General features: G+C 41.3%; 3 protein-coding genes across 3 annotated transcripts in view; 1 reads left to right on the top strand and 2 right to left on the bottom strand.

Annotated features, from left to right (window-relative positions):
• LOC106094486 (signal recognition particle subunit SRP68) overlaps positions 1-1,183 on the bottom strand; it is a 2,163-nt gene extending 980 nt beyond the window's left edge. The window contains exons 1-3 of the mRNA XM_013261713.2: positions 1,003-1,183; positions 535-884; positions 1-473 (exon numbers count right to left, since the gene is read on the bottom strand). The exon at positions 1-473 is cut by the window's left edge and continues 980 nt beyond it. Of these exons, the coding sequence (XP_013117167.1) occupies positions 1-473; positions 535-884; positions 1,003-1,102 (923 nt within the window). The 5' untranslated portion in view covers positions 1,103-1,183. The remainder of the gene's footprint in view (positions 474-534; positions 885-1,002) is intronic.
• Positions 1,184-11,706: 10,523 nt separating this feature from the next.
• LOC106094487 (protein Pixie) lies at positions 11,707-33,823 on the top strand. The gene is made up of 7 exons (XM_013261714.2): positions 11,707-11,811; positions 12,060-12,275; positions 12,348-12,958; positions 13,023-13,218; positions 32,674-33,194; positions 33,261-33,495; positions 33,552-33,823. Exons 2-7 carry the CDS (start codon positions 12,063-12,065, stop codon positions 33,606-33,608), a joined length of 1,833 nt encoding a protein of 610 aa, XP_013117168.1. The 5' UTR covers positions 11,707-11,811; positions 12,060-12,062; the 3' UTR covers positions 33,609-33,823.
• On the bottom strand, positions 17,763-27,430 carry LOC131998526 (uncharacterized). The gene is made up of 2 exons (XM_059370863.1): positions 27,223-27,430; positions 17,763-19,111 (listed from the first exon to the last, which is right to left on the bottom strand). Exon 2 carries the CDS (start codon positions 19,108-19,110, stop codon positions 18,247-18,249), a length of 864 nt encoding a protein of 287 aa, XP_059226846.1. The 5' UTR covers position 19,111; positions 27,223-27,430; the 3' UTR covers positions 17,763-18,246.
• Positions 33,824-52,309: the final 18,486 nt, after the last annotated feature.

The following is a 52,309-nucleotide window of genomic DNA, read 5'->3' on the forward strand; positions in this document are numbered from 1 at the left end:
ATCTTGCCAACAATCTTTGAAGTCTTTTCAAGGCTTTTGTCTAATTCCTGTGCGCTGAGCAAAAATAATCGCACTTTTTCGGGGCGCACAGTAACCTTTCTGCCACGCCAGTCAATTGTCTGTAAACCTTCGCTACTTTCCGTTTTAGTCTGGTTTACCAAATCGTCCAAGTTTTCAAGTAATCCTTGAGCTCTAAATTCAAGTAAATCGTCCATATTAGCGCCAGCTGCACGGCCTCCACTGATATTGTAAGCGCAATAACGCAAATTTGGGGTAAACTCATTTACTTTTGCTCTATACAGTTCCTGCTCATCGTCGGGTAAAGCTTTGGCTAAGTTCTCATAGACTACCTGAGCACGTTTTAATTGTTCGCCAGCTGTCTTCCATAGCTGCAGTTCAAAATGGAGAGTTCCGTGCATCCAGGCCACATATGCCTCACATTCCAGTTTAGTTCGTGCGTCAAATGCATCTGACTACATACGACAAATATAAATACATTGAAATATATTCAACCATGTATGTATGTTCACTTACATTACACAATTCCTGTAACTGCAATGCATAGATACAAGCTTTTCTCAACTTGTTAATAAGGTGGAAGCGTTTTCGTGGTTCCGTATTGGACTCCTGTTTTAACTGCATAGCATAAGACCACGAGCGCTCTGCGCTTATAAGTGGAATATGTATAAAACGTTCATCAGCTCGTTTTCCAGTTACTTGTGCCAAAGTAACATCGCGTCGTTTGAAGTGCCTCTTATCTCCCTGGGGAAATGCCAATGCTTTGCGCAAACGACGTATACGCCTGGTGCAATATCCACGGTAACGTTGATAATCACCATGACGCAAGCCGTGCTGTTGCTGTGCTTCCTTAATCATGTGCAAAACTGAAAATATTAATCTAGCTAAGGAAAATGTCTTCATCTATTATTGAAGTGAAAGTTTAAATTGATTTATAGGTTATATGCCCACAATCCTTTGGGCCATTTTTTGTGAAAAGGATACTCTCTACAGTAAACACCTTTGTTGCCTCAGTTTGAGGCAGTACAATTTGTTCTTCGTCTGTTTTTTCAACATTTTCACTGGAAATTTTTTCCTCGCCCATAGTTGTCTTAAATTAATTTCTTAATTGTTGGCAATGAAAGATTGAAAAATTTGAAGAAATGATAACAAGATCCGATGTGGCGATTACATTACTAAAATCGGAAATATACAATCGATTGAATCCGATAAAAAAAAACATTTTGGCATAATTGGTCTGTTCGCGTACTTTTCCCGTAAAAATTTGCAGGAGAGTAAGGTTTGATATTCTATTCCGCTTCCGGAATAGTCGCGGAAATCTTTAATTTTCATTCCAAAAGACGTTTTTTATCTGCACTTATGATTTTATTTTTTTTTTTCGCAAGTAAATAAAATAATAAGAAGATAAAACGAACCATTGAAACCAATAAAACAAAACTGATGCAATTTTCCTCACTATAAACAGAGTACAACTTTGTCATCTATTTTCCTACAGAGTTTCGGGGTGGAAAAAAATATTATTTGTGGATTCATAAATAAGAAAAATGATCAGGATTCACTGAATAAGGTTAAGCCAAGCGATCAGCCGATATACTTTTTTTTAAATATTTGACAGTACTTGGCATTGAGGATGTCAACTTGTTCTCTTTTTACATTCATTCCTTGTTTACGTTTTCTCCTATATGATGACATTTTCAATCGTCAGATTTGACATCCTTAATGATGTTTATGGGGCCTATCCACTTTATGTTTTTACATGTGACCTAACCTTCTATTAGTGAATCCTGAAAAATGAAGGGGGGGGGGTGTTTTTTACACTGGAGAGAAAAAAAAATCATTTTGCTGTGTCAATCGACCATTTTTTCTAACACTGACAAATTTTGACGTTTATCAAAACTCAATAGTAAACAAGATGTGCTCGCCATATAATAATACACAGGATTCACTGAATAAGGTTAAGCCAAGCGATCAGCCGATATACTTTTTTTTAATATTTGGCAGTACTTGGCATTGAGGATGTCAACTTGTTCTCTTTTTACATTCATTCTTTGTTTACGTTTTCTCCTATATGATGACATTTTCAATCGTCAGATTTGACATCCTTAATGATGTTTATGGGGCCTATCCACTTTGTGTTTTGCATGTGACCTAACCTTCTATTCAGGATTCACTAATAGAAGGTTAGGTCACATGCAAAACACAAAGTGGATAGGCCCCATAAACATCATTAAGGATGTCAAATCTGACGATTGAAAATGTCATCATATAGGAGAAAACGTAAACAAAGAATGAATGTAAAAAGAGAACAAGTTGACATCCTCAATGCCAAGTACTGCCAAATATTAAAAAAAAGTATATCGGCTGATCGCTTGGCTTAACCTTATTCAGTGAATCCTGCCTTCTATTAGTGAATCCTGAATAATACAGGAAAAAGCCAGAAAGTAATAATTATTTGCTTAATGAATATTTTTCAAAAGTATTTTCTGTTACTGCCAGCAGTTATATTTCAAATACAAACGTTACAATATGAAAATATTTTAGGTCTTGCTTTGGAAAAAAAGAAAAAAGGCGAGTAAGGCAAGTAATGTTATTTTAAATACATCTGTATGAATTATTTCCCAATTTTATGAAGTTTTGTACAAGGATCCTTCCAAGACAAATTAACCCAGGTACCGTATAGCAAACAGTTGAGTACAATTTTTTCTCGCGGAGAACACTATCTGTCAACGAGATTTCATAACGTTCGGTTGTGTGCGTGCTTTATAGTTAAGAAAAAAAAGTACACACAAGCAAAGAAAAATGGCGCCACCTAGTAACGTACTCAAAATCAAGAGTTGCACTAACCACTGATTTTGGCAGATAGTGCAAATGATTTTTTGTTGTTGGCCAACTGCTCCTACCTGTTAAATTTGTCTTGGAACATTCTTCTCGAAATGACGTTGATCGAAGGGGTATAATAACGGAATTTATGGTAAAGGAATCTTTGAGGAGCTTCAAACCATTTCAGTCAGCCGGACCTGATGGAATATTTCCGGCGTTACTACAGAAAGAGGCAGACTATCTAGCGCCTCACCTGGCCAAAATTTTCACAGCGTGCATAGGACTTGCATATACTCCGAAAGCCTGGCAGGAGGCAAGGGTGGTGTTTATACCCAAGCCCTGTAAGGCAAGTTATGCGACAACAAAGGCTTACAGACCTATTAGCCTTACGTCTTTTCTACCCAAAACCATGGAACGTATTGTAGACACCATGATAATGAGTAGAACACCAGCGAACTGCTCAAATACAAACAGCATGCCCATGTCAAGGGAAAGTTGGTAGAGACTGCCCGTCACGATGTTGAGCATAAAATAGAAGAATCCTTCGATACCCAAACGTACACACTGGAGGTATGCATTGACATCGAGGGGGCTTTTAACAATGTGCGGAGCGACACACTGATCCAATCGTTAGATCAGTACCGGGTAGACCCGGTCCTTAGAGACTGCGTAAACCATATGCTAAGGAACAGGTGGATAAATTGTGTGTCGCAATGCATAAATATAAGGGAGAAAGTGGCACAAGGCACGCCACAGGGGGGCATTTTATCGCCACTCCTATGGCTGACCACCATAAATGACCTATTACGGATGCTGACTGAGGAGGGATTTGAACCCGTGTTCTACGCAGACGATGTTATAATTCTTCTAATGGGTAAGAATTCGAAAGAACTATGCAGAGGGCCGAAAGGATCTTGCCCAGAGAAGACTGAAATATGCCTATTCACGAGGAAGACGAAGGTAGGCCATTTTAACGCACCACGTTTTCTCAATACGACGATTTCGATATCTGACAAGGTCAAATACTCAGGTGTGATTTTGGACAGGAAACTGAATTGGAAGTGTCACATTCAGGAGCGTACTGAGAAGGTTCACAGATTTTGGGCACTTAGTAGACGGGCCGTAGGCTCGAAATGGAACCTGAATCTGAGTCCACTATCTCTACAGGAGCATGATTATATCAATACTTACTTACGCCTCAATAGTGCAATATAAGAACCATACAACAGGTTCAGAGAACATGTTGTCTTGGTATAGGCAGAGCGATGAGGCCAACGCACACTAGGGCACTGGAGACTATTCTAGATATCCGACCCATTGACATAAAGATTAAATGTGAGGCAGCCACTGCGGCTATGAGACTTAAGGCGATGGAAGAATGGATTGAGGATGGGATCAGCTCATACCATCACGGTATAATCGAGGCGACGATAGGAAACCTGGAAGGAAGGGAGGAGGTTCCCGATCGGATACCTGAGATGAACCTTGGAGTCGAGTGCGAGGCACTGCTGCCATTGACAGTCTTAGATTAACGGAACCCTAGTATTGCCATCTGGATGATCATGTTACACGGAAGGATCAAAGCTAGGGGACAGAGTGGGCCTGGGGTCTGAGATCTGCCTGACCATAATACGGTCCTGCAGGCGGAGATCCGGGCGATCACGGAAAGCGTGAGGTGGTGTCGTACTAACGCGAGGATGTTGAATATGAACATATTTACCGACAGTAAAATTGCCATAAGAGCAATAACAACCAGGACGGTAAGGTCACGAACAGTGTTGCAGTGTAAGAAGGAGATTAACGCCTTCTCTGAGGATGGCACAACCATCGTTTGGGTGCCGGGCCATAACGGAGTAAGGGGAAATGAAAGGGCAGACGATTTGGCGGTGAAGGCCAGAGGACTGCCATCAATAAACTTGGTTAATCCCAAGCCTTCTGGGTCGTCGCAGTCCGAGTTAAGGGAAAGGGGGACGAAAGCGCATAGGACGGCGAAAATCCTACGGGGAGATCCAGATCGTGAAAAGACAAGGCCATTACTGAAAAGAAGTAAGAAGGAGGTCAGTATAGCTTTTGGTATCATAACGGGATACATAGGACTACGAGTTCACTTATGTAAAATTGGTGCGGCAAGTGATAACATGTGTAGCGCATGCGGGGAAGATGATGAGACGTTGAAGCATTTCCTTTGTCATTGCCCGGCTTTCGCGTATCACAATATCAGACATGAACCAACATAGGGGAGTGGTATTGAAAAGAATTAAGAATTAATTTTGTAAGTAGCACGGAGTTCCTTCACTTAACTTAACATTTCCTTTTTAGAGGTTACTTTATAGTTTTTAGAGCGCAAAACAAGCCGATTACTGGTTTAGGTGTATGTCCATATTGGCATGGGGCGGATTAATATCTGCACCCTCTTTTTAACTTAACCTAACCTATGCCGCACTCAAGTTGATTACCAAAACGCAATTGAATTTACAATTACTGACATGGGACTTTGCTCAATGAAACGTCGAAATTTGCTGTGCCCTCAAAAATCTTACTAGCCCCTGGGCTACTCAAAAATTATTCACCACACATAACGTTATATTTTTGTATTCCTACAACTTTGCTACCATTAGACACCCAGCCAAACAACCAAAACTCGTTGAAAAATAGTGCACTTCGCGAGAAAAAATTGTACTTAGCTCTTGTTTTATAAGACACGAAATAAAAAATGATAAAAATTGGTTTGGTTAAATTAACAAAACAATGTCTTTGCTCACGTACTTGAAGAGTGGCATACAAAACTCAAAAAATAAATGTTTTGAGTTAATGACTGAAAAACCTTACAATTTTGAAACCTTAAAATGCGTCCTCTGCAAAATCAATTTTTTGAGTTATGTCACTCTTCTTATTTAAGTTTCCAAATGAATATAATAGTTTTGTTGCGTTCAAGTCCAACTTTCGCAGATTGATCACTTGTCGGTGATATGAAAGAAGACTTCCGACCAATCAACATTGTTATCCTGGTGCTGGGGCGTAGCAGTGCCCTTTACTTCTGTCACTTGGTATTCTCTCAGAGCGATGCTTTTTTCAACCATTTGTCGCAAGTAGTTTTTTGATTTCTCCATTACAATAAAACCCATTTTCCTGGCCCGTGGCAGTAGAGCAGCAACTACAGCGGACTCCTATGCACAAATTATTTAAATACAATATAATAATTAATTAATGAAACATATATTTTTATTTGACAGTTACCAATGCTGCCAGGTGTATTTTTACGAAAAACCCCATTTTAATCACCAAAATCGGTAAAGTTCCAATACAGTATCTCTGTTTCAATAAGTAAAAAAGGGGTTTCCGAAATTTTTCCACTTAAAAGAACGTAGTACCACTCTTTATGGTTGGTACTATTTTCGTTTTTCATCGTTAAAAACTCTTTCGAAACCCCTTTTCGCGATTACTTTTTGAAACATTACGATAGAAACAACGATAAAGGCGGTGTGTCGATTGATAGCAAAGTGTAGTTTTGTAAAAATATGACGTTTAGTGTGGTGCATAATTTTTGAGTAGCCCAGGGACTAGTAAGATTTTTGACAGAAGCAATGCAAATTTTGACGTTTTTAAGAAGAGTTCCATGTTGGTAGTTGCGAATAAATACGCAGGTCTATTGAAAGAAATTGCAAATTTTGCCGATGAACATTTCACTAAGGAACAGGGGCAAACTTCTCACATATCAATGAGTGCAGTCCGATTCAAGTTTAAGCTCAATGATAAGGGGCCTCCTTTTTATAGCAGAATCAGAACGGCGTGCCGCAGTGCGACATCTCTTTGTAGAGAAGTTTTACATGACATAGTACCTGACAAATGTTGCCAGCATTAGGAGAGGAAAACCACCGCTGAATATTTTTTCTGATGGGCTCGCCAGGATTTAAACCCAGGCGTTCAGTGTCATAGACGGACATGCTAACCTCTGCGCTACGGTAGCCTTGAAATAAATTGGCAAAATAACATTTTTTTTATTTAAGACATTTGTGAAAAATTTGTTTGACGGCGTCAGCAATCGTTCGGCTTTTACATGCTAATAAAATCTTGGTACAATTAATCCAAAGAGACTTATTTGTGAATAATGCCCGAGTATTTATTTGTTCTTATTGCAAGTTTACTAAACAATTGTTTTTAAGCTAGTTATGGGTAATTTTCAATAAATTTTGATTATTTAAAATTGTTTGGTTTATTTTTGCTCAGACAGAAATGTCAAAAATTTGTATAGTGAGAAAGTTACCGTTTGGCACAGCAAAATGTAATTTTTTCTCACCAGTTTAAAAACCCCTCTACGTCATTTTTAAATCTCACCATAGGAGATTGCTACCGATTTTTATTAAAATTTTACCATAAGTAATGAGGGAATGTCTTACTGAATGAAATCAGCAAGTTGTTTTGCTTTAAAATTTATTATCTAAAAAAAGTAATCGGCAAAAAATATCGCGAACGGAATGCTGTCAAACTCCATATAAAAAAACCTTGGCTAAAAATAGGCGGAAAAGTAGTACTCTCAAGATAAATTAATAATTTACAGGTGGTGGCAGTTGCCCAACAACAAAATATTGGGTGCACTAGCTGTCAAAATCAGTGACTAGTTCTACTTCGATCTTGTTACTAGTTCGCGCCATTTTTCGTTGTGTGTATGGTTCTTAATTATAATACACACACACACAACCAAAATTCGTTGACAGATAGTGCACTTCGCGAGAATATATTGTATTTAACTGTTAACGGTTAGGCCATCAGACTCACTTAGACGTTTTCGTCCATTGTGATACCACAGGAACAAAAGAAAAAGATGTCTTCTAGTTCCTACTGTTGAACCATCCAGATCGCTTTAAAAAGCCCAATAACTTGCGAATGTTCACATTCGCTAAATCAGACAGGTTCTCTAAAATGGAAATCCTTATGACTGCTAGTACGGGACACACACAAAGAAGGTGTTCTATAGTCTCTTCTTCTTCGATGTCCTCACAGCTTCTGCAAAATCGATGCTGGCAACCTTCAGTCTGTTAGCATGTTTTCCGATAAGACAGTGACCTGTCACGACGGACACAAGACCACGCCAATGACAGGAAAGCAGGAGACCGCTTCAAGTCAGATTAGGCTACATAGTTTTGCAATACTCACAGTCCCCTCGTTTTGAACATCTATGATTCGTTGTTCTTCGGACCTGGTCCTGTAAACTTAGCTTAAATGTCGCTAGAGGCATACCCACACATTCCAGTATACCTGGAATGTGTAGGGTAGTTCCTAGTCTCCCTAGCTCGTCTGCTTTATAATTCTCTGGGATATCTCTGTAGCCCGGCACCCAGAACAGGTGAATTTGAACTGTTCAGCCATCTCGTTGAGAGATCTGCGACAGTCGAGGGCGGTTTTTGTGTTCAGAAATACGATCTCCAGATATTTAATGGCTGTCTGAGAAAATATTTATGCTAATTGTCGTAATGGCATTATATCGTATCCATTCCACCACTTCCATAATTGCAAGGATCTCCGCTTGATACACACTGCAGTTGTCGGGTAACCTTTTCGATATTACCACTTCTTGATCTTTAAAGTACACCCCAAAGCTCACCTGGTGGTTTAGTTTGGAACCATCCGCATAGCATTATAGGTCTGACAGCTGTATTTATACCCAATGCAATGGCTCTCTTGCAGGTGTATAGGGCAAGAGTTGCTTTTCTTGCCCTTTCCAAAAGTCCAATTTCCTGTCCAGCAAAACACCCAGGTATTTTGCGCTTTCTGTAAATGGAACAGAGGAGACAGGTTCCACTGTAGGCAACTTGTATCTCCTGCTGAAAAGAACTACTTCTGTCTTACACGACGGATTTATACCCAGACCACTTTCGGTAGCCCACTTTGCTGTTGGACGTAGAAATTCCTGAAGTATATCTTTTAGAGTGCTGGGAAACTTTCCCCCGTAATCAGCATACGCGACCACGTTTACGCCCTTTTCCTCCAAAGACAATAATATATTGTTAATGGCTATATTCCAAAGTAGAGGAGACAGTACACCTCCTTGAGGTGTTCCTCTGCTGACCCATCTTTTTAGATCCACAGATTCCAAGCCCGTCGTAATGCATCTTTTAGTAAGTAAGTTATTAATAAATTTTCTAGGTAGGTAGAATTGATGCCTACAAACTCCAACTCCTTCATTATTGACGTCGGTTTTACATTATTAAAAGTACCTTCAATATCAGGAAATGCTACCATTGTATATTTCTTAATAGCGAGAGAACCCTCTGTGTAGCAGACCAGGTCGTGAAGGGCTGTTTCTGTGGATTTGCCTTTACTATATACATATATGCTGCTGCCGCGACAGGCGATCTCCAGGGATCTTTGCCCTAAGATATGTTTCTATCAACTTTTCAAGAGTCTTCAGCATAAAGAATGACAGAATAATAGGACGAAAATCTTTCGCCTTCGTTTGGTAGGGTTTTCCTGCTTTCGGAATGAAAATGACCTTTGTGTCCCTCCATACCAGCTTGTAATTCAACCGGTGGTACATCATCAGGGCCTGGCGACTTAAAGGAGTCGAAACTTCTTATTGCCAAAAGGATTAACGGCTCAGGCACAATTTCCCTAATAGCCTCCACGTTGTCCGTTGGAGAATTTCCAGGGAAATGTGTATCAACGAGTAATTCTAGTGTTTCCTCACTAGACATTGTCCATACATTCTTTGACTTTTGAATAGACCCCACCGTAATAGGTCTCGAAGACAGAATCTTCATTAGCCTAGAGGTCTCAGATGTATCCTCCACGGAGCAACAGAATTCTACCCAGGATTTGTTTTGAGCCTTTCTCAGCTCGTCTTTATATTTTCTTAGCTTAGCCCTATAGATGTCCCAATCGTGTGGTGCTCTTGTGGCTTTTGCTCTGTTGAAGATTTTTCTTTAGTCCTTCCTTAGACCAACCAGCTCTGGGGTCCACCATGGCAGTCGCTGTTTGCCCCTTGGCTTGGCACTAGGACATGCTGACACAAGCGAGTCATTCAGGGTCTTCGTGATCCGCTTGACCACTATGTCTATATCATCCGTAGTTTCCACTTCCTTTTCTGGTGTAGAAGGGATAGAATTTGTGCCGAAATTTATCCCAATCCGTCTTTCTCCTCTTTAGCCAAGGGATCACTTTCTCCAAGGCTGAAACTAATATAACGATGATCAGAGAAGCTGTGGTCATCCAACACTTCCCAGTCGCATATTCCTCCTGGTTATAAAGTTTGGTTTATACCCTTTATTACAAATCGCCAGATTGCAACTTATAATATATTCAATAAGCAGCTCACCCCTTTCCTTGACATCCGAACTTCCCCATATCGTGATGTGCATTAGCAACACTTCCTACTATGAGGCTTTTCTTCCCCACAGAAGGGGCTTCAACCAGCGACTTAAGGTTTGAAGGCGGCATCTCTGAATCGTGTGCCATATATAGGGAAGCCAGTCAGTAATGAGACTTGTTAGCTAAATAAAACGCGATTACTTTTTCCTTTTTTTATGTATTTCTTTTTAATATTTTGTCAAACATTCTACAAATTGTTTTCTTCTTCTTCTTTTCAACCAAAATTTGCTTGAACGGTGGCATGCACATGAGATGGTAGCAGCTGATTTAAAGTGCGGCATTCTCCATCCTAGCCTAGCCACGGTGTAGAAAATGCAGCATTTTTTCACTTTCAGTGGGCAACACCATTACAAACGAACATTTACCCGGTGGTGGGGTTACACTTTTTTGGAGAATCGAACACAAAATTTCGATCTCAGTGCAACATGTCGAAAAAATGCTGCACTTTTTTTCACAATCGAAATCATCATAAGTTACATACCATGCGCCTCTTGCTGCATACGGATTTCTAAGAATCTGCTTATTTATGTCAATTTTAATGCAAATTGTCAATAATGTTGTTTAAAATGATTTAATAAAACAATTTCTCGATAAAATAGGCTGGAAAATAATTTTTGAATTGTAAACTTATGCAAATCATATGCTTTGCGCCTTGAAACGCGTTTAAAGTTGAGAGTTGATTAACATATTCCGTCAGATGCGTGCGTGCATGTGTTGTGTAACTCACATAATAAAAACCAACCTATTTTAATTTTTTTGACATGCACGCATTAGTGCTGCACGATGTTTGTAATTCCAGCTAAAACTTGAGATGCACCTTTTGCGAAATTTTCGGTTGCAGCCACGGCGCAACAGTTAAAGATGGTCTCATTTTGTATACGTGTGCGTACATGAGCAGAGAATATGGGAGAAAGAAGATAACAACAAAGAGAATGCAAACAAAAATCTTACATCGTAATATCGTCAAACCTGGCATGCTGTTAACAGCTGTTCGCATGAGACCACCTTGTTAAATCCACCTTGGGTTGCAGCCATGATATAATTACCAGGTAGTGTACCGTAAACAGCTGAGTACAATTTTTTTCTCGCGAAGTACACTATCTGTCAACGAGTTTTGGTTGTGTGTGTGTGTATTATAGTTTTTGCTTGCAAATACCTTAATTGCAACGAAATTTTGATTCGTAATTGCAAGAAAAAATTCTTCAATGCCTATTATGTCACCCTGTTAAGCAAAGAAAATTTCAGTTGTGCTGCGTCCTTGCAAGCTAGAATTGCGATAGCGGTATCGGTTACGAAAATTTCGTTTAGGATATGTCAATGCATTTCTTATGGTAACGAAAATTTCGCCAGAGGTGCATGCTCAGCTTACCTGTAAATGAATTTATTTTGCTTACCTCTTAAGTGTACACTGACTTCTTCTGTTTTGTTTTCTTCGTTCGTAAATAAACCCATGGTTGCTATATGAGTGGATTATTGGTGTTACCTTTCATTGCAAGTGTGGCTGCCTGCATTGCAATGTAGTATATTTGACGTTTTCTTTCTGATTATTCGAGGCCACGCAGCTAGGCGTTCGGAGCCTAATTCTCCTTATTTTTAATAAATTTAAAGGTATTTTACAAAACAAAATATATCCTATATAATTTCAGGTGCCTGTTAAAATGGCCTTGGTGACCAATCAACTTTAAAATTGAATTTTTTTACTTGGATAATATGTTGCAAAAGTTGAGGTTATACACTAAGTTTATGCGATTAAAATGTCTAAAGCATCTCCACCTATGTATTTGCTTTGTTGTCAAATAGGGTGCGGGCAGTTTCTAACACATCAATAAAAAATGTAAATTTTTTTCTGATTTTAGATCATGGCGAATCGAAAAGACCACGAGGAGACGGACAAGCAAACGCGTATTGCAATTGTTAGTGATGACAAGTGCAAACCTAAGCGTTGTCGCCAGGAATGCAAGAAAACGTGTCCCGTCGTGCGGATGGGAAAACTTTGTATTGAAGTAGCTCCCACTTCTAAGATTGCTTTACTTTCGGAAGAATTATGCATAGGTTGCGGTATTTGCGTCACGGTGAGGATGACTTCCGTTAGTTTTTGTTAATATTTTAATGTGTATCACTTTTTTTATTGTATCCGATAAAAGAAATGTCCCTTCAAAGCAATTACGATCATTAATGTTCCAAGCAACTTGGAGAAACATACGACCCATCGCTATGGTAAGAACTCTTTTAAGTTGCATCGCTTGCCCATACCTCGACCTGGTGAGGTACTTGGTCTTGTTGGCCAAAATGGAATTGGAAAGTCTACTGCTCTGAAAATTTTAGCCGGAAAGCAAAAGCCCAATTTAGGTCGCTACATGGATCCTCCAGATTGGACCGAAATTTTGGCGTATTTTCGTGGATCTGAACTGCAAAATTATTTCACTAAGATTCTAGAAGATAATATAAAGGCACTTGTGAAGCCACAGTACGTCGACCAGATACCCAAAGCCGTAAGAGGCTCTGTGTGTGAATTGCTTAATAAAAAAGATGATCGGAAAAACCAGGAAGAAATTTGCAAAATGCTGGATCTGTTGCACATACGGGAACGAAACATTGCCGATTTGTCTGGCGGAGAGCTGCAACGATTTGCCATTGCAATGGTCTGCATTCAAGATGCTGACATTTTCATGTTTGACGAACCCTCTTCCTACTTAGATGTAAAGCAACGTCTAAATGCGGCTTTGACGATACGATATTTATTAGATCCTAGCAAGTAAGCGAACATTTTCTGTTGTCGTTATAAATATTAGAAATCAAGATTATTTTTTATCTTTTAGGTTTATAATCGTTGTTGAGCATGACTTATCTGTTTTGGACTATTTGTCCGATTTTATTTGCTGTCTTTATGGTCTTCCTGGCTGCTATGGCGTCGTAACTATGCCTTTCTCAGTCCGAGAAGGTATAAATATATTCCTGGACGGGTTTGTCCCAACCGAGAATATGCGTTTCCGTACAGAATCCCTAACATTCAAGGTAGGTTTATGTATAACTGAATTTTCTTTACTTTACCTTAATTGGCTATGCCAACATTTGTCTCATTAGCCGAACTATGAATAGCTTTTCAAGAGCCTCGATCTTCTGCGCTCTTACTCTTCTTGCTGACACCAAGTTTCGAGCTGTCTCTTACCTTTTGATCTTTCCATCGGGCTTTTAGCCGTTCCGGTTTGCTTGTACCATCGTGGTCGCTTTCAAAAGACTTCTTCATTGGAGCTTCTTCATTCATTCTGAAAACATGACCTAGCCAACGCAACCCACGTACTTTGATACGTTTAACTATGTAAACGTCGTCATGTAGCCCATACAGTTCGTAGTTCATACGACGCCGATACTCTCCATCAATGCAAACTAGTCCATAAATTTTACGAAGAATCTCTCTCAAACATTCCAAGCACTGCCTCGTCTGCTTTCACAAGTACCCATTTCTTGGAACCATATAACAACACGAGAAGTATCAGTATCTTGTATAGTGTGATTAACGTCTGTCGAGAGATGGCCTTGTTTTTTAACTGCTTACTCAATCCAAAGTAGCCTCTGTTTGCCAGTATTATTTTTCGCTTTATTTCCAAACTGGTGTTATTCGTTTCGGTCACGGCGGTCCCAAGGTAGATAAAGTTGCTGACTATCTCAAAGTTGTGGTTCCCAACTTTCTCCATTTTCACTAGCTCGGTTGAACATCCATTTTGTATCATAATTTTTGAATTTTTCGGAGTTTTTCAACAAGTGTCATTCTGCAGAGCCTTATTAATTTTGCAGGGATACTAAACTCGGACATAGCTGGTAGGGCCCAATTATTTCGTTGACTATAGTCTAATCTACAGTATAATCTTTCACAAAGAACGCTCCATAGTATCTTGAATGCAATAGGGAGAAAACTTATTCCTCTATAGTTGGCGCATACCATTTTTTCCCCTTCCTTGTGTATGGGACTTAGTATGCCGAGTTTCCAATAATCGGGTATGTGTTCTTGTAGCCAGATCGTGCAGACGAACTGATGCATACGCCTTATCAGCGTATCACCTCCGCTCTTAAACAGTTCAACCAAAAGCCTTCGGTTTAATGGTTAATTTTTTGGTAAAATTTCCGGACATCTGACTCCTATACATTTCAAATCGCTCACATTCACGTCTTTCCATTTACTTCTTCTTTCTGCGGAATAGACGTTTCTCTCATTTTCTCCCGATACCTCTCTATCATCTACTGATTGCAGGGTTGCTCTGTATGCCACATTCTTGGCTTCAGTAGCATCTCGACACTCGTGGTCCTATCATGGGTTTCTTGTGGCAGGCTTCCGGTATCCAAGTACGAATTTCGCGTCGTTTTCCATTGAGTGGGCAATGGATTGCCATTGCGCCGTCATATCATCGTGACAAGGAGTGCTTCCATTACTCGCCTTGTAATATCGACCATCATAGGAACTCAGAATTTGTGCAAGAGCAGTAGCCGACCGACCGCTTACTGAGACTCTCCGCTCGATCCCGCTTATGATCCGTGAATGCCGTTCCAGCTATACCGTATGGAGCATTCCACTATCCGCAACCTGTGGACGCAGCTAAGCTTCTCATGACAGCAACGAACACCAGATCGGACGAACACAGATCGGACCTCAATGTTTCTGCCTGTTTGGTGCTCCCAGCGAGAGTTGTGCACGTGAGTCGTGAGTAGTCGTGTCACGCGTGAGTCACGTGGTTCCTGAGTGAGATCCAAATCAAATCACATTATCGTGAGTGAGCGTGATTAAATTAAAATTCTTCGTTCGATACGAAGGGACTCACGGAGACAACGGAATCTTGGAATAATGACGTTGATCGAAGGTTTATAATTACGGAATTTATGGTGAAGGAATCCTTGAGGAGCTTCAAACCATTTAAGTCACCCGAATCTGATGGAATATTTCCGGCGTTAATACAGAAAGAGGCGGACTATCTGACACATCGTGTGGCCAAAATCTTCACAGCGTGCCTAGGACTTGCATATACTCCGAAAGCTTGGCAGGAGGCAAGGGTGGTGTTTATACCCAAGCCCGCCAAGAGAAGTTATGCCACACCATAGGCCTACAGACCCATAAGCCTACGTCCTTTCTACTCAAAATCATGGAACGCATTGTGGACAGCATGATAAAGAGTAGGACATCCAGCGAACTGCTTAAATACAAACAGCATGTCTATGTCAAGAGAAGGTCTGTGCAGACTGCCCTGCACGAGGTTGTGCATAACATAGAAGTATGCGGTATGCATTGACATCGAGGGGTGCGGACCAACACACTGATCCAATCCTTAGACCAGTACCGGGTGGACCCGGTCCTTAGAGACTGGATAAAGCATATGCTCAGGATTCACTGAATAAGGTTAAGCCAAGCGATCAGCCGATATACTTTTTTTTAATATTTGGCAGTACTTGGCATTGAGGATGTCAACTTGTTCTCTTTTTACATTCATTCTTTGTTTACGTTTTCTCCTATATGATGACATTTTCAATCGTCAGATTTGACATCCTTAATGATGTTTATGGGGCCTATCCTGGCATATGCTAAGGAACAGGTTGTTGTTGTAGCAGTGTGTTATACACTGAGGCGGCAGCCCTTGTCGATGAAGAACTTCATCGGGTCAATCCGGTACGTACAACCGGCTGCCATGGGATTGAAGGAACAGGTGGATAAATTGTCTTTCCCATGGCATAAATATAAGGGAGAAAGTGGCACAGGGCACGCCACAGGGGGGCATTTTATCACCACTGCAATAGATGACCACCATAAATGACCTATTACGGATGCGGACTGAGGCAGACGATGTTATAATACTTCTAAGGAGTAAGGATCTAAACGAACTATGCAGAAGGGCCGAAAGGGTCTTGCATATGGCCAGAGGTCTCAATGTTAACTCAGAGAAGACTGAAATATGCCTGTTCACGAGGCAGACGAAGCCAATTAAACGCACCACGTTTCCTCAATAAGACGATTTCGAAATCAGACAAAGTCAAATACTTAGGTGTGATCTTGGAAAGGAAACTGATTTGGAAGTGTCACATTCAGGAGCGTACTGAGAAGGCTCACAGATGTTGGACACTATGTAGACGGGACGTAGGCTCGAAATGAGGCCTGATTATAGATTAAGTGTAAAGCAGTCACTGCGGCTATGAGACTTAAGGCGATGGGAGAATGGATTGAGGATGGGAGGAGCTCACACCATCGTGGTATAATCGAGGCGACGATAGGAAACCTGGAAGGAAGAGAAGAGGTTTCCGATCGGATACCTGAGTTGAACCTTGAAGTCGAGTACGAGGCACTGCTGCCATCGGCACAGTCTTGGATTGACAGAGCGCTAATATTGCCATCTGGAAGATCATGTTACACGGATGGATCAAAGCTAGAGGGCAGGGTTTACATTGAGAACCCAGGAATTGAGATCTATTTTAGACTGCCTGACCATCATAAGGTCCTGCAGGCGGAGATCCGGGCGGTCACGAAATGCGTGAAGTGGTGTGGTGCTAATGCGAGGACGTCGAGTGTGAACACCTTTATCGACAGTAAAATTGCCATAAGGGCAATAACAACCAGGACGGTAAGGTCACGAACAGTCTTGCAGTGTAAGAAGGAGATGAACGACTTCTCTGAATATGGCAAAATCCACATCGTTTGGGTGCCGGGCCATAACGGAGTAAGGGGAAATGAAAGGGCAGACTATTTGGCGGTAAAGCCCAGAGGACTGCCGTCAATAAACTTGGTTAAGAAGACGAGGCTATTACTGAAAGGAAGCAAGAAGGGGAGGATGATGAGACGTTGGAGCATTTCCTTTGTCATTGCACGGCTTCGTTTTGAAAACAATTAAGAATTTTGTAAGTAGCACGGAATTCCTAACTTAGTTTTTTTTAGAGGTTACTTTATAGTTTTTAGAGAGCACAACAAGACGATTACTGGCTTAGGTGTATGTCCATAGTGGCATGTGGCGGATTTTTTCTGCACCATCTTTTCAACCTAACCTAACCTTGTTTGAAATGGACAAAGGTTCTGAAAGTGTGGCTGAACATGTTGAAAGTGGAAACTACACACCTACATTTTTGTGTGGAGCATTTTTTGGCACACATTATTAAATCTGACGGTCAAGGAAGTGCATCAGCCACCATCGACATGTGGGCGGACAATTATGTAAAGCGAAATTTTTTAGGCATGATATTTCACTACCGAAAAGACCATAAGATAATTGATTTGGTATTAGGCATGAAATCAATGGATTTCGAGCGGTCCAACAGCGTACAGTGAGAGAAAATCGAAAAAAACTAGTAAGAGACATATGGAAAAAAAACTTGTGCTCAAAACGGTATCCGGGCTTTGGAATTTAAGAACTCGAGGGGGTTTTAAAATATTTTAATAAAAATTTGCCTGTATTTAAGTACATATAGCAACCGTTTAAGTTGACATATATCGTTTAAATTTCACCTAAAAAGTATGTAGAATTTTTGGCTGAACTTAGGAATTAGAAACTGGCAAAAATTTGGATTTCCTAAAAGATGGTAGATTTGGTTAAATCTCGGAAATATATCCATTCAATGTCGGTGATATGGAATTAAAAAGCAGAAAGAAATACGAAAAACAAACGAAATCAGGTTTCAGTAAGCCACGAGGGAGAGTTCGGTTGCTTAGCCTTACCAAAATGGTTCCTCTTTAAGAAAACGTAGAAATTTATGGTTAAGTAGACAATGACTTTTAACTTTATTATTCGATGGTAACAAATTGAATGAACGAGAAATCACTCGGTGAGCTAATACAAAAGAACAAGTAGTAAACTTAACGCAACTACTTTTTAGCCTTATCTAAGATGAAAAGTGACATCTGGATATGAAAATTCATTTGACTTAACACTAAACGGCGAAGGTATGCGGCATAAACATTCCGGCCCCTCTTGCAGTAATGCAAATATTAAAAAGTTGCCTTATTTTCTAAAGGAATTCATAATAAATTGTATAATTCATATTTGATATTTCAAATGTTTATAATAAAATAGGCTACTAAGCTGAGCACGATCCAGACAAAACCCATCCAAATATAGTATTAGTTGCAACGGGAAGCCCGGCATTGCTTGGTAGAAGACCTGGTAGAATTATCTTGGCGTATAAGTCGGATCCAAAAACGATGTCGAATGGTCCACTTTGATAAAAATGGGGATCCGCCAACTTCATGTTTGGGAACTTGTCTGCAGTTGTTGCTGGAATTGATCTTTTTGGGGTGTCCATAGATATGCGATGGTTCACAGTCATCATGGTTTCTAATAACCTGTTGGTGATACATTTGGAATGGATCGCGACAGGGCAGATAGTTTCGCTGCCAAGAGTAGTAGTAGTTAGCCCAATTTTCTCTATCAATCGCTGTGAAATTTTGCTAATAGATGTGCATGGATCTATTACGGCTCTGACCGAGTGCTTTTTCTTGCCATGGAGTACATCTACCACGGCCGTTGGGAAAAGATTAGTTGTATGGGGACTGGTAAGTGTTTCAAGGCTCACGGCTTGAGATATGGTTGTTGTTGTTGGACGTTTATGTTGGGTTGTTGTTGAACGTTTGGGTTTTTGATAGTTATCCTTGGCTTCTGTTTTTTGGTTGTCGTGTTTCTCGGAGTGGATATGCAAATAGGAATGATGACTGCCTCCACAATGTTTGCATCCTAAGCTAGAAAAACATTTTCCGGATGAATGCGTATGGGCCAAGCAATTGGGACAGTAGTTATTAGCTATAACTGCATGCAAACGTTTATCGACGGTCATGCAGAGAAATTTCTGGCATTTTCGCAGCCCATGGTTGCCCTTACACAATCTGCAATTAAAGCTGAACTTGGTGCGACGTCCTTTGGACACTTTACATTTTATCGAAGGCATACTGAAATTAAATAAGGATATATTGTAATAAAATTTAGCAAGGAGGGAGGAGAACAATTTTCACTATCGGACGAGTGATTATACCCCTTGTCGTGACAATATCGGCCACTCTTACCAAATGGTCTTTCCCAGTATAAATTTTAGAAACTCTACCCAGTCTCCACTCATTTGGGGGTAAACAATCATCTCGAATAACGACCATAGAGCCAACTTCTAAGTTCTTCTGAGGGGTTTGCCATTTCATACGTTTATGAATTTCTTTGATATATTCATGTTTCCATCGGATGCTAAATTGTTGGCATAGAGCCCTTACTCGACGCCAACGGTTTAAAACGGAAAGATTGCCATCGGACTCCGATGGTTCGGCAATGGAGAGGATCGGACCACCGGTAAGAAAGTGACCAGGCGTCAATGCCAATAGGTCATTTGGATCCTCAGATACCGGAGAAATTGGCCTGGAATTTAAGCAGGCTTCAATTCGGGCTAGAATTGTAGCGAACTCTTCCAGAGTAAATTTATGATTGCCAGCCATTTTACGGAAATGTAGCTTAAAACTTTTTACCCCGGCTTCCCAGAGTCCTCCCATGTGAGGAGCTCCCGGGGGTATAAAGTGCCATGTTATACTCTGGTACGAAAAATTTGCGGATATTGAATCGCGGGAACAGCGAAGAAAATTCTGAGAGATTTCTTTAGAAGCGCCCACGAAGGTGGTACCATTGTCTGAATATAGATTACGTGGACACCCTCGTCGTGACACGAATCTGTGAAAGGAAGCTAGAAATGCTGCAGTGGAAAGGGAAGTAGTGAACTCGAGATGGATTGCTCTCGTGGCGAAGCAGACAAAGATACACACATATCCCTTTGTAGTTTTGCAAGAACGCCCTGTATATGCCTTTATCTCGAAGGGGCCTGCAAAGTCTAACCCCGTATTCGTAAAGGGGCGGGATAGTGTTGTCCGCTCTGGAGGAAGGGTTCCCATCAATTGCTTTTGCAACTTATGCTTAGCAATAACGCAAATCTTGCAATTGTGAACGGTAGATTTGATGAGATTCTTAGCTCTAGGCATCCAGAATTGGAGCCGTAGCATACGAAGCATCAGATTGTTTCCGCCATGTAATGTTATGGTATGAATGAAACGTAGTAAAAGCCTGGAAAACGTACTGTGGTATGGAAGTATAATCGGATATTTTTCGTCATAAGTTAAGCTTTCTGACCCAGCGATACGGCTACAAACCCGCATGAGACCATTCTTGTCTATAAAGGGATTGAGATTAGAAAGTGAACTAGAGGTGGGTATTAGCTCCTTCTGAGAAAGTTTGCGATATTCGTTTGGATATTGGTGCATTTGCGCCAACTTAATTATCGAATTTCTAGTCGTCTCGATGACATCTCCCTCAGAATGAATACTGTCATTTGAAGCCCTACTGCCCTTCAGACTGGCAATAAATCGGTACACGTATGACATTACTCGGAGCGCCCTTCCTAGGCAAGAAAATCGGTCAAGAAGGTCTTCGAAATTCGGAAAGTACGCGAAATTATTTTGAACTTGGCGAACCTCCATTAGAGTTTCGTCAATCTGGACCGAACTTGGTATTGGCCACAAACTTGGAGGAAGTTGCAACCATGGCGGTCCACACCACCATGTACAATTACCGGAAAGCTCTTTCGGATAAGCACCCCGAGAGGCAATGTCTGCAGGATTGTGTCTAGATTCCACATGGGACCAATTGTCCCCACTGATAATCTCGGAAATTTTGGAAACCCGATTGGCTATGAACGTTTTCCAAAGGAATGCAGGTTTCTTCAACCATGCTAGGACAATCATGGAATCCGACCAGCAAAAGATTTTCGTATTCGGAATAGGGAAAACCTGCATCAATGCCTCAATCGTCTCGGCAAGTAAAAGTGCGGCGCAAAGTTCTAGCCTTGGGATCGAAACGGTTTTCAAAGGAGATACCCTGGACTTTGCCACGAGTAAATAGGTATTTATATTGCCATTGGAATCGATGGTGCGTGAATAAATGGTAGCGGCATATGCCTTCTCGGAGGCGTCACAGAAGCCATGCAGTTGCACCTCGCAGTCGGGTGTGTATTGTACCCAACGGGAAATACGGAGGTCATTTATATCAGAATAATTGGCCAAGAAATCTAACCAATTAGTCAATAAATGTGTCGGAACTGGGCTGTCCCAGTCGGTATTGGAGGCCCATATATCTCGCATTAATAGTTTGGCTAGTACAATATATGGACAAAGCCAGCCAGCGGGATCAAACAGTTTAGATATCTCGGATAAAATGAACCTCTTAGTAGGCCTCTCATTAGGCCTGATGGCTTTGGCAGAAAAATAGAAATAATCATATCTGGCGTTCCACCTTACGCCCAAAGTTTTAGCCGTGCTATTGTCATTAAACTGTAGGAAATCTTCATTGAGTAAATGTTCCCTAGGAATGGAAGCAAGGAATTCGGATGAATTGGAGGTCCATTTCCTCAATGCGAATCCAGCGGATTCCAGGGCAGCAGTCAGTTCTGTCTGGACCTTAATGGCTGATGACACGTCATGGCCTCCTGCCATAACATCATCTACGTACATACACGACATTAAAACATGACTAGCTAGCGGATAAACATCCTTAATGTCAGTGGCTAGCTGTTGAATTGTACGAAGTGCGAGATATGGGGCGCAATTCAATCCAAACGTAACCGTTTGGAGCTCATATTCGTGGAGGTTGTCGTTTGGATCATCCCTAAAGATTATACGCTGGAAGGGTGTGTGGCTAGGATTAACGGAAATCTGGCGGTACATCTTTTCAATATCGCTGTTAAAGACGATTTTGTAAAAGCGCCATTGGAGAAGCAAACTAGTCAGGTCAAGTTGGAGGGACGGTCCGCAGTAAAGGACGTCGTTCAAGCTTACACCATTCGAAGTTGGATTCGAAGCATTGAAGACGACGCGGACCTTCGTAGTCACGCTGTCAGGGCGAACCACAGCATGATGTGGAAGGAAATATCTGGAATCATCTTGGGAAGGATTTGACGGAACCTCTTTCATATGGCCAAGTTCCAAGTATTCCTTGAGCACTTTGTCATATTGTACCTTCAGATCTGGTGTTATAATCAAACGATTCTCGTTCCGAAAATATTGGGCCGTTACATTCCTCTTCGACGGACCTAGTCTCAAAGTATTTCCAAACTCTTTCTTGAATGGCAATGATACAACATATCGGCCCGTTGGGCCCCTTCGCGTGGACTCAGCAAAGTACTCTTCACAGTATTTGTCATCATCCGACAGGTGTTTTCGTTTAGGAATATCTTCCATCTCAAAAAATTTGGATATCCTCTCATCGAGCGCTAACTCGTTAAAGTAGGAGACCGTTGTTCGAAAGGAGGAAATATTATCAGAAGCAACAGGCCCTGTCAAAATCCATCCGAACACTGTCTCTTGAGCCATCAGTGTTCCACAAACCTTGTGTCTCACCCCACCAAGCATTACCTGAGGAATTAAGTCTGCCCCGATCAGAATATCAATGTATGATGTTCGAAAGAAATCAGGATCCGCCAGACGAATGTCCGGTAAACGGGAAAACATGTCGCTATCAGCCGTAAAGGTGGGCAATGAAGATGTCAGTCGGGGAAGAACGATTGCGGAAGCATTTATGAAAATTCCGGAGTCTATGGGTGAACTTAAACATAAGTCGCATATTTTCGCCAACTTAATTATCGAATTTCTAGTCGTCTCGATGACATCTCCCTCAGAATGAATACTGTCATTTGAAGCCCTACTGCCCTTCAGACTGGCAATAAATCGGTACACGTATGACATTACTCGGAGCGCCCTTCCTAGGCAAGAAAATCGGTCAAGAAGGTCTTCGAAATTCGGAAAGTACGCGAAATTATTTTGAACTTGGCGAACCTCCATTAGAGTTTCGTCAATCTGGACCGAACTTGGTATTGGCCACAAACTTGGAGGAAGTTGCAACCATGGCGGTCCACACCACCATGTACAATTACCGGAAAGCTCTTTCGGATAAGCACCCCGAGAGGCAATGTCTGCAGGATTGTGTCTAGATTCCACATGGGACCAATTGTCCCCACTGATAATCTCGGAAATTTTGGAAACCCGATTGGCTATGAACGTTTTCCAAAGGAATGCAGGTTTCTTCAACCATGCTAGGACAATCATGGAATCCGACCAGCAAAAGATTTTCGTATTCGGAATAGGGAAAACCTGCATCAATGCCTCAATCGTCTCGGCAAGTAAAAGTGCGGCGCAAAGTTCTAGCCTTGGGATCGAAACGGTTTTCAAAGGAGATACCCTGGACTTTGCCACGAGTAAATAGGTATTTATATTGCCATTGGAATCGATGGTGCGTGAATAAATGGTAGCGGCATATGCCTTCTCGGAGGCGTCACAGAAGCCATGCAGTTGCACCTCGCAGTCGGGTGTGTATTGTACCCAACGGGAAATACGGAGGTCATTTATATCAGAATAATTGGCCAAGAAATCTAACCAATTAGTCAATAAATGTGTCGGAACTGGGCTGTCCCAGTCGGTATTGGAGGCCCATATATCTCGCATTAATAGTTTGGCTAGTACAATATATGGACAAAGCCAGCCAGCGGGATCAAACAGTTTAGATATCTCGGATAAAATGAACCTCTTAGTAGGCCTCTCATTAGGCCTGATGGCTTTGGCAGAAAAATAGAAATAATCATATCTGGCGTTCCACCTTACGCCCAAAGTTTTAGCCGTGCTATTGTCATTAAACTGTAGGAAATCTTCATTGAGTAAATGTTCCCTAGGAATGGAAGCAAGGAATTCGGATGAATTGGAGGTCCATTTCCTCAATGCGAATCCAGCGGATTCCAGGGCAGCAGTCAGTTCTGTCTGGACCTTAATGGCTGATGACACGTCATGGCCTCCTGCCATAACATCATCTACGTACATACACGACATTAAAACATGACTAGCTAGCGGATAAACATCCTTAATGTCAGTGGCTAGCTGTTGAATTGTACGAAGTGCGAGATATGGGGCGCAATTCAATCCAAACGTAACCGTTTGGAGCTCATATTCGTGGAGGTTGTCGTTTGGATCATCCCTAAAGATTATACGCTGGAAGGGTGTGTGGCTAGGATTAACGGAAATCTGGCGGTACATCTTTTCAATATCGCTGTTAAAGACGATTTTGTAAAAGCGCCATTGGAGAAGCAAACTAGTCAGGTCAAGTTGGAGGGACGGTCCGCAGTAAAGGACGTCGTTCAAGCTTACACCATTCGAAGTTGGATTCGAAGCATTGAAGACGACGCGGACCTTCGTAGTCACGCTGTCAGGGCGAACCACAGCATGATGTGGAAGGAAATATCTGGAATCATCTTGGGAAGGATTTGACGGAACCTCTTTCATATGGCCAAGTTCCAAGTATTCCTTGAGCACTTTGTCATATTGTACCTTCAGATCTGGTGTTCTAATCAAACGATTCTCGTTCCGAAAATATTGGGCCGTTACATTCCTCTTCGACGGACCTAGTCTCAAAGTATTTCCAAACTCTTTCTTGAATGGCAATGATACAACATATCGGCCCGTTGGGCCCCTTCGCGTGGACTCAGCAAAGTACTCTTCACAGTATTTGTCATCATCCGACAGGTGTTTTCGTTTAGGAATATCTTCCATCTCAAAAAATTTGGATATCCTCTCATCGAGCGCTAACTCGTTAAAGTAGGAGACCGTTGTTCGAAAGGAGGAAATATTATCAGAAGCAACAGGCCCTGTCAAAATCCATCCGAACACTGTCTCTTGAGCCATCAGTGTTCCACAAACCTTGTGTCTCACCCCACCAAGCATTACCTGAGGAATTAAGTCTGCCCCGATCAGAATATCAATGTATGATGTTCGAAAGAAATCAGGATCCGCCAGACGAATGTCCGGTAAACGGGAAAACATGTCGCTATCAGCCGTAAAGGTGGGCAATGAAGATGTCAGTCGGGGAAGAACGATTGCGGAAGCATTTATGAAAATTCCGGAGTCTATGGGTGAACTTAAACATAAGTCGCATATTTTCTGTGAACATGCGGACACACACCCATTCAGCCCGGAGATCTGGGCGGATATCCTTTTGCTATTAAGTCGAAGAAGGTTGAAAAGGTGTTCAGAAATGAACGAAGCTTCTGAACCAGAATCAAATACAGCCCTTGCTTTAAATATCTCACCTCTATGAAGGATGTGAATAATTGCTGTACCAAGGAGAACCTTTCTGGATGTGGTAGCAGCACAAGACTGAATTGTCACACCGCTAGAAATTTGGGGCGTATCTTCGGATGTGGACTGTAGAACTGGTGTATTTGGAGCGGTGATACATTGGTTACCCGATTCAGTTCCTGTATTGCAAAGCAAGGTATTATGTCTTCGTTGACATTTCGAACAATTAAATGCACTTTTGCAATCTTTTACCACATGTCCCTTCGAAAAGCAATTCAAGCATAGCTTTATCTTCTTTATAAAAGCCAACTTGTCGTTGTAGCACTTGCTTATAAACTTTGGGCACACTCGGATTGTATGTGATACGTCTGGACAAAGTTTACAAGGAGGAAGAGCTAAGCTGTTCTGATAAGAATTAACCCGTTTCTAACCGGATAGTTTGACATTAACTTTGGGAGGTTCGCTCGATTTAGAAGTGGAAGGCTGATCACTTAAATTTCGAACCGTCTCCAACGTTTGGTATCGGCTAGTGAGGAAGGAATCAAGGTCCTTCCAGGACGGACATTCTGTCTTGTTATTGACAGACTGCTCCCATAATGAAAGGGTATTTTCGGGAAGTCGAGTGCTACATAGGTAGACGAAAATAGGGTCCCAACTTTGTATCTCGATCTGGTAGAGTTTCAGAGCAGATATTATGCTGTTGATGGAATTTTGAATCTCCTTTATGGAGTCTCCGGATTCGACAGATATTCTTTGAAGGCTAAACAAAACCTTCAGTTGGCTATTTATAAGCAACCTCCTGTTTTCATACCGAACTTGCAGAGCTTTCCAGGCAATATCAAAGCCCTCATTGGTCAATGGGGCTTTGCGGACAATATCCCTGGCTTCATCTCGCGTTTTATTATTCAAATGGAAAAGCTTTTCCACCGGTGAAAGCCTCGAATTCTTTATATAGATGGCCGTAAATAAGTCTCGGAAGGTCGGCCAAGCTAGATAATCTCCGTGAAAGAGCTCTGTGTCACACGGTGGTAAATGAACTGACGGATATTCATCTCGGACGGAAGATGTATTCATCGGAATTGGATTGGATATCGACGCCCGTTTGGATTCTATACAGGCACTTATCTTAGCTACAGAATCGACATATGTAGTGTAAGTGCTGTGGTACCGGGCTCGAATAGTCTCAAGATCAGCTTTGCTATTCTCGTCCGCAGAAGCCATTAGTTCCTGAACACTTTCCTCATACGTGGGTTTCATTCTCTGCCAAATATCTCGCAGTTCTTCCTTATGTACCTCCAAAGAGTAGACTGAAGAATTGTTGAGAGATTCTCCGCAAATATCGGCGTTGAAAATAATCAAAGCGTCAGATATTTGCGTAAACCTTGTCAAAGCGGACATTCTGACCACACAATAGTCCAAACCTCAGAATCTCAACGAACATATATATCAATATTAGAAAAATATCTGTAAACCCCGTTCAAAAAGAGTATAAGAAAATTAAATGTAAAACGAATGAATTCAAAACTTCGATCCAATCAACTTCCTGCCCTTTTGGAGCAAAAACAAAATTCAAAATATACTCCAAAATTTAACCTCAATTAGAAAAACATTTCATATGTGGGCAAACGCAATTGGATTGAAAATCGAAGACCACAAATGCAGCCATGTGGAATATTCTCACATAAGTTGTATCCGTACAATGGACTAGAAGGAAAATTTCGTTTATGGCAGGGTAATTCAATGGTAAATTTAATAATTTTTAAGAAAAAATGAACGAAAAAAATAGTCTACAAATGATGCAACTCGTATCGGAAATCCAAAAAAATTATCGTAGGAACAACAAAAACTAAAGACCATTCACGAATCTGATCTAATATAGTTTAGCTCGACTTCACTTTTATTATCTCACAAAATACCTGCATTAATCCCCAGAATTTGGTTCAAATTTGGTATTCTTCCTTGATGTTCTTTTCTCCTTCTGGGCCATGAACTTGGTGTAGGATTATAGAGGTTAAGGCTTCTTCACTGCCCTTAATGCCGTCTTCTAACTGATGGTGTCTTTATGATCCAGCCTCTTTTGGAATTCTTCCCAAAGTATATATCGCCAAAATACTTTTGTCTCTATGTTGTGTTCAACCAAAAATAAACACAAAAACTAAGGTCCTCTGACGTATCTCGTTCAGCAATGAAATTTACTCTTTATAGTCCGCAGTTTCAAAAATCGATAAATGTAACAAGTAGCACTTTCTAACTTTTCTATATTTAATTCACACACGTTGCTTTGATCAACAATATCAGTAATGACAAATAGGGCGAACAAAGGCAAAATAATGACAGTATAAAAACGATGTAAGTGGATATGGCTTCCGACAACACACTGCCCTTTTGATATTTTACTTCTCCTTCAATTTTATGATCTGATTATCATGAATACATAAACGGTACCCATAATGGAGTGTTATAAATCCCTATGGAAGGGAACCTGTTTTAATAGTCAGCTGAATCAAAACAAAAACGAACCTGTGCTACCGCTGCTCACGACTGCTATATCAATTCGCTGTTGCTATCTATTATGGAGCAGTGCTGTAGCAGATCTTGACCAACGATTGACGCGTATGTCAACAAAACAGGCAAAAATTAGCATTGATATTCCCAATTAAAGTGCCGAATCAAATGGATTGAAGAGGAATGGGATTCTCACCACTGGGTATGTTAAATCGATGCCCAACAAAGAGATTGGAAGTTTATTTTCGCCTTACACAATGTACGAGCAATTGTACCAAATTATTGGAATATAAATGTTGTTGCTATCTAAGAGCACATATGTAGTCTCATTTAGATTTTTTTTTTTTTTCCTTTTTTGGACTTCTATGTTAAATGCACCATTTAACACCTGTCTCCGCAGAAAAGGAACTTTGTGAGGAAAAACACGTCACGTAACTTCTGTCCCTCTACTTTTATACGAAAATAGTTTTTCATTAGCCGAACATACCTGGATTCGATTTTATTTCTGCTTAAACGAAATTGCAATTGTGGATGAAAAATTTCTTTTAGGCTTTCCAAATCCGGTTCGAAGGACCATGTAGAATTTTTGGCTGAACTTAGGAATTAGAAACTGGCAAAAATTTGGATTTCCTAAAAGATGGTAGATTTGGTTAAATCTCGGAAATATATCCATTCAATGTCGGTGATATGGAATTAAAAAGCAGAAAGAAATACGAAAAACAAACGAAATCAGGTTTCAGTAAGCCACGAGGGAGAGTTCGGTTGCTTAGCCTTACCAAAATGGTTCCTCTTTAAGAAAACGTAGAAATTTATGGTTAAGTAGACGATGACTTTTAACTTTATTATTCGATGGTAACAAATTGAATGAACGAGAAATCACTCGGTGAGCTAATACAAAAGAACAAGTAGTAAACTTAACGCAACTACTTTTTAGCCTTATCTAAGATGAAAAGTGACATCTGGATATGAAAATTCATTTGACTTAACACTAAACGGCGAAGGTATGCGGCATAAACAAGTATCTACTATATGTCTTCTTCACAAACAAAAAAGAAACAAGCAAAAAGGCGTCGGCCGGGCCGAACTTTGGATACCTACCACCTCGGGTATATATGTAAACCACCTTTCATAAAAATCCGGTGAAAATTGCATACCTTATGTCCCATAGCAGTTATATCAAAATATGTTCCGATTTGGACCAAATACTAATAAGTAGAAGTCATTGTTCAATTGTGTATATTCAAATCTGGACCGATCTGAGCCAAATTGAAGAAGGATGTCGAAGGGCCCAACACAACTCACTATTCCAAACTTCAGCAAATTCGGATAATAAATGTAGCTTTAATGGGCCTAAGACCCTGAATCGGAGGATCGGTTTACATGGCAGCTATATCCAAATCTGGACTGATCTGAGCCAAATTGACGAAGGTTGTCGAAGGGCCTAACACAACTCACCGTCCCAAATGTCACAATCGGATGATAAATGTGGCTTTTATGGGTCGGAGGATATATGGCAGCTATATCCAAATCTGGACCGATCTTAGCCAATTTATTGAAAGATGCCGAAGGGCCTAACATAACTCACTGTCCCAAATTTCAGCAAAATCGGATAATTTTATTTTTTATGGGCCTAAGACCCTGAATACATAGTTCGGTATAGCCCATCTTCGAACTTAACCTGCTTATGGAAAAAAAAATTTGTGCAAAGTTTCAGCTCAATGTCTCTATTTTTAAAGACTGTAGCGTGACTTCAACAGATAGACGGATGGACATGTCTAGATCGTCTTAGATTTTTACGCTGATCAAGAATATATATATTTTATAGGGTCGGAAATTTATATTTCGATGTGTTGCGAACGGGATGGCAAAATGAATATACCCCCATCCTTCGGTGGTGGGCAAATCCACTGAAACAGCCCTTCACGACCTAATCGGCTACATAGAGAATTCTCTCGCTGTCAAGGTATATACAATGGTAGCATTTCTTGACATTGAAGGTGCTTTAAATAATGTAAAACCGACATCAATCATGAAGGAGTTGGAGTTTGTAGGCATCAATTCTACCGTAAGAAAGTTTATTAATAACTTACTGCATTACGGCGGGCTTGGGATCTGTGGATCTAAAAAGATGGGTCAGCAGAGGAACACCTCAAGGAGGTGTACTGTCTTATCTACTTTGGAATATAGCCATTAACAATATATTATTATCTCTGGAGGAAAAAGGCGTAAAAGTGGTCGCGTATGCTGATGACGTGGCAATTGCGGTTAGAGGAAAGTTCCCAGCACTCTAAGAGATATACTTCAGGAAGCTTTACGTCCAACAGTAAAGTGGGCTAACGAAAGTGGTCTGGGTATAAATCCGTGCAAGACAGAAGTAGTAGGGCAAGAAAGGCCACTCTTGCCCTATACACCTGCAAGAGAGCCATTAGAAAAAGTTGGGGACTTAGACCGCGTGTCATACATTGGGTATATACTGCAGTTGTCAGACCTATTACGCTATATAGTGTTGTGGTCTGGTGGACCGCGCTTCAAAAATCCACCTACTGCTCAATACTTAACCGGATCCAAAGGATGGCTTGTTTGTGCATCACAGCCGCACTGAGGACGACACTATCTGATGCACTGAATTTAATGCTGCATCGTATGCCTCTGGACATTGTGGCTACCCACGGCCACGGACACTGTGTTATACTTGATACAATATCCGATGTTCCAGGCAGTGTGGATTACACCCTACCTGAGCAGCTTTTTGATAAAAATTACTGTACCACTATTCCTGATAGAACCAATTGGAACCACGATATCCCTGGTAACAGAAGTTACATTTGCTTCTATACCAATGGTTCCAAACTAAACGACCAGGTGGGCTTTGGGGTGTACTCTAAAGATCTAGAACTGGTCATATCGAAGAGGTTACCCGACCACTGCAGTGTGTATCAAGCAGAGATCCTTGCAATGGTGGAATGGCTAAGATATAATGTTATTACGACGATTGGCATAAATATCTTCTCAGACAGCCAGGCAGCCATTAAATCACTGGGGAAAATATTTCTTAATTCAAAAATCACCCTCGACTGTCGCAGATTTCTCAACTATTGGGTTGCCCAAAAAGTAATTGCGGATTTTTTAAAAGAAAGTAAATGCATTTTTAATAAAACTTAGAATGAACTTTAATCAAATATACTTTTTTACACTTTTTTTCTAAAGCAAGCTAAAAGTAACAGCTGATAACTGACAGAAGAAAGAATGCAATTACAGAGTCACAAGCTGTGAAAAAATTTGTCAACGCCAACTATATGAAAAATCCGAAATTACTTTTTGGGCAACCCAATATATGGCTGAACAGTTCAAAATTCACCTGTTTTGGGTGCCGGGCCACAGAAAGATAAAGCGGACGAGCTTGTGAGACTAGAAACTACCTTTACACATTCCAGGGGAAGTGGAATCTGTGGGTATGCCTCTAGCGACATGTAAGCTAAGACTTTAGGATCAGTCCCAGGGCAACAGTTGATAGATTGGGGGTTGTGGGCATTCCTAAATTATGTGGCCTAATTTAGACTAGAATATGTCTACCGTTTTACTGTCGCTGGCTAGAACGGACGTCTCAGTCATTGTGTCCGTCATGACAGGTCACTGTCTGATCAGAAAACATGTTGACAGACTGAAGGCTGCCAGTAACGACTTTTGCCGAAGCTGTCAGGACGTCGATGAAGAAGAGACCAAAGTACATCTGCTGTGTGTGTGTCTTTTCTTTGATAACATGTCCAAATTAGCTGATGTGAACATTCGCAAGTTTTGGGGCTTTTAACAGCGATCTAGATGGCATGTTCCTTCTCCTGTGGTATCACAATGGGCGAAAATTTCCAAGTGAATCTGATGGCAGACTGCCACTTAAACCTTACTTTACTAGCCATGTATTTAAGAAACGATATTAGAAGTTTTTTAGTTTCATAATTGGAATCAATTTCATTTGCAATGTTGAAGGAATTTCATATATTTGGATGACAAATAGTAATAGTAGTAGTAATTTTTTTTAAAGACAGCATTAAATGCTACTGGACACGGAAAGGGTTTATAAAAATTTCACTTACGAAAATTTCAAAAAACCTTTTTTGTTGCATTTCAAAATGATGGTAAATTACAGATTTTTGACAAGACAATTTTTCCCCAAAACTTGACGTTATATGGCAACAAAAAATTTTGTTGAATGAGAATAAAAACATTTTATATTCCGCTTAGAAATTCTTTCAAATACGATATATAAAATGTATTTTCTCCACCATTTATTTAGTTTTTGAAATATGTACATATTTCTCACTTTAATGCAAACGTTTCTTTGCAGAGTTCAATCGCATATGAAATAGCCCATGGCAACATATCACGCTTCACGGCATGCTGTTTTGTTTTTGATATACCTGAGATGACTGTCACCTTGAGTGGCTACGCATGCATTTGTGAGTGTGTTATGCAATCGTTCATTTAATTCGGCTTGTGCAGCCTTTTACGGTGTACCTTAGAAGCATTTCACTATCCACAACCTGTGGATGCGCCCAGTAGTTCTCAGCTGAGCATCCCATGATAACGATGAACACCACACACATTCTCGTACATCGTGCCAACTTGCGTCTTGCTCATAGTTAGCCCGTGCCTGGTCGTTTGTTTAGGTTCGACTTTATCTTGAGGCAGTTTCTCAGCGTTTTCTTGAGTTCAGTTGGCGCCTTGAACGTTATCTCAGATAACTTGTCAGACACTTTAGCAGGTTTTTTGCTGTTCTAAATGTTGCAGTTACTGTCTTTTGTCTTAACTTGCAGCATTTTTTGTTTATACTAAATTCGAAATGTTATTTGTTTCGATATTTTTAGGTTTCAGAGTCAGCCACTGAAGAAGAAATTAAAAGAATGAATCATTACGTGTATCCTGCAATGAAAAAGACACTGGGCTCTTTCTCTCTTACAGTACAAGAGGGGCACTTCAGCGATTCTGAAATTTTGGTGTTGCTTGGGGAGAACGGTACTGGTAAGACCACTTTTATACGTATGCTGGCCGGAAACTTGCAACCAGATACCAACGTTGATTTGCCGGTGCTAAATATTTCGTACAAACCGCAGAAGATTTCGCCGAAATTCCAAAATCATGTACGCCATTTACTCCACGAAAAAATCCGTGATGCATACGTTCACCCTCAGTTTGTTGCTGACGTTATGAAACCAATGAAAATAGAAGAAATTATGGATCAAGAGGTACAAAACTTATCCGGTGGTGAATTGCAACGGGTGGCGTTGGTGTTGTGTTTGGGTAAGCCTGCTGATGTTTACCTTATCGATGAACCGTCTGCTTATTTGGACTCCGAACAGCGTTTAGTCGCAGCAAAAGTTATTAAGCGGTGAGTTTCTTCTTTATTTTTGTTGTAATATACATAAATACGATATAATATAATTTTTGTCACTAGTTACATTTTACATGCCAAACGTACTGGCTTCGTGGTTGAGCACGATTTTATTATGGCAACATACTTGGCTGATCGTGTCATTGTTCTGGAAGGTCAGCCTTCGGTACAAACCACTGCTTACTCGCCTCAATCATTGCTTAATGGTATGAACAGATTTTTGGAATTGTTAGGTATTACTTTCCGGCGTGATCCAAACAATTTCAGGCCACGTATAAATAAAAATAACTCTGTAAAGGTAAGTTACTTCTATATGCGGTAAGGACAATATCTCAAACAATATTTTTCTTTTAGGACACTGAACAAAAACGTTCCGGCCAATTCTTCTTCTTGGAGGATGACGGCAAATAAGATGCAGACGCATGTACCCGTTGTTTCCAAGAACATGAAATATCTTTCTCTAATGATTGCGAAAGACCCTTTTATTTTTCAATAGCATCCTACCCGCAACAATTCAACTATATTCTAGTTAACTCAATATTTCAATGGTTTTCATTATTTTTGTATTATCAATAGCAGCAAGAATATAATAGGAAAAAATAAAGCCTACCACACGAAATAACATACATATTTATTAAAGCAATGAATTATTGGGTTGCCCAAAAAGTAATTGCTGATTTTTCATATAGTCGGCGTTGACAAATTTTAAGCAAATTTTAAGCATTAATCGAATTGGATCGTCATGTAACTGAGCGTGAGATAGGAGAGAAGTTAAATATACCAAAATCAACCGTTCATTATCACATAAAAAGTCTTGGATTGGTGAAAAAGCTTGATATTTGGGTACCACATGCATTGAAAGAAATTCATTTAACAAACCGAATCAACGCTTGTGCACCTATATGCACCTTAAACGCAATGAATTCGATCCGTTTTTAAAACGAATCATAACTGGAGATGAAAATTGGATTGTTTACAATAACGTTAGTCGAAAACGATCATGGTCCAAGCATGGTGAACCAGCTCAAACCACTTCAAAGGCTGATATCCACCAAAAGAAGGTTATGCTGTCTGTTTGGTGGGATTGGAAGGGTGTGGTATATTTTGAGCTGCTTCCAAGGAACCAAACGATTAATTCGGATGTTTACTGTCAACAATTGGACAAATTGAATACAGCCATCAAGGAGAAACGACCAGAATTGGTCAATCGTAAAGGTGTCATATTCCACCAGGACAACGCTAGACCGCACACATTTTTGGTCACTCGCCAAAAACTGAGTGAGCTTGGCTGGGAACTTTTGATGCATCCACCATATAGCCCTGACCTTGCACCATCAGACTACCATTTATTTCGATCTTTGTAGAACTCCTTAAATGGTAAAACTTTCGGCAATGATGAGGCTATAAAATCGGACTTGGTTCAGTTTTTTGCAGATAAAGGTCAGAAGTTCTATGAGCGTGGAATACTAAATTTGCCAGAAAGATGGCAAAAGGTTATCGAACAAAATGGCAATTATATATTTGATTAAAGTTCATTCTAAGTTTTATTTAAAATGCATTTACTTTCTTTAAAAAAATCCGCAATTACTTTTTAGGCAACCCAATATTTAACAACGGTTCAATCCCATGGCAGCCGTTTGTACGTACCGGATTGACCCGATGGAGCAATTCATCGACAAGGGCTGCCGCCTCATTGTACAACACACTGCTACAACGACAAGACAATCCCATGGAATCCTCATCGGCAAGGGCTGCCGCCTCAGTGTACGTGTACGTCTTTTTTTCGTCATGGGAGAGGCACATCCCGGAGTGCCTTCTCCGCACGCTTCTGGTCCGTGCCTGGATTGAAAAGAACCCCGGACCCTGGTTCTGTTCGGTTTGCCAGAACCGCCTTCATCATCGGTCGGTGAGGTGTAACCGGTGCATGGAGTTGGTACATTTCCGATCTTGCTCTGGCCTCACTTCACTACGGGAGTATAGTCATACTGGCTATGTCGCAAGGTGCTGTGCGAACATAGCTAGCAGTGGGTCACAAGCGTCGTCGTCGTCGCCTTCTGCGTCCTCGTCGTTGTTGTAGCAGTTTATTGTGTACTATCTTTCGTCTGCTTGATTCTGTTAAGTGTCAAGACCCAGGAACTCCGCGACTAAGATGGGGTGCGTCCACAGGGATCTGGATCTGAGTCGAGTGGGTCTGGCCGGGCAGTTAAACAGGTGACGTGTATCGTGCGGTCCCTGGTTACAATCGGGACATACATCTTGCACGTCGGCATCAATCCTAGCTCTGTGGGAATTGAGGCGGCTGCATCTGCCGGAACGTAATTGAGCCAGAACCACTCTGGTTTGCCGGGGGAGGTCGATTTCTTCGGGTGCAATGGGTGGCGGTCGTTCTCCAAGGACTACATTCACCCGGTAGCCAATTAACGCGTCTGCTACCGTGTCTGCATGAATGTTGTTCAGACCCGCTTGATATGCCGCTTGATCTAGAGGTTCTCTCTTGTAGCGCTGGACCTCACGCTCTAGATCGTGTAGATCTACCTTAAGGCTTCTGGGCGGTGGGTATCTATCCACAAGATGATGATTTGGATGATTTCTGCGACAACAGCCCAAAAGGTATTGCTTAGACAGCATGTAGTTATGTCTTTGCACTGGTAGGATCTTTGTCTCCTGATGGAGGTGGTCCACATGAGAACTGAGGAGACAGCCCGTCGCAGTTCGAAGGGCGGCATTCTGACAGATCTGAATATTATTCCACTGCGTGTCACAAAGTTGACGTGCCCACACTGGCGCTGCATAACTTACCACAGACCGGCCAATTGCTGCGTCCTCGTCGTCGGACTATGTGACCCCCCCGACCTCTCCCGTACGGCAATTTACGCAACGCCAGCATCCCAGCCCAAATATTGCCAGACCAGTGCCGGGAAGTGTATCGTTCTTGCAGTTAAACTGCAACGGACTTCGTGGCAAGATCGATGAGATCGTGGACTTTATGAGTTGGAAGAGCATATTGGTCGCAGCGATCCAGGAGACAAAACTGACCAACACCTACAGCTTGCACAGTTGTCACGGTTACAATGTGCTACGTAAGGATCGCTCAAGGAATGGAATTGGTGGATTGGCCTTCGTAATACACCATTCCGTGCAATATAGACCTATCTCGCCTGCGCATGGCGCTATTCACCGCTACATGGAATGCATGGGGATAGCAGTCAGGACCGGTACTGCCGAGATAGAGCTATACAACGTGTACATACCGCACGTTGGTAGCAGTGTCCCGATTAATGGCTGGCCGACATAAGTGGGTTGTTATCTGGCCATAATCTTCTGGTTCTAGGGGACTTTAATGCGCATCACACGTCATGGCATTCTCCCCTAGGTAACGACCAGCGTGGCATAGCTTTGGCAGAGCAGATTGAAAGCTCCACGTTTTGCACGGTGAATGAGGATGCCCCCACTAGGATTACGAGGAGGTGCAGCAGTTCGCGAGACATCTCCATTGCATCCCCTGATCTCCTGAGTGACGTATCCTGGCAAGTTGTCATCTCTTTGGGGTCAGACTACCTCCCCATAATTTTCATCATCGACCGACCACCCGACTTCATAACCTCTGAGCGCCGGACGTATACCAATCATAAGGCCGATTGGACTGGCTTCAGAGGGTATACCAATCGCCGCTTCAGTGAACTGCCACCCCCCTCTGATGTGCCTTGGAGAACGACCGCCTCCCATTGCACCTGAAGAAACTGACCTCCCTCGGCAAACCAGAGTAGTTTTAGCAGATGCAGCTGCCTCAACTCCTACAGAGCAAGAATTGATGTTGACGTGGAAGATGTATGTTACGATTGTGAACTGGGAACACACGACACACGTCACCTGTTTAACTGCCCAGCTAGAGTCAAATCCCTCTGAACGCGCCCATCTTAGTCGCAGAGTTCCTGGATCTGGACACTCAACAGAATCAAGCAGACGAAAGATAGAACAGAACAAACTGCTACAACAACCAGATATGGGGAAGTTCGTGTATAAACGAAAGGGATGAGCTGTTAATTGAATTTATTACAAGTATAAGTTGCAATCTGGTAACTTGTAATAAAGGCGGATTGGGATAGATTCGGCACACAGTTCCTTCTAGACCCGAAAAGCAAGTGGAAACTGCGGAAGATGACTCGATTGTCTCAGCATGTCCTAGTACCAAGCCAAGGTGCAAACAGTGACCGCCATGGTGGACCCCAGAACTGGTTGGTCTAAGAAAGGACTGCAGAAAACTCTTCAATAGAGTGAAAGCCACAAGGGCACCAAACGATTGGAACGTCTATAGGGCTGAGCTTAGAAAATACAAGCGAGCTAAAAAAGGCTCAGAACAAATCCTGGGTGGAGTTCTGCGGCTCCGTGGAGGATACCTCTGAGGCCTCTAGGCTACGGAAGATCCTATCTTCGAGACCTATTACGGTGGGATTTATTTAGAAGTCAGAGAATGCATGGAAAATGTCTAGTGAGGAAACACTAGAACTACTCGTTAACACACATTTTCCGGGAAACTCTCCAACGAATAACGTGGCTCTAGCACATTGAGTGCCAAGCTGTTTTAATGAAAACCTTCCCAGGAGGCCATTTTTCACTTAATAAAACCTCAAAAAATCATCCTAGACCCATGCATGATTTTGCAAAAATATTCAGTAAAGGATTCTTTATTTAAAAATCGCAAAAAATTTAACTTAGTGTCGTATATTAAAGAACAGCAGGCTTTGAGTGAAACCCACGACACACAGTGGGAGAAAATCGAAAAAAAGTAATAAAAAATATGCTGTGTGAGAACGGGTAGAACTATCTATGTTTACGTCAAAAAAATAGTTTCCGAACTGGGGTTATAAAATCCCCACTTTTCGTTTATAAATACAATTATGTAATTCCGCCAACCTTATCTATTCCACGATTAGAGCTTTGTGAAGCTACACTCTTAGCGGAAACGGTGGATAATTTGATTCCACAGTTCGATATCCAAAACTATTCCTTGTTTTGTTGGGCGGATTCCACAATTGTATTATCGTGGTTAGCAAAACCCCCTTGTTGATGGAAAACGTTTGTGGCAATTTTTTTTCCAAATGGTCTCATGTTGATTCTGGAAATAATCCTGCAGATATGGCGAGCCGGGGTACTTCTCCAACTGATTTAATAAGGAATAAACTTTGGCGGCACGGACCTCAAAGGTTATCAGAATCATCGAATTATTGGCCTAAAAGTTCGATAAATAAGGAGACCGATCTGGAGAAAAAGCCAGTTAAGGTTCTGTTCACGTATTTTCAAAATTTCGACGATATTCTTGACCGATTCTCTTCGTTCTTAAACGCACTTCGAGTTGTCGCCTACGTATATCGTTTTTATTTCAATACACATCCAAAATTTAGTCCCAACTAACATCGATCCGACAAAATAATCACAAGCTCCGAAATTCTATTTGTCCGAAAACAACTCGTTTCCATATGCCAAAGGGCATATTATCCGAACGAGTACATGGTGCTTAGTTCCAAAAAGCCCCTTCCATCAACGAGCCCACTTTTATCGCTAAACCCATTTATTGATGCCGAAAGAGTTATGCGTGTATGCGGCAGATTATAACTGTCTCCAATGTTATCTTATAACGATAGACATCCAATTTTACTTCCCTACAACTGTCAGTACTCCCGACTGCTAATCCTATTCATTCACAAGATCACCCTACATGGTGGGAATTAACTTATGCTCCGTCTTATACGTACTCAGTACTGGATTCCTAAGGTTCAAAATCTTATAAAGACCATTTTTCACCGGTGCAAGATTTGTATTATTTACAAGAAAAAAATGCCAACAACAAATAATGGCTGCGTTGCCTCCTGAACGCTGTGAAATTTCTCGTCCATTTGCCCATACTGGTCTTGATTTTGCCGGCCCCTTCGACATGAAGAGCTATGCCGGGAGATGCTGTGGTAAATCCAAAGCCTACGTTTGTATATTCGTCTGCTTTTCAACTAAGGCGATACATCTAGAGACGACATAAGATTTGTCCACGTCCTCTTTCCTCGCAGCCTTCAGTTGGTTTATTTCCCGACGGGGTTTTCCTCTCCATTTACATTCCGATAATGGAACAACGTTTGTTGGAGCATCCAAAGTAATAGCAAGGGAATTTATCCAAGCATAGCATAAGACAATAACAACAAACTATTCACATCAAAATTTGACTTGGCACTTTATTCCCCCGGAGCTCCCCACACGGGGGGGACTATGGGAAGCTGGGATCAAAAGCTTCAAGCAGCATTTTAAGAAGACCCTAGGCCTCCAAAAATTTACATTCGAAGAATTCCAGACATTGCTGTCCAAAATATAAGCATGCCTTAACTCTAGGCCGATCTCTCCAAGTTCTCAAAATCCAACAGATTTAGCAGCATTAACGCCGGGACATTTCTTAATCGGATCCCCAATATTGGCTCCGTTGGAACCTGATATTAGTCAGACACCCATTTCAATCCAGAACCGTTGGCAAAGGCTAAAGACAATCCATCAAATATTCTGTTTGAGATGGTAAAACGAGTACCTGAAAGAGTTGCAAAAGCGCCATAAATGGAAGAAACCTGAAGAAGATCTAAAGGAAGAAATGCTCGTTGTAATCAAGGACGAAAACCTCCCTCTAAATAGTTGGCGATTGGGCAGAATCACCAAAGTCTATCACGGTGATGATAAACGCGTTAGAGTTGCTGATGTACTTACCCAAAGGGGTACAATAACAAAGCATATCACGAAGCTAATCGTAATTTCAAATGAAAATTCCTAAAATACCTTTTCACCTAATTTCGCATCCTTTCTAACATCCATACTTTTGAACCATATTTTGTATTAATCCCTATCAAATCCAAATTTCTAATAACTTTTCTCTTACAGCACTATGAACTCCATCGAAAAGGCCAAGCAAACAAAATTTGTTTGCAGATTATGCCGAAAACCGCATGGGCTTAGAAGCTGTCAGCGATTTCGAAATATGAACATTTCTGAAAGACTGATAGTCGTAAAGAAATACGGATACTGTCAAAATTGCCTCGCCCACTCCCATTCTCAAGGATCCTGCTTCACCAGGACCGGCTGTACTCATTGCCAGGCAAAGTACCACACCCTTCTCCATGTAAATTCCCGTCTTCTGTCTTCGGCTACCAAAAAGGGGCAAAGTAAATTACATAAACAATCATCTGTTGGGAATCAACAAAAAAAAAGGGACATGCCATCCGGAACAACTGGCGTAAACAATAAACAGGCTCGTCCCAGCGAGCCGAATCTTATATACCCTCCACCATGGATCGCATTTGTCGAGTTCTTTTCCCGGCATCTCTTCTTAGGCAAAAAAGGATATAAGAAAAGCTTTGCTCTGCTATTAGAGCGATATCAAGATATGGTCCGGTTTGGACCACAATTTAATTATATGTTGGAGACCTGTGTAAAATGTCAGCCAATTCGAATAAGAATTGCGCCCTTTGGGGGCTCAAGAAGTCAAATAGAGAGATCGATTTATATGGGAGCTGTATCGGGCTATAGACCGATTCAGACCATAATAAACATGTATGTTGATGGTCATGAGAGAATCCGTCGTAAATTTCAGGCAAATTGGATAATAATTGCGACCTCTAGGGGCTCAAGAAATCGGTCGGTTTATATGGCGGCTATATCAGATTATGAACCAATTTGAACCTTATTTGACGCAGTTGTTGAAAGTAAGAATAAAATACGTCATGCAAAATTTCAACCAAATCGGATAGGAATTGCGCCCTCTAGAAGCTCAAGAAGTCAAGTCCCCAGATCTGTTTATATGGCAGCTATATCAGGTTTTGAACGGATTTGAACCATACTTGGCACAGTTGTTGGATATCATAACGGTTTATATGGCAGCTATATAAGGTTATGGACCGATTTGAACCATACTTGGCACAGTTGTTGGATATCATAACAAAACACGTCGTGCAAAATTTCATTCCAATCGGATAAGAATTGTGCCCTCTAGAGGCTCAAGAAGTCTAGACCCAAGATCGGTTTATATGATAGCTATATCAGGTTATGTACCGATTTGAACCATACTTAGCACAGTTGTTGGATATCATAACAAAACACGTCGTGCAAAATTTCATTCCAATCGGATAAGAATTGCGCACTCTAGAGGCTCAAGAAGTCAAGACCCAAGATCGGTTTATATTACAGCTATATCAGGTTATGGACCTACACTAATAAGAAGTATTTGTGCAAAATTTCAAGCGGCTAGCTTTACTCCTTCGGAAGTTAGCGTGCTTTCGACAGACAGACGGACGGACAGACGGACGGACATATATATACTTTATGGCGTCTCAGACGAATATTTCGAGTAGTTACAAACAGAATGACGAAATTTGTATACCCCCCATCCTATGGTGGAGGGTATAAAAACCCAAGAATTGGTTCCTATACTCAATTTTAATTCATTTGTGTTTTATTTTCTTAGTATTCGTTTTGACACATTTGAGTTACAAACCAATTGAATTGTGAATTCTATTGGTTTGTTTCGGCTCAAGAGAGGTTCGTTTCATGCAGATATTTTGTGCTCCAGCTTACTCCTGAGATACCTTCCTATTCAGCGATTTGCCCTGAACAATTTCTTTGAAATAAAGAGATAAGGAGTTAGCGGGTTCGTATGGAAAATGTCCTAGGTGATCCGGGCTCCTCTTTGCAGGTTCCTAAAGTTGGTCACCACGGTCCGATTTTCAAAATTCTTTTTCTGGATAGTGCTCAAAAATCCATACAAAAAAGTCCGCTTGAGGTATATAATATCTTCACTGGCTTTTGAGATATTCGACTTTAATTTTTATACCCTCCACCATAAGATGGGGGGTATACTAATTTCGTCATTCTGTTTGTAACTACTCGAAATATTCGTCTGAGACCCCATAAAGTATATATATTCTTGATCGTCGTGACATTTTATGTCGATCTAGCCATGTCCGTCCGTCCGTCCGTCCGTCCGTCTGTCTGTCGAAAGCACGCTAACTTCAGAAGGAGTAAAGCTAGCCGCTTGAAATTTTGCACAAATACTTCTTATTAGTGTAGGTCGGTTGGTATTGTAAATGGGCCATATCGGTCCATGTTTTGATATAGCTGCCACATAAACCGATCTTGGGTCTTGACTTCTTGATCCTCTAGAGTGCGCAATTCTTATCCGATTGAAATGAAATTTTGCACGACGTGTTTTGTTATGATATCCAACAACTGCACCAAGTATAGTTCAAATCGGTTCATAACCTGATATAGCTGCCATATAAACCGATCTTGGGTCTTGACTTCTTGAGCCTCTAGCGTGCGCAATTCTTATCCGATTGGAATGAAATTTTGCAAGACGTGTTTTGTTATGATATCCAACAACTGTGCCAAGTATGGTTCAAATCGGTTCATAACCTGATATAGCTGCCATATAAACCGATCTTGGGTCTTGACTTCTTGAGCCTCTAGAGTGCGCAATTCTTATCCGATTGGAATGAAATTTTGCAAGACGTGTTTTGTTATGATATCCAACAACTGCGCCAAGTATAGTTCAAATCGGTCCATAACCTGATATAGCTGCCATATAAACCGATCTTGGGTCTTGACTTCTTGAGCCTCTAGCGTGCGCAATTCTTATCCGATCAGAATGAAATTTTGCACGACGTGTTTTGTTATGATATCCAACAACTGTGCCAAGTATGGTTGAAATCGGTCCATAACCTGATATAGCTGTCATATAAACAGATCTGGGGATTTGACTTCTTGAGCTTTTAGAGGGCGCAATTCCTATCCGATTTGGCTGAAATTTTGCATGACGTATTTTATTTTTTTTTGTCCACTTTTACTTGTTTTTGTCCAATTTTGACCTAGATCTGCTTCGTATTTTGCAATTTGCGAAGGCATTTGTGGTTCGATTTTCATAATTATGCACAATATTTTCGACCTATTAGTCTAGAGGTAAGAGGTTGATAGAAACATATCTCAGGGCAAATATTCCTGGGGATCGCCTGTCCCCACTTCACTAAAACAGCACTTCACGACCTAGACGGTTACATAAAGGGTTCCCTCGCTGTTAAGTAATATACAATGGTAGCATTTCTTGACATTGAAGGTGCTTTCAATATTGTAAAACCGACGTCAATCATGAGGGGCTGAAGTTTCTAGACAACAACACCAGCGTAAGAAAGTCAAATAATAATTTACTTACTGATTAACCATTGAGTGGAGCGGACATTTGGTTATTTCGCTCTGCAAGAATTTTTTCTGCAACGCGTAATATGTTCATTTTTTTTTTGAGAAAAATTTTAAGTCAGTGAAGAATAGCTACCATAGTGTTATCCATTAGGCGGTTGACGTTCTGCGTCTTGGTCCAAGAATCTTTGCTAATGTCGCTAGGAACAGTTTGTTGATGGAGGTTTTCCACAAGGGCGAAGAACAGGACTGCATACCAAAGAATAATTGGTGTGGGATATTCAATGGACTGTCATTAGTATACTCCGATGTTCTTGCGGAATTTCCTGGGACTCCTCCAGTTTGTGACGATGCAGGCTGGTATCGGGGCCGATACAGACTAATTGCTTTCGGGGATCAACGCTCAATTGAAATGTATCGTCGTGCCAGGCACGGCAATGCATTTAGTCAAGAAGGAAAATATTTCTTCTCGACCAATGGCGCATGCTTGGATACAAAGGATTCCCTCAGATCCTGAATAGATATTTGGAACACTAAGGGAATATAATCCCAATATTTCAGCCACCGAATGGAAGACTGGTAGATTGCATGAGGCTGATTGTGAACGGAGACATGCGGTATTCGTACTAAACTCAGGCTGTCTCGTAGACCTCAATATGTCTGAAGGAGTTGTATCCTACGGATTCAACAAATAGAAACTGAAGGTCTATAAAAGCGGCGCGTTTGGGGAATCTGGAGACGTCTCAGCAGTTGTTGCTGAACACTTGCCTGATGAACTATCGACTATAACGATAAAGCCTGGCGGATTGTGGAAGACTGAAAATCCCCCTGCCACTATGAAAATAAGAGGGGAAGGCAAAGAAACGGGGACAACAAGTCCTGTGTGGGTGGGTCATCCAGTTGGACTGGGCTCAAGGTGTACGCCAGCGGGGACGGACGGATCTCAAAAAGTACTTCGACAGCGGCAGCTAGTGAAGCATCTAAGCAGGCGTCGTCCACACCGCAAGTGTCCAGTGTCATGAGGAAGAGTGGTTCCACTGCTTTCTCACTTGCCCCGTATGGAAGCTCAACATGATAAGATCTAACGAATCTTGTGAGGATGAACTCGAGGCTAACGCAACATTGGTGGAAGTTCTGAATCCTGACTATGTTCCGGTTTCTGCATAGAAATATCCACCATTATAAGGCCGCTTCGGCGGCACTAAAGTTTTTCTTGATGACAGTTCTTCTTGATGACAGGGGGATTTAACGTGCTTCTTATCTAGGAACCATGGGTGTGTAGAGGAATGGTTCGTGGACTAAGAATTCCGGGAGTTAAACAACTCAAGCATACGGGGAATGGGAGACACATAGCCTGTGTTCTTGCAAAGAGAAGTCTATATGTTTTTCTTCTTCCGTCGTCTGTTTACTGGGTGGCTTCCATATATATGGCACACGTTGCTGGTCGAAGCCGCTTCTGCAGGGAAAAAAACTCGTTGTAGGAAGTGATGCTAATGCACATCATCACACAGAAAAAATGAAAAACATGGTTCAATTAAGAAATTTGTTCATTCAATAAAAAAATTCGCTGGACCTATAAACGAATTTTTATTATTGATTAACAATTTTGTAATTTGGATTTATGACAAGCTCAAAAATCTTATTAAAGCTGTTATTAAATCAATAAAACAATTTTTTTTTAAAGTTGTCACTTCTATCAAATAACATTTTTACCAATTTATAATGATAGGAAATAATGAATATATTTTGCATTATAAAATAAATTGGATTAAATTGCTGATAAAACATGTAATATATTGATTTAAAATATTTATTTTTTAATTTATATTTTCTAAAAGAAAGAAGAAAAAAATGTCTTTCCTTTATGAGCCCTCTTCATTGCAGTGGATACCGTCTGTAAAAAGTATAATGAACAAAATAATTTAAATATTGGGTTGCCCAAAAAGTAATTGCGGATTTTTCATATATGTAGTCGGCGTTGACAAATTTTTTCACAGCTTGTCACTCTGTAATTGCATTCTTTCTTCTGTTAGTTATCAGCTGTTACTTTTAAATTGCTTTAGTGTGTAAAAAAAGTGTAAAAAAAGTATATTTGATTAAAGTTCATTCTAAGTTTTATTAAAAATGCATTTACTTTCTTTTAAAAAATCCGCAACTACTTTTTGGGCAACCCAATACATATTAAAGTGAATCGTAATAAATACCAATCTTAGCATTTTGCGCACAATACCACTAAATCCTCATGAAGAAATACTGCATTTGGTATCTTCCGTCGTCAGCATTGTTTTCCAAGCCAATATAGTCTCCATAGGGATAATAACGTATTAAAATAAAATAATATTTATAAATACATCGTGTACCTTCTTCCATGTCCTCAAATTTGTTTTGGAATATACTTATACTCTACCGTAAGAAAATTCACTTGTAACTTACTTGCTAAAAGATGCATTACGGCAAGCTTGGGATCTGTGGATCTAAAAAGATGGATTAGCAGAGGAACACCTCAAGGAGGTGTACTGTCTCCTCTACTTTGGAATAAAGCCATTGACTATATATTATTGTCTCTGGAAGAAAAATGCGTAAAAGTGGTCGCGTATGCTGATGACGTGGCAATTGTGGTTAGGGGAAAAATTCCCAGCACTCTAAGAGATGTACTTCAGGAAGCTCTACGTGCAACAGCAAAGTGGGCTACCGAAAGTGGTCTGGGTATAAATCCGTGTAAGGCAGAAGTAGTTCTTTTCAGCAGGAGATACAAGTTGCCTGCAGTGGAACCTGTCTCCTTGGGTGGATAGAATGTTCCATTTACAGAAAGCGCAAAATATCTGGGTGTTTTGCTAGACAGGAAATTGAACTTCAAATTTAAAATTTTTGAAAGGATAAGAAAGGCAACTCTTGCCCTATACACCTGCAGTAGAGCCTTTGGTCAAAGTTGGGGGTTTAGACCGCGCGTCATGCACTGGGTATATACTGCAGTTGTCAGACCTATATGCTATATAGTGTTGCGGTCTGGTGGACGGCACTTCAAAAGTCCACCTACTGTTCAATACTCACCCGGATCGAAAGGATGGCTTGTTTTTGCATCACAGCCGTACTGAGGACGACATTATCTGATGCACTGAATTTAATGCTACATCTAATGCCTCTGGAAATTATGGCTAGACAAATTGTTACGATCACTGCCGTGAGGCTAAGGGAGCTTTTTCTTTGTTCATGTGGCGGCTACGGACACTGTGTTATCCTTGATACAATATCCGATGTTCAGTATGGATTACACCCTACCTGAGCCAGTTCCAAACTAGACGACCAGGTGGGTTTTGGGGTGTACTCTAAAGATCTAGAACTGGTCATATAGAAAAGGGTACCTGACCACTGCAGTGTGTTTCAAGCGGAGATCCTTGCAATTAGGGAAGTGGTGCAATGGCTAAGATATAATGTCATAACGACGAGTGACATAAATATCTGCTCAGACAGCCAGGCAGCCATAAAATCCCTGGAGAACGTATTTCTGAACACAAAAACCGCCCTCGACTGTCGCAGATTCCTCGATGAGATGAGTGAACAGTTCAAAATTCACCTGTTCTTTGTACCGGGCCACAGAGATATCCCAGGGAATTGTAAAGCGGACGAGCTTGCGAGACTAGGAACTACCTAACACATTCCAGGAACACTGGAATCTGTGGGTATGCCTCTAGCGGAAAACATGCTGTCAGACTGAAGGTTCTCAGTAACGACTTTTGCCGAAGCTGTGAGGACGTTGAAGAAGAAGAGACTATAGAACAACTGCTATGTGTGTGCCGCACTGGCAGGCAGAAGGAGTTCCACTTTAATTCTCAGGTCTAAGTTTGGGCCTTTAAAGCGATCTGGATGGTACAACAGAAGGAACTGGAAGGCATCTACCTGCTCCTGTGGTATCACAATGGGCGAAAACGTCTAATTGAGTCTGATGGCAGAGTGCCACTTTAACCTAACCTATATCCGTTGTCTACTGTACTTGAATATGATGTTTGAGGCCAAAACCTTCGAATTAAATGATTAGTTTCTACAATAATTCCATTTAGTTTTTATGTTTCTGGAAATATAAGAACAAAAATTTCGGGATTAGGTAAGGTAAGGTTCGAAATGGGGTGCATATATTATTCCGCCCCATACCATTATGAAGACACACCTAAGCCAGTAATCGGCTTGTTGTGCGCTTAAAAAACTAAAAAGTAACCTCGAAAAAGAAAATTTCAAGTTAGGAATTACGTGCTACTTACTAAATCCCTAATTGTTTTCCATACCACTCCCTAAGTTGGTTCATATCTGGTATTGTGTCCCCTCCTAAGTACTGGTGTCTGTTGGTCGCGAAAGCCGGACAATGACATTGGAAATCCTCCAACGCCTCATCATCTTCTCCACATGCCATGATTTGCCTCACCGATTTTGCTTAAGTGAGCTCGTAGTCCTATGTGTCCCGTTATAACACCAAAAGCTATTCTTCTTACTTCCTTTCAGTAATAGCCTCGTCCTCTCAGAGTCCAGATCCCCCCATAGGATTTTCGCCGTCCTACCGACTGTTTCGCTGTTAGAGTGTTACATGCGTTTGTCGCTTAAATCGGACTGCGTCGACCCGAAGGGCTTCGGGTTAACCAAGTTTATCGACGGCAATTTTCTGGCCTTCACTGCCAATTCGTCTGTCCTTTTTTCCCCTTACTCTGTTATGGCCCGGCACCCAAACGATGCGGATTGTACCATCCTCAGTGAAGGCGTTTATCTCTTTCTTACACTAAGACTGTTCGTGATCTTACCGTCCTGGTTGTTATTGCCCTTATGGTCATTTGACTGTCCGTAAAGATGTTCACACTCGACGCCCTCGCGTTAGTACCACACCATCCCACGCATTCCGTGATCGCCCAGATCTCTGCCTGCAGGACCGTATTATGGTCATGCAGTCTAAGGCAGATCTCAGTCCCTGGGTTCTCAATGTAGACTCCCAGGCCCACTCTTTCCCCTAGCTTTGATCCATCCGTGTAACATGATCTTCCAGACAGCAATATTAGGGTTCCATCAGTACAAGACTTTGCCGCTGGCAGCAGTACCTCGCACTCGACCTCAAGTGACGTCTCAGGTATACGATCGGAAACCTCTTCCTTTCCTTCTATGTTTTCTATCGTCGCCGCGATTATGCCACGATGGTATGAGCTGCTCTCATCCTCAATGCATTCTCCCATCGCCATAAGTCACATAGCAGCAGTGGCTACCTCACATTTAATCTGTATGTCCATGGGTCGGATATCTAGAATAGTCTCCAGTGCCCTAGTGGGCGTGGTCCACCAAACTACTGAGGCGTAAGTAAGTATTGGTCTAATCACGCTCCTGTTGAGCCAGTGGACTATCCTCGGATTCAGGCCCATTTCGAGTTTACGGCCCGTCTACATAGTGCCCAACATCTGTGAGCTTTCTTAGTACGCTCCTGAACGTGACACTTCCAATTCAGTTTCCTGTCCAAGATCACACTTAGGTATATGACCTTGTCAGATATCGATATCGTCTTATTGAGGAAACGTGATGCGTTAAATTGGCCCATCTTCGCCTTCCCCGTGAACAGGCATATTTCAGTCTTCTCTGGGTTTCTCCTTTATATTTATGCCGTGGGACCCGCAATTTATCCACCTGTACCTTAGCATATGGTTTATCCAGCCTCTAAGGACCCGGTCCACCCGGTACTGGTCTAAGGATTGGATCAATGTCTCGGTCCGCACTTTATTAAACGCCCTCTCGATGTCAATGCAAACCGCCAATGTGTACGTCGTGGCATCAAAGGATTCTTCTATTTTATGCACAACCTCGTGCAAGGCCTTCGACCTTCCCTTGACATAGCCATGCTGTTTGTAGCCAGGCTAGGGTATAAATACCACCTTTGCCACCTGCCAGGCTTTCGGAGTAAATGCAAGTCCTAGGCACGCTCTGAAAATAGTGGCCAGATGAGGCGACAGATAGTCGGTCTCCTTTTGTAGTAACGCCGGAAATATTCCATCAGGTCTGGGTGACTTAAATGGTTTAAAGCTCCTCCAGGATTTCTTGACCATAAATGATAAACCTTCGATCAACCTCATTATTCAAAGATTCTGATTCTCCGTCTTGAGTCTCCGTGATTCCCTTTGTATCCTGTAGAAATGCGTTTTCATTAAAAGCTTCAACATCCCAAAACATGACGTGCACTGTTAAAAAATCTGTGGACCTTTTTCCCAATGTCGCGAATCTCCCCGGCCAACCATCTTCGAAAGACTCCACTAGTACAGTCGTAATCCAGTTGGCATTGTCATGAATGTCTTCTATGTTTAGACAATCTAAATTATTTTGCCCAGGTCTTCTTCTGAGTAGTCTTCCGAATGTTGGCCAGTACCAGTCCGAGTACTAGTGTTAGCATAGAATAATTGGTAGTTGATATGGTTCAGTCCAGAAACTTTGTTCTGGGTCGTCCATGGCTCCTGAATTAAGACAATATGAATCTTGCCCTTGCTGATCTTCTCCATCAGAGCGTGAGTAGCTGTCTCGCTCCGGTGGAGGTTTATCTGGATGACCTCAATCACTGGTCCTCCATTAGAAGGGGTTTTGGGAGTGGAATTGAATTGAAATTTTATACAAAGTACAATCTGTAAGCGTAAAGTTGGTGTCATTTTATAAATAAATAGCTGACCCGGGCCCGCTTCGCTGCGCCTTCTTTTACTTTACATGGAACAAAAGTTTCCTTGGAATATTTATTTTCGACAATTAAAGATCTTTTAGTGAAATACCATGCTACGAAAATAGTATATCGCTTGACTAACAGTTTAACAATATAAGTGCCTTTATCTGAATCCCATATGATCTTTATTGGTCTACGAATTTAAGTTTGGATGTAAGGTGTACTCCATTCTTAAAATACTTCATTCCAGGCCGATATTCTCATGATGTCTGATTTAGTGGTGTTTTCGGGGGAGAGGTGGTCCCCCAGATACTTGGCCCGGAGAAAATATCAGCATCGTGCTCTTCTCTCAAATACCATTTATTTAAACCCCCTATTTCCATTGGCTTAAAAGGAGTTTAAAGTATGAGGAGTCTCCCAAACACATGGCACCAAAATAGGTTATCAAATTCGTTTTCTAATCTCAAATACCTCTCATTTGAGCCACATATGGGCATGGTCGAAAAATGTCTACTCTTTGGGGGGTGTTTTGGGGAAGGGGTGATGCCCTAAATACATGGTCCTAGATTTGGATATCAAATTCGTATTCTACTCCCAAAAACCTTTATTTGAGCCCCATATTGCGATGGTCACTAAAAAATTGCTGTTTGTGGGGTATTTTGGGAAAAGGGTAGACCCCCAGAAAATTGGTGCCGAAGATGGGTATCAATTCTTGCTCTACCCCCAATACCTTTCATTTAAGCTCCACATTGACATTGTGGGTAAATATGCCCGATTTAGAAGTGTTTTGGGGATTGGGGTTGTCCCCCAAACACTAAGCCCCGAAAATGCTCTATTTTCATATATCTATATATAATTTATTTGAACCCTATATTGCCATTGGCCTCAAAATTGGATATCAAATTAGTTTTCTTATCTCATTTAAACACCTTATTGCGAAAGTCAGCAAATATGCCCGGTTTGGGGTATCGGCCCTAAAAACTATGAATATTTAGTTCCACTCTTTGTAGTAGTACCCTATTTTCACCACAGGGTCATTATACACCATCTGTGAAAATTTCAAGAAAATCAGTTCAGCCGTTTCTGAGTCTATAAGGAACACACAAACAAACAAACCTACAAAAAAACACAAATTGATTTTTATATATAAGATTTATTTGAACCCCATATTGCCATTGCCCTCAAAATTGGATATCAAATTAGTTTTCTAATCTCATTAAAACTCCTTATTGCAAAAGTCAGCAAATATGTCCGGTTTGGGGTATTGGCCCTATGAATATTTAGTTCCACTCTCTTTAAGACCCAAATTGTCTTGGTGAGCAAATACGTCCTGTGTGGGGGTTGTTATGGTGGTGGGACGTCCGCTAGACAGTTGGCCCCTAATGTTGATATCAGATACGTAGTCTACTCCCACATACTTTTAATTTGAGCCCCATATTTCCATAGTCGGCAAACATAACCGTCTTGGGGGATGGGCGGCCACTCCAACTCACTGAGTGGCCGCCCTTGAAAATATATATCGGATTCGTGTTCCACTTTAAATACTCACTATTTGGGTGGTGTTGTGGGGGTGGGGTGCCCCATAGACACTTTTCCCGAATATTGATATCAAATTCGTGCTTTACTTCCAAAGACCTTTCATTTGAGCCCCATATTGCTGTGGTCGTAAATTTGTCCCCTTTGGGTAATGGTTTTGGGGAAAGGCGGCCCTCCAAACACTTGGTCACATATTTGGATATCAGATTCGTATTCTACATATACCTTTTATTTAAGCGCCATATCCCAAGGTCAGTAATTATGTCTTATTTGGGGGGTGTTTTGGGAAAGGGGTGGACCCCCAGAAACGTGGTCCCACATTTGGATATCAGATTCGTATTCTACTCGTAAATACCTTTCATTTGAGTCCCATATTGCCGTGGTCGGTAAATATGTCCGATTTGGGGGTGTTTTGGGGGTTGGGGTGCTCCCCCTAGCACTTGGTCCGACAATTGGATATCAGATACGTTTTCTTATCCTAAGTACCTTTCATTTGAGTCTCATATTGTCGTGATTGGTCTTAATATGTGTTTGGTAGGTTTTAGGGTGGGACAGCCCCCCTAGGTACCCCATCCGAAATTTAGATACCAAATTTTTATTTTTAGAGTACTATATGAGATCACACAAAATTTCGCTTAAATCGCACCACCCATCTCCGAGATCTGGCGTTTCTGAAAATTATGGTAAGGGGGAGGGT

Source organism: Stomoxys calcitrans, chromosome 1 (genome assembly GCF_963082655.1).
Source record: "Stomoxys calcitrans chromosome 1, idStoCalc2.1, whole genome shotgun sequence".
NCBI lineage: Eukaryota > Metazoa > Arthropoda > Insecta > Diptera > Muscidae > Stomoxys > Stomoxys calcitrans.

Excerpts from the sequence above, each read along its gene's own strand:
- LOC106094487 (XM_013261714.2), top strand. The coding sequence starts at position 12,063 with ATGGCGAATCGAAAAGACCACGAGGAGACGGACAAGCAAACGCGTATT. Across the intron at positions 12,276-12,347 it reads GTTGCGGTATTTGCGTCACG|AAATGTCCCTTCAAAGCAAT; the intron begins GTGAGGATGACT and ends ATCCGATAAAAG. Across the intron at positions 33,496-33,551 it reads ATAAAAATAACTCTGTAAAG|GACACTGAACAAAAACGTTC; the intron begins GTAAGTTACTTC and ends TTTTTCTTTTAG.
- LOC131998526 (XM_059370863.1), bottom strand. The coding sequence starts at position 19,110 with ATGCCTTCGATAAAATGTAAAGTGTCCAAAGGACGTCGCACCAAGTTC.